Source organism: Centroberyx affinis, unplaced genomic scaffold, assembly GCF_046629955.1.
Source record: "Centroberyx affinis isolate AG114_WGS23_722 - 3 ecotype Tasmania unplaced genomic scaffold, CSIRO-AGI_Caff_v1 ptg004217l_1, whole genome shotgun sequence".
In the NCBI taxonomy this organism is placed as follows: Eukaryota; Metazoa; Chordata; class Actinopteri; order Beryciformes; family Berycidae; genus Centroberyx; species Centroberyx affinis.
The window spans coordinates 44,787-108,235 of NW_027281961.1; the positions used below are offsets into that span (position 1 = coordinate 44,787).

A 63,449-nucleotide genomic window follows, 5' to 3' on the forward strand; every position below is an offset into this window, starting at 1 on the left:
TATAGTCTGTGGCCAGTACTGATTGCAGAATCTGCACCTATTCTGTGGCTAATGTTAATTTCATAATGATCCTTACTCCTGAAGTCAAGCAGCAGAAGTTAAGTGACAATGTGCAAATACTACTGGCCCATTTTTGGGTGAACTAAATATGCAAGAGTAGGCTTACATGTCACTGTTTATGACACAGGGCGTTTATCCTTTGCTGGACGGGCCGCTTTAAAAAACAAATTTGGGGCATAAAGAGTATACCCACTTCTCCAGGCACTACACCTCTGAATGGAACACTACTAGTAAATGTCTCTGCACATAACCCACTTGATTGACTCTTTCAGGACTAGATTTATCCCTCCGGGATTATATTTATCTGCATATTGTTGTTCAAATAGACCGTTTTGCCTTTTATGTTGTCCTTGTATGTACCTCGGTTGTTTTTCTGTTTTTATTATGGATATCTTTGATGTTTTCTCTGTTTTGTCTGTTTATATTATGCTGCCCTCTTGGCCAGGTCTCTCTTGTAAAAGAGGTTTTTAAATCTCAGTGAGACTTTTTACCTGGTGGGTACCAGTGTATCGATGATGTTTTTTGCATTTGGTTAGTGTCAGTGAACAAACTCAATGAATTCGTTCACACCCTGAATTATGTTGATCATAATCTAAAATTGTCCTTTAACTATGATTCTGTTAAGGTGAATTTCCTCAATGTGGGTTGTAAAAGCTTAAAATACATTAAAGACTACAATATACAGAAAATAAATTGCAAAAAACTCTATATTGCAAGCTGACAGTTTTCAAAACAAGAAAATAAAAAAGGTATCCGTAGAATCCATAGAAATCCTTAGAATTTTGACACATTTGGCGAGTGTGCTCAGGGACAACACATGTTGTGTTGCTTAAGACACATCAAATGTGGAAACCATTTCTATACAAAAACAGTGTTAACACACCAATTAGCAAATTAACACAGCAATGTGTCATTCCAGCACATAATGTGCTGGTTATGTGTAACTGAAAATGACTAGGAATGACGAGCAAATGTGTCATTTTCTACCATGTAATGTGTTACGAGCTACAACTTAAAAATAAAAATGATGGGATTACAGCCATTTATTTAAATAGTTAAATTTGGACTGTTCATGAGTAAATGTTAAAACATGCCTGAAGTTCCCATACATAACAGTTCAAATATTGAAAATGCAATATTTACTTTACTGTTAGTGTTGGGCGCCAGACAGGTGGAAAATAACAAAATCAGTGACGCAGTGTGTGTGTGTGTGTGTGTGTGTGTGGGTTTCGGGGGGGGGGGGGGGGGGGTTCGACCCAACCCAGGCAGAGAACAGCTTCCAAGCATACTGAGATCCAGGAAAATCAAGCCAGTTCTTCTGTACTACTGCCACTCTTTTTTACTTTTACTTTTATGTAGTTTTTCTTTCACTGTTTTTCTTTAAGAGTTTAGGTACATTGTCTAGAAACTGGTTTAAGCTTTTAGTGATCTCCTCCGTTGCACTCTCACTCCTCTCCGCTCTCCTCCGTGCTGCTTGTCAGTTTTCTCCCTTCCCCCGGCTCACAGGTGTGTCTCATTTGGTCTCCTCTCCTACCCCACTTCCCTTCCCTTTCCCTGAATCAAATAAAGGGCTATTCTGCTCTTTCCCTTAACCCCTTTCTGACACACTGTGTATTTAAAAATAAAAAGTGCAAATAACACTTATGCACTGTAGAGCAAAACACAGTATCTGCAAACTTGTGGTTAAACAATCTTCTATCTAGGACTCATGTACAACTCATCACTGTTTAAACTCAACATTAGGTTCAAAGGCCTAACATTTGTAACATCGGTCATGCTGATAATTTCATAGTCTGTAGTTCCCTGCACAACAGGCATAAAAATGCTCATCAAAGTACTTGACACTAAGAATCCTGATATCCTAATATCCTCCATTATAAAGGAGGTATAATATGAACAACCTCACCAAAAAATGGTTCTCCCAGATGTTTTGTTTTGTTTTAAGTGGCAGCACAGGCCCAGTTCGGTATTTTAACACAACATCTGCCTTTTTCAAGGACCCAATGCAGGATAGGCATTAGCAACATTCTTTTTTTTTCCTTTTTTTTTACAGAACGGGTAACCAAGCTTAAAGTTGTACATTTGTTGTTTGTGTTTTGGAAATATTTTTGAAATTGCACACCACATGTGCTTGCCTCTTCAATGGATTGTGGTTTGCCTCAAATCTCATAGACCATAGCTGAGAAAGAGGTCCAAACACGGTAAGCATCCTCAGATAGTGAATCATGAAATGATGTTTCGGAATACATACAGCTTTTTAAAAACATGTATGGTGATGTAGTGGGGATAGGTATTAATGGTGTCTGATATCAATATAATTTAGAGTTAGCTTCAATGAGAATTAAGAACGGGGCACCAGATAACAGAAGAGATGAACTCTCGGCATGTTTGAATTTAAACCCACACAATGAGCACATGAGGTGACTTTATGCAAAATAACATATTTATTACTAAACTAAAGCATACTCAATAATCAGGTAAATACAAGTGAATATAGTACAGTATATACAAGAGGTATACCTATGAATTGATGAATCAATGGCAATAGGAATAGATGATCATGTGAATATGCAATACTGATAATTAAACCAACATTTCAGCAGACACAATCATGGAAGATGAGCAGTGGAAGACATGAGTCAGCAAGACAGGAATAAAGGGGCAACAGTATAACTATTTGGAAAACTGACTCAAATGAATCTTTGAGTAACTGACTGGTTACTATAACTATAGGGAGCCGTAATAAAGTCTGTGAGATGTGTGTGAATGTAATGGAATAGCTATGTGTGATGTATGATATGATGCCCAGCGGACAATGATCAGTACATACGACACCAGCAGAGGTCCGGAGGGAGATGAAGCACGCTGAGGCCGGGAGGCTGTGAGGAGTCTCGGCTCGACGAGGTGCTGGAGGATGAAGATCTGACGTCTGTTCAGTTGATCTCAGCAGGCAGCAGAGTGAAGCACGCAGGCTGGAGCACGCAGGCTGCTGGACAGGGCTGTGGGTCTCTCAAGGCCAACACCGACCCACTCTGGAGGTTCCGATGATTCTTCAGAGTTAAACTCAGCAGGATAGCTGATAGCAAGGTTGTCAGGCAGATAGGCAGGCAGCAAGGCTCTCTTCACTGTTTGGGATGAAACAGGCTTTCTACTTGGCTTGTGATGACGATGCAGTTGAGTCTGTCTTTGGAGACAAACTTTGGAACAAAGTTGTTGTCAGACTCCGTTAGCACACGTGTCGCGACCACGTAAAGTGCATGAAATCTGCATTGGAAATGTGTGTGTTTGGTTTTGTTGTGATCAGTTGAGGGGGTGTGTGCGTAGGCTGGCAAGGCTAGTGTTACGGCTCATTACATGAAACCCTAATTTTGGTTCCCAGATCTACCGTCGTAACATTAACATTATTAAACTCAGCACAAATTCCTGAACACTTTAATATCAAACATGGCTATCTAAGCCCCATGTAAAGATAAAGAAATTGAATAATGTAAATAACTATTATATAAAACATCACAGTCACACATAAAATTAGACATATACATTAGAGTCCACCACAATGTGATACCCAAGGTTTCATGAGTCTGTATCAAAGATTTCTTCTGATTTTGGCAACATTCCAATGGGTGTCATCTCAGACTCTCTGTCTCTTTGGGGATTACCAAAGACAGGGCTGAGTGTTGGTGTTTTATGGTTATTTACCAGGTCCGGTCCTTGATACCAGCTCTTAGGGTGAAAATGGAGTGATTTACAAAGAGGTCAGTGGCCTCCTTTACAATCCAACCATTTTCCATCCACTTTCCTGATCCGTTATTAGGGAAGAGGCTCACACAGGATGCAAGGCCCTTCCAGATGTGTGATGACAATGACGGTGTGGGTGCAGTTACTACAGTGATCTACAGTATAATGAGTTGCTTAAATTCACACTTCTAGTTGTGTCCATTAATGTTACATTTGATGAGGAATACATTTGTGCAGCAAATGAGGCAGCACAGTCACTTGGAGTGGTAGTTTTGAATGCCACAGATGACACGTCTGGAATTTCCTCAATGTTAGATGTCCCTGCCTCCGACTTATCTCTCGCTCTCTCGTCATTTGCTTGAAAAGACACATTGTCCATTACTGTGCATGTTGTCTGGTGGTTTCTGTAGAGATGCTTTGAAAATGAATTGAAGTTGTGGTATGTCCTTGGGCAACCATCTTGGCTGCAGATAATAGAGAAGTCTAACCCATCTGATAATGCGTGTACTTCACGAAGATGCCAAATCTAAGGAAGAGGATTAGGGCCACATGTGAAAAATTTATTTGAGTTCTGAGTTTATATACATTTTTCACATGGCCCTAATCCTCTTCCGTACAAATCAGTTTCTTTACCTCTGAGAATAATGTTAGTTGACATTTTGAACAGGTGTACATTCTGTTTTGATTTACTTAATAGCTTTAAGTTTTGAAATAAGCTCCAATACCTTGGCTCTCCTGTTGGTTGAGATGGTCAGATCATAGATGTATTAGAAAACTCAGTTTTCTAATATGGATTGTGAGGATTTAGTTGGCTACCGTATGTTTTGATACTTTCACAATGTTTACATAGCACATCCAACCCCTTTATAATCAAAGAGGCAAGGGAAATCCTGTTTTCCACAGATTTCCACGGATCCATTAGTGGTGGATCACTGAAAACATTCAGAGCCGGATATTCCAATACTCACCCCGGCTCTGAATGTTTTCAGTGATCCACCACTAATTGTATTCAAGAGGGGCCCTAACTAGGGGGCCCTAACTTACATGATCACTTGGTACATGCAGATTTTCAAAGTAACAGACCAAGAGTAACACAAACCCTTTTGAGTCCTATATCGAATGGTTTCTATAAATGTGCCCCATGCAATACGGCAAAATGGCAGTAAAAGTTTCCCATTAAGGATGTGATAACATGTACATCTACTCACGTCATTTATTTTATTTGCTGCCCTTGTGGCCTTATCTATGTTGGGAAATTATATCCTTTGCTGAAGCAATGCATCAGCGAACGCAAAAGTTCCATTCGGAGGAATGATCGAGATCCCTGTCGCTGCACACTTTAACAAGCAAATAGTAAACATGTTGTCCCCCACCAGTGATGTAGTTCCACCCTTGGGTCAGTCAGTGATTGCTGAGTGTCCTTGAAATATGAGTGAAATTGTATATAAGCATTTTCGTATGGGAAAATGAAAGGACAGATTGACCATATATTTCTGTTGCCTACTCTCCTCAGAATTAGGCTTACAAGTTATATCTTGAAAAGTAGTAACTGTAATTGTCCTGTTTTTACTCAATACAGTATAAAATATAAGAACTACAATACACAATAAATGCAATCCGTACATTACACAATGTACACTACAATACAATTTATAATACAATATAGAGTATAACATACAACACCAGGAGCATGACTGTTATGAATAATATTAATGCTAAATGATAAGTGATATATGGTATTGCACAGTAGGTAAGTGGTAATATGATATAAGTAGTCAACACTGAGGCACAGTGGTAGTGCAGTGATGATGCAATAACAGAACAACAGTCCAACAACTGGACAATAACTACAGTGTCTTGTGGTTAGAGGTTTGCCCAAAAATTCTCCATTGACTCTCACTTCAACACATCAACCCAGTCTGATGTCTCCAAGTGTGTAGCGTGTGTAGACTATTATGTTACCTATGATAACTTTGCTGTGTTGCTTTACCACTGAGTCCCCATTCATTGTCCCCCACATTGTATGATAACTTTAACTGTATGACCTGCTTTACCACTGAGTCCCCATTCATTGTCAATGCCGCCCCCTAGCAGCACAAAGTCAACGTTACAGTGTGACTAACGAACTAACTAACTAATTAACAGACGGAGACCGATCCATAGTCCCCCCTTTGGTGGGGGACAACTACTGTATCAACAGGGTTTAGGGGGACTTGGAAATGAGTAGAGTGAAGTAGCTGACTAATTATGGTAGAATGAGGTTTTTTTCGGTTTCTCCTTGGGGGCCTCTGTACTCCACCAGCTTTGCTGTGGTTTGCTGACAAATGTGTTGCGCTTTCTGTCGCCCTCTAGTGGTCGGAAAATCGCTTAGTGCAGCTTTAAGCTTGAAAGCATTGTTTAGCTTCTGGCAGATGAGAACCTTCACATTGAAATGTTGGTGTCACCGATAAAGTATTTAATAGATCATTTGATTTTGCACCTTGAAAAATAAAAAATATACCCATGGTTAAAAACTAAAGTATATCCCACGGTGATGTAGTGGCATAATCCAGCCATGGTTCAGAACTGGAATACACTACAAACAACACATAAATCATGGTTTACCATGGACCTTAATATTGTAGTGAGGCAGCAGGGGATGCTGTCTCCCTGCAATGGGCAGACTAATTAGAGACTGATTGCCTACACCTGTGACTGATGAGAAGCAGGGTGAGAGACGCTGAGAATGGACAAAAATAAAGACAGTCGGGGTCTTTGAGATACTTTGTTTAAACCACCAAATATCTGAATAACAGAAAGATATTCTGGAAAATATTCAACGAATAGGATTCAACAGCAGCTTCAGTGTGGAGAGCGCCACCTGGTGTGAAATCAAACTGCTCTGAACTTAAGGGATAAGAAAACCTACCAGATCCCATTTAGACTCAGTGAGGTGAAGCTACCAAATCCAACTGACGACCATCACTTTCTTCTTGCTTTCATTGTCTTGTTGAGGCTGGGCTTTCTGCAACGGGAGACAACATGGTCCTCCCAGGTCCAGTCACCAGCCTACTTCTACTCTACTTCAGTTTACAAACTGTTTACAACCAGTCTACATCCAGTCTACTTCCAGTTTACCAACCAGTCTTCTTCCAGTTTATAACCAGTCTTCTTCCAGTTTACAACCAGTCTTCTTCCAGTTTACAACCAGTCGCCATCCAGTCTACTTCCACTCTTCTTCCAGGTAACAGTCAGTGTTCAGCAGAGTTCAGGTGCAGCTCTGTCCTCAGTGTGTAGAATAGAGAATGTTGCTGATGCAGTAACATTATGACACAATAATACAATGGAACTGTGTTGATCCCTGAGGGGAAACTGGGTCAATGCAGCAGCAAATAGTAATAACCAGAATACATGAACATAAACAGAATATCAAATAAACCACAACAATTTAAAGAATCTGAGCAATAGTGGGGTTATAGGAAAATTTGCTGTTCATTTCCAACATCGACTTTACAGAGAATGAGCCTACCTAGATCCAACTAATTGACAATCACCAAACAAAATGACGTACAGTATGCAACAAAATAAAACACAATGACGTAAACCAAAGCACAGGACCCAAAGTAGCATGTTGTAAAGACAGAACAGGTCTACCTATCCTACCTAGCTGAGCCTAGTCTACCACCATTATGTACAACACAACACTTGGTTGCAACTCAAACAGTAGCTGTTGCTAGCCAATGTTTGTGAGGTGGCTAAAGTTAGCAGCTAAGGTAATTCTAACTTAACAGCTAACTTAGTTGGTATATCCAGGGTGCGATTTGTAAAGAAAACAGAGAGGGGGATATTTTTGGAATGCATTTTTGCCGAGTGATATTTTACACAAGGAGTGCAAACCCCTATCATACACGTATTATTGTTTCCCCAAAGAATTCTATTCATATATGTCTATGTATGTCATATATGAGACACAGAGAGAGAGAGAGAGATTCTGGGTAGGAGAATGCCGTGACAGTGTGCGTACCTCCATGCAAGCATGCAGCTTAGGTGGGTGTGATATATTGATGTTGCAAAGAGAAGGATAATATCAAAAAGGGAATTTGTGCGCACCATAGTAGCCTGACTCAACAGAGTTAAATGTAACGTCCCTTTTCTGCAAGACTGATTTCCATTCTAGTGGCGTAATTAGGTTTACATATTGTCATCATATTGTATAGTAATGTGGGAATAAGAACCTACATCAGCACCTACTGGTGTGATCAATCAGGCCATTATGGTTCACAATATATAGCGGTGCTGGTGAGTAATGGCTGTGCGTAATACAGTGGCTGCTTTGGCTTGAATCTACACAGTTGTATGTGTCTAGCCCAGGTGATGCCAGCTAGGGTGTGCTAGTCAGCATGTGTTTGTGGACAGCAGCATTGCTGACTTTAATATGCAAAATACTGGAATGGCACTGAATAAAAAAAGGATGAAAGGAAGAAAGATTTCTCATTTACCGTTCTTTTAGCAAAATAATTAGCAGTGATGAGAGACCTCCTTTCTCTTTTTACACTTTTCCCTGTAGATGGATCATAGGCACACACCCCAGAGTGTCCACAGCTCCGCAAATTTATAAACTGAAAGAACGCAACTTCTAGAATCCGTGGGGGATCATAGAAAAAGGGAGAAAAACCCCATGGTGTTTTTTTTGGAAGTTGTTTGCACCATGTACTGTCAGATTGGAGAAATGCATGTATTTTATTCACTGACACAAGAAAACATACCAGAGAGTGGGGGAAAGCGTGTCCCCACCTGCGATTAAATTTCATGATCAGAGGTAGGGAAATCGAAAGCCAACCAGTCTATATCCAGTCTACTTCAAGTCTTCTTCCAGGTAACAGTCAGAGTTCAGGTGCTGCTCTGTCCTCAGTGTGCAGCATAGAGAATGTTGCTGATGCAGTAACATTATGACACAATAATACAGATCAGATCACACACTGTGTTGATCCCTGTGGGGAAACTGGGTCAATGCAGCAGCAAATAGTAATAGTAAAGAAACTACATAATAAAAGCATAAAGACAGAATATCAAATAAACAGCAATAATTTAAAAAGAATATGAGCAATAGTGGGGCTGTATGAAAACATGCTATTCAATTCCAACATGTTACATAGACTGTATGAGCGGGAAGTATGGGAAACAGTGTGAATTAGTAATATGACTGGAGTTTTCACCATTTTCTGTGGGTGTGTCTCATGGGCGTGGTCAGCGGCCACAGAGCAGGAAGCCACAGCAACAGTAACGAAGGAAAGCAGGAAGGAAGTGAAGCTAAACATTCAAAAACACAGTGAACATCAATTCTCTCTCATATGAGGCGGACATCACGCTAAACTCCATTAAAACATCTGGCACTGTCTGTTTTGTACCTTTCCTATCGGCAAAGGTACCCATAAAATATGACAAGACTTTTCTTCTTTAGAAGATATACCACCAAGCAGTACTTCCAATAAAACTTCAGATTTGAGAATTGGTTCGCCTGTTATTCCCACAATAGTCTTCCAACCAAAATGGACAATGGAGGGCGGGTAGCGAGCAGGTAGCAAGTAGTGTGAAGCACTTCTAAAAGTTGATATTTTATTGAAATAAGTGCTGCTTGGTGGATTGGATGAATGCCGAATCAAAAAGTGGCTCAGAAAGTTTGGTAAAAAGCCCTAAGTCATGTACTATCATGTATGAACTTTTGCCGATAAGCCAGGCCGCATTAAATTGCTAGTTTTTTTAATGGAGTTTGGCTTGACGTTCTCTGTGTACAGGAGAGAATGGCACGTAGCCTATATATTTCCAAATTGAAAGTATATTTTTCCAAAACACGTGAGGTTTTTTTTTTTGCATTTATTTACAGGTTGTCGAATCTGCATTCACAAATCACTAGACGCGTGTTGATTCGGTCGCATTTATTTGTGGATCTTTCTGAGAAATCTGACAGAGGTGCAGTCCTCCGATCCACAAGTGTAGTGGTGCGTTCACATGCTAGTGAAAAGGTCCAACATCCAGCACTTCCCAGTCGCCTGTTGAGGCCGTTCATGTGTGGGGAGTTTGACTGAGAAACAAGCCCAGCCAGCCTGACTTGTCGGCGAGCTCTGCTCTCAGCTGGGCCGGTCGGTAGATGCATCAGAGCTTTGCAACCGCATCAGGCACTGCAGCTACTACCCACTTCCACCCCAGTCACCAAGCCTACCTTTCTCCAGGTAGGCTTAATCTCATAATATCTAGGGGTGGGGAAGTGTTGGGTGGGGAGGTTGAGGCATTGCAATCAGGAAGTATTTAATAGCATAGTAATGATTGCAGTGAATTTGAGTGAATTCAATTTTTTTTTCTCTGCAGCCCCAGTGGTCCCCACACAGGCTCTTCTCAGGCTGGGAAATGCAGCACTCAGGGGTTTGTTCAGTGTCATCAATGATTTGTACCAGTGCACCACCAGGTGGCATTTTAGCAAGCCCTACCCCTAGAATTATTTTAAAGGGACCATGCTCATGCCCGAAAATTCCCTGTTGTGATTACATCTCAATCTCGCTCTGTCTTCCTTTCTCTGTGTTTGGGTTTCCAAAGGACAATCATGATTGGAAAAGGTGGAAGGGAGGCTGTTTGGTAATCACAGGCAACATGGTAATCTCCGTTGTAGCATCAGAGGCAAACGTTGCTCTTCTGAGCAGAGAAGTGATGGATAAACCGGGGAGGACTGAGGACATCATACTCTGTGACAGGCAAAGAAGCCAGATCTTGGATGCTACTAGAACAAGAAGGGGGTTTATTCATTCAGATGATGAGGAAGCTTGTCTCTCTCTACCTTCTGCTTTACAGCTAACTTCCTTCATACAAAAGTATTGCCCTTTCAAAGCCTTTGCTCTCTGCACTTCAGCCTTACACTTCACGAGCAAAAACATCCCTCTCTCAATATTTTACCCACCTCAATATCTATCTACCACACAATGTCTGGTTTTACCAAGATGTAAATCTGGCAACCTTAAGTAGTAGTAGTAGTAGTAGCAGTAGCAGTAGTACCAGCAGTAGTAGTAGCAGTAGCACTAGTAGTATTGCTGTAATATTGACTCATTGGATGAAAATCCTTGCTTACATCATCCTCCCTTGTGTTGAATGTCTTAAATGACACATTGAAAAGTTGAGACATGTCAGGTTGGCCAACAAACCAAGCAGAGAAACTCAACAGACACTTCAGTCTGTTCAACAGAACCAGTCTGTTAACCAAAAGACAAACACGAGACACAGAAGGTAAGTCGTTTCTTTCATCTTTTTTTTTTTTTTTAACCAGTCATAACAATGGAAATGCACAGTTCCAACGGTGTCAGTCTATCTACTTCACCAGTGTAGTAATGGAACTTCCCCTTCTCTCTTTTAGAGCATCACTGTGACAGCAGCCTGTTGTCTGTGTCAAAATGGGAATTAATTTCCAAGACGTGTGTGCCTGTTGTCGCTCTAGCTTGTTCGTATTTGGTAAGAGAAATCAAGCAACAAATAGTAACAATTGGATACATACAGTACATTGATTTAAAGTTTTGATTGAAAACTTTCTCTGTATCTCTTCCTTATTTAGCCTGCACCACTCTCCTTGTAGGTTCTTTTACAATTGCCCAGATCACCATAGGTAAGTAAGCCGAGGATGTTTCTTCACATCTCATGGAGAAATGAATGAATCGATGGGATTAACCTTCCTGTTGTCCTCGGGTCAAAAATGACCTGTTTCTGAGTTTAACAGCAGTGAAAACCTAAATAAATTTTTTTCTGAATGAAATTTGATGACTTCTCCTGGAGTGATCTTACAATTAGAAAAAGTGAAACATTGACCATTTTTATATTTCGATGTATTAGATTGTCTTCGGGTCATTTTTGACCTGGCAGTCAATTACAGACTAATTGAAGTATATATAAATGATTTGTAGTAACTATGAAAAACAGAAATAAAGTTTTCTCGTGAGAAAAGGAGTTTTCTCGCAAGAAATAGAATCACAGGTGGGGTCATAATGTTATAAAGGTGCTTCAGTACCAGTCCACTTATGCGAGTGGTGTATACTGAATATAAGAATATAAGTCTCCTGAGCCCTGTTCCATAAAGCCAGTTTACCAAATAAGCCAGGCTTCTTTCGGTTAGTCTGACTCATTTTCAGTTGATTCGGTTCCATAAAGCAAGTTCAACATAGCTCAAGCTCAGTTACTATGGCAACTTATGCTGGGAAACTAACCTGGTCCGGGGCAGGCTAACTGTCAGGCTAAGCCTGAGTTGTTGCTTAACCAGAGTTCCTGTAGCGTTGACCTGACGGGAAAGCCATGATTTTACCACTGACTTTCTAGCATGCTGCCATATTATTTTACTTTATTAACCACTATCAGTCAAAAAATTAAAGTTCATAGAAAATCAACTTAAATAAATAATAACTTAAATAAATTATACAATGATTAACGATAAGATATAGACCTACGTGTTTAATTATATGGTATGTGATATCAAACGTCTAGGCTTATGCTACATAAAATATGTCTCAATCCAAATTACCCCAATAGAATGACAATAGCTACATAAATAGCTAAATAAATAAATGTAAATAATGTAAATGTTTAAAAATGTATTGGTTAATGTATTGATTAATACATTTAAAACAATGTCAAAAGGTAAACTTAGATGTGTTTAGTGGGTGTGTGGTTTTTCAATCAATTCAGTAAAGGTCTATAAATAAGGACCTCAGCCCATGTGTCGTTCTTTGTCAGTCATGGCGTGTGCTTTCATTGATGAATACTGTATATCCCTTTTCTACGTAAGCCTGATTTCTATTCTAGTGGAGCAAATAGGTTTACATATTGTCACCATTATCTTACAGTAATGTGGGAATAGGAATAACGCACATCAGATAATAAATCAGACCTACTGGTGTGATCAATCGGGCCATTATGGCTCAAAATATACAGCGGTGCTGGTGCGTAATGGCTGTGCGTAATACTGTACAGCGGCTGCTTTGGCTTGAATCTACAGTTTTATGCGTCTGGCCCGCAGGTGATGCCAGCGTGTGCCAGTCAGCGTTGATGACGGACCTCCTTCTCTTTTTACACTCGGTCGCCCTTCTTTTATCCACAGCTCTGCAAATGTATGAGCTGGAAAGAACGCACCTTCTATAATCCATGCGTTTTATTTGGAAGTTGTTTGCGCCATGTACTGTCATATTGGAGAAATACATGTATTTAATCCACTGACAGAATAAAACATGCCAGAGAGTGGGGGAAAGCGTGTCCCCACCTGCGACTGCATTTCATGATCAGAGGTGGGGAAATCAAAAGCAGATCAAATCCCCCCCCCGGCAAATCGCACCCTGTAAAATACGTATATATTAAACATGTATACATTTGCAGCCTTGAGGTTTAATATCTATGTATTCTTGTATAAGATATTTTAATAACCTACAGGTTTTCTGTTCTTACTAACTGTTTGAATGTATTGTGCCAAAGATTTAATTTTGTTTGCATCAAAATATTTTATTACATTTTAACTTAGTTGCTACTTACGCAATCAATCGATCAGCAATTTCTTGCCAGGCTTTCTCTCTTGTTTTGTTTATGGCAGCTGCATTACATGTTTTGGTTATTATATGTTTCATTCCTTCATATACCGTATTTCTACTAATAAGTGCTGCTCGGTGGCCGTGAACATCATTGCTTTTTGCCATGGTGTAATCAATGTAATCCATGTTCGACCTCTCGGGCTGCTTAAGAATGGCGTGCACACGCAATTATCCTGACTACTTGAACCTGTCTCGACTTAAGCTGAATCCAAATGTCCGGACTTCACCGCACTTGCAGACTCGCGGACTTTGCGGGCGCGTTCCCGGGAAGTCTTCAGTGCTGAGGGCTGTCTGAATCCACAATTCATCCAGTCCACAAGGGGCCTCAAGCGGACTTTCTGCAGACTTCCAGAGAGTCCGCTTGGGGTGCAGACTTCACCAGACTTTACTGATTTAATTACCCACAATTCATTACAATACGGACGTGACGCCGAACAAAAAAACAAAAAGAACTTATTATGAATGAGTAAAACAATTACTTTATTAAAACGTTACTTGAATCATGTAGGCCAGAAATAATATTCAACCACATCATGACACAGAAATATGCAGAAGTATAGGCTATAGAGGTAATCAAAATGCATTTTATTATTGTAGTCTTCAAGTGATGGTAGCCTGTAAAAGCTGTGCAGTGTAATGCCAAATATCCAGGCTATGAAAAATGAACGAAAAACCACAAAAGGTCTTCCAATGTAAGAAATACCCAATTTATTTAGCCATAGTCCGGTCCTTATTTACAAACATTTCTGTATTTGAATGTGTGTAGCCTATATGTTGTATAGAAATGTATGAGTATCATTTTGTTCACTCACAAAGAATAGCCTAGAACGATTACATACGCAAGTGCTGCAGCGATCACCGTGTGCATGACTGTAGTTGTCCCTAGACTGTTGCTTCGAACGTTTCCACGGCAACGAGTGAAACAGACCTGAGGCCTGTCAGAGGCTTATATAGCCTTGCAGTCTCGTGCCCTCGCAGACTTGACGTGATGATGTTGAACCCGTCACGGTACGTGTGACTTAAGTCCACGAGGGCTCAGTCTACAAGTCCAGAGGGTGGAGATTTGGATTCAGCATTAGTCTGATTGCGTGAACCTGAATCGACCTTTATGGAACCGCTTTGGCCCCGACTGATTTGTTAGGTTCATTCAAGTCAGGTTTTGGACTTTAATCCCCACTTTTCTTAGCGCGCTTTATGGAACGGGCCCCTGGACTGTGAGGTGGGAAAACACAGTTATTCCCCAAGTTGTTGATATGTGACAGGTTGTTTCCTCATGCAAAATAGATTTTGGGTTAAAAATTAAATGAAGAGGCTTTATACTAGGAGGGACAATGAGATTGGGTCATTTTTGACCCAAGGACAAGGGGAGCATACAGAATATGAAGATAACACAAGGGTTTAATGACACCAGAATGAAATAGTTACTTTCCATTTGCAACCATTTTAACATTTGCAAGAAACATTGTTATCAGTTCTACAAAATGTCCATCCTAAGCCTCACAGCTTCTTTGTAAATTAGGTGCAGTGTACTTGGACGAGTGTCCAGTGGCACCGGCCATCCCAGTATACGTGCTGGTATCAGGGGTTGTGGCCCTGCTGCTGCTGGTCCCTAATGCCTTGTCCCAGCTCTTGGATTCGGACACACCGGGCCTGTGCGGCTCGGTCTTGAAGGTCTGGAACTCGTGCCTGGCCCTGTTCTTCCTCGTCTGGTTCCTCTTCGGTAAGCGATGATACATGAGGTCGATATTGACCTTTTATATCTGATGTCATCCACCTCTGATATGATGGATATGATGCAGTTTGATTGATTAGATGTTTAGTTTTTAGTCGGCTATACATGGGAAGTGCTCAACCGATTCTTCTTCCCCTTCCTCTTCTTCCTATCCTGGGTTTCAGTGGAGAGTTTTAGTGTCCCATGGTGGTCTAAATGCTGTTTCAGATGCTTTTCCACCCTGACAAGAATGAAATTCTAGGGGGGAAACACTGAATACTTGCAATTTTTTTTACATGGAAATTGTCAAATTTAAAAATACTGACTATCGCCACAAAATATCGACTACTGGTAGCTTCAGTTTGAAAATATTGGTCAAACCCAAATCGACTCCATGGAAATTTTGGTTAAGATAAGATAGCACTTTATTAATCCCTTTGGGGAAATTCAGGAAGCTGGGTTAGTAGATTTGATCAAGTTAGGTAACAATTACTACCAGTACCAGTTTCCCCACAGGCATCATTCAAATTTCATCTTAACTCATGGAGGTTTTTTTTTTAGCTTAGATATTGCTTAGATATTGTTTGGCAGAGGGTTGATAACTCCCAAACTTCACTGACTGTAAATGCATTCATTGATTTCAGTTCGTCTCTTTTCCGTCCTCAGGTAGTTACCACGTCTATTCCATATATCCACCCAACTATGACAAGACCACCACTGACCCAGAACGCAACGTCACTCAAGGCAACTACGCTCGCGATTTCTCCGAACGCGACAACCGGTCCAACTTCACCTTGGAGAACCGGAACCAGAACCAGAACCTTAACCGAACCCTTCCGAATCTCAGCCACCGGAACCGGACCCGGATCAAGGACGACAACCAGACTTTAACCGACCTGATTCAAGCTTTGGCCCTCAGCAACGCAAACAGGGAGACGATGGGAGAGCGGCGCGACCGTGCTTACTGTGACCGGACTCTGTACCTGTTTGCCTTCTGGTGCATCACGCCGGTCTATGCGTTTGCAGGGTTCGTCCTCCTGATGCTCTGCGATTCATGCAGTTGTGTGGACTCTGTAGACTACCTTACAGCTGTTTTGCTTGATAACTGAGCGCGACGCTGGGAATGGACTTGCGCTTTTTGTTCCAGGCTGAAAGTACAGGGTTAGGGTTGATAAACAAATTGAGTAGATTTGAGTAGATTTTTACCATAATGACCGTGTTTTTGTTGGTGCGCTCTGTGCTTTTTCATTGTCAACACATATACATTACATTTTCTTATGCAACTGTTGCTGATTTTGGTCACTTATGTGTTTGTATCTTGTGTTTTTTATGTATTTTATTTTATTTTGAATGTTTCCTATTTTTATCACCTCCATATATATTTTACTACTATTGTATACATTCCTGTAAAGCATGTTATAAACTCTGCTTTTAGATATGTGTGATATAAAAAGTTTATTATTAATTATTGTGACTTATTGTGACTTATGGCTACTGGCACATCCTATAGTTTTAAACTTGCTGTTGTTCATAAGACATCTGTTGTACACTGTGTGGGGCGGTGGACAGTAATAATGGAGTTTCCAGTTGCAGACAGCACCACGCCTTTTAAAACACCTTGTGTCAGAGAGGAATAAAAGATTTTCTCATCACTTTCTCTTGGTAAGAGTAACTGACTGAGAAGATTGGGAAACAGGACAACACTGGCATCTTGCCTCAGCACACATGCTGGTGCAAACAGTGTCCACACACACACACACACACACACACACACAGGAGAATTGTCTGTTAGTTAATGTCTAAATCTCTAACAAACAGGCTAGAAAAAGAGAGCTAGCTGAAAAAGCTTGTTGTGGTGTGGCTGTAGATCAATTCAGTAATGTTCTAAGTAAAAGTGAATAGTCTGATAAAGTGGATTTGTTTCCAAATGTAGGTTACTGTGACACAGTAAACTGTCTTGTCTTTAGCCCTAGTCTCTACTCCAAAACATGAAGAGTTGTGGCTTGAGAAGAGTCAGCTCAGTTAACCTGAACAAACTGTTAGCTAGCTGACTAGCCAGCAGAGGTCGCATGGTAATGCTAACTTGGCAACTACCATAGACATATATATATGTAGATGCTGCATTGGCGTACAAGTACATAGATACAAGTAAACAGGGGAGCTGTGGTTTTTCTGGATAAAAAGCACTATAACGTTTACATTTCTCAACCCATTTCAATGAGTTGTTTTTATATTCAAGGGTTTATGATCATATATGCTCATTGACTGAAATACTGAAAAAAAAATCTAAATAGTGCATATTTAAGTACTAATAAGTGACCATCATTGAGAAAAATGGAACAAAATCGGCAAATACAAATCAAATAGTGAGACACTGGCAGTCAGTCTGCTTTCTATATTTGTATAGTAGTGGAAGGATACAGATATACTCCAAGACAGACAAATACAGACAAAGACAATTATAAGATAAGATAAGATACGCCCCCCAGAGGGGAAATTCAGGTGTTACAGCAGTGGAAGGACAGAATAAGTACAGATAGATAGAATAAAATACAAAATACAAATAAAAATTAACAATAGATGTGCAAGTTTCTAAATTTTTTCAAGTTATGCTCTTCTTTTACAAAACAGGGGGATGGGAGCTAAAACCCTTGGAACAGAACTGTTTTGCACAGCTTTTTTCGTGAGTTGCCACTCTGTAATTTAAGAGTGTTCAGTTTGGCGATGTGGTGCAGCCTTATTGTATTTTATTCTGTGTTATATCTCTATGGTGCTGGCAGCCTCCCTGTGTGTTATATGGACAAACTTCACCTGTGTTTCAACTGGCATGAGGGGGAGGAGATGATGACAGAATTTTCATTTTTGGGTGAACTATTCCTTTAATGGTACGCACTCCACTGGTTGAGCCACTGGGGCGCCACCGAGCATAAGTTAATTTTAACAGGATGTGAACTCTAACCCACTGAACAGCAAAGGTCATAGATTGTATGCAATCCTACAGTGGTGACCCCTCCATCCACCCCCACTCCCCATTACCTTCACCTCCTCCACTCTTCCCCCATGCTCCCCACTTCCCACTGACCCCCTCCCGCCCTTTTCCAAACACTACCAGAATACATCCACACATTTTTTTTTTCTTTCCCTTTTTCTCTTCTCTGTCTTGTTTGTTTTCTTTTTGGTTTGTTGCTGCCCCTCACCCTCCTTTACTGGACCCTACTCACCTTCCACCTGTGACATGTCAGTTATCTTGTCTTGATGTCTTTGTTACTTTGTCAAATGTCAGTTTGACCCCATTCAATCTTTAACAACTCTAAAAACAAGATTAACATTATTTTTTCAGATTGATACTTCATGACTTTTCCTAACTTCATGGGGGAATTTTTTTTAATTTGTGGTGATTTTTATACAGTTAGCAATGACAGGTGAACTGTGTAATTTATGTAGTCAAAAAATGACAGATCTCAATTATGATAGTTTTTCTCAATCGCTTGGATGCATTTCCCGACACAGTAACCTCATTCTCAGAACAGTGGCTCAAAACCCCACAACATTAATGCAACTGGCCATGGCACAATTTCAACTCTGTGTGTTCACATAAAATGCAAATGCTAAAGCAGTGATTCTCAACCTTTTTCATATCAAGGACCCCTAATTTAGTCCACATTAGGGCCACGGACCCCCATTTGATGAGATTTTGTCTCTCTGACCTAAATCTGAGAATATTTTTGTTTGATATGATTTTGTCCATCTGTACTGTACTGTAGGTAGAGAGATAACAGTGACACTATGATCAAAACAGTCATTCTTCTACATTATCTAATTGTGTTCACTTCTTGTAGATGAAATAATGGTGAAGTTTAACAATTCATCAGTTTGCTGGGGACCCCCTGGAACCCCCTCAAGGACCCCTGGTGGTCCCCGCACCCCACGTTGAGAACCACTGTGCTAAAGCACATTTTGCAAAACTCTAAACACACTGTTATTGCGTAGTTATTTGACTATGACATGCCAGTCAAAACAGATTGTACTTTTGTCAGTCGGCTATGTACATTTCACACTTGTGTTGACTAAAATTACTAATTACTAACTAAAATTTTGAATAATGTTCACAACCTATAGCTACAACCTGAATATGAGATCTGAGCAGCATACAGTAAGATATTAAATGTTGATCAAATATTGTCAGTGACACAATTTAGCTCAATGGGTGCACTTACCTTTGCACATACTATTTTTCATTTACATTATTTGAATTTTCTAACTTCATAAAACTACATCGAATTTTCTCATTACTTTAGTGTAATAGAAAACATGTTATGGATCTCAGACAAATACTTTAAAATAATTTCATTGTTAAATTATTTTGTAGCCCAACAATTATTATCATAGACAGTGTGCAGATTGTATAGTTGCATTGTGTTGCTTAATTATTTGGTTGGTTTTGTGAAAAATTAAGTTTTTTAGTCAATATGTCAGTGTTGTGGATTTGTAGAAATGACGCTTTTATTCTGAAAAAATCGGAGGAGAGTCTGGCCAGCGCAGCTTTAAACTATTTTTTTTATTTTACCCATCAAACCCAATAATAGAGAATCCAGATTAATATTTGATGTCATTAACAAATACCATGATATGGACCATTGTTTTAGCCACAATAGGTACTGTTGGCATATATGGCACCGCACAACTGTTATGCTAAATTGGACTGCATAGATAACTTTTCATTGTTACTAAACAAAGTCTATAGCAAAATACTACACACCTGTAAAAATAAAACGCTGTTCTGAACCACTGGCTGTAAAGATGACGCAATTGCCGCGCGACGGATTTGTTGTGGTTAACATGACAGCGAAAAAGCTGCAGTGATCCGGCTCTGCACGTCCTTTATTTCTTTCGCAGACCACTTTAAAATGAAATAGACTCTATATCTCTAACACACACATGCCGCTGACTCTGTGACTCACCGTTCCTGCTAAATATTTGTGATTTTCTCCGAACCGGAAGACCTGAAGGAGCGCAAAGTTAGGAGGTGACATCTGGCTGTTCAACACCTGACTTCATTGAATGAGGTTTAGCAAAAATTAGCATCTGTTTTGGCTCGATCCCTTTACAAAATTAAAAACACGCCCAACATTCAATTGCACTTTGGAAACCTATTCATATAAAACTGCAGGTTAACGGTAAGTAAGAATCTGCAATACCTATATAGAAAATGCAATAGGCCGACAACCCGTTTTATTTTGCTGTCGCTTATGTGTTCTTGTTAGCTAGCGTTTAGCTTATGGCTAACTAGCTAATATGCGAGCATGGCTAGCCGAACGGACACCTTTGCGGCATTTCTAGCTATTTAAAATGACCATCAACGCTAGTGCAACAGATTTGTGTTAACTGCTAACGCACAGTTAGTCATGAATGTGTGAATTTAATTTAGGCTTCAGTGCTCAAACTGAAGCGGTGATGCTAACTAGCCACACGCTGTTGTGTGCAACAAGCTAGCCTTGGCTATGACTATTTCCTGCAGCGGGGACAATGTTTTTGATAACAGAAAATCTGCTTTCATCAGGCATTATTGTCGCATTGGCTAACGCCTCATCAAATCGGCAACGCGTGTCGATAAATACTCGCACTATTCTTCTTGTAGGGCGTCCTTGCAGTCCCTGGGCATATAGAGCAATGCCAGTGAATACACTCAGCCTAGCTAGCCGGCTAAGCTACATAACACGAAGAGCAACTCGCCGTCCAGTTGCACATGGCAACAAGAATACTGACCGTGATCACCTTCTCTGTGTCTACATCTGGAGCAGCAGGGTGGACATGGCGCTAGAACATCTATCTATTCTGGATGGGGACCGTCGCTGGCTAATTGTCTTGTTCTTGTGTTCACTTTAGTAAAGGCAAGAGCAAGGGCTTCTATTGCTCTCCATTATAATAACAATATGTTGTAGTGAAGTGAAGAACACTCCGTTGTTGTAACGTTACTTCCAGTGTGAACCACACAGAAGTACTCACCATTATTTATTTCTCGACAAAACGCTGCCATTGCCCACCAGTTGTGCCCATTGCAACAGCAGTACTAGCTATAGCTTCAGTAAGGTTTAAAGGAATAGTTCACCCTAAAATGAAAATTGTGTCATCATCTACTCCCCCTCATGCCAAATGACACACAGGTGAAATTTGTTAGTCCATATAACACACAGGGAGGCTGCAGCACAACTTGGTAGCAGCCTTCTCCAAAACAACTGAAGTCAATGGGGACCTGTTCTTTAGAGCTCCAAAACAAAAACAGCCAAACAATCACACTGTGAATAGAAAGACCTATACACCATTATTTGTTGCAAATCAATCAGCTGTAGTTCAGATTTGCACTAAATGATGGTGTAAATATACTGTAGGTCTTTTTGGAACTCTGAAGAACTGGTCCCCACTGACTTCAGTTGTTTTGGAGAAGGCTGCTATGGAGTTGTGCTGCAGCCTCCCTGTGTGTTATATGGACAAACTTCACCTGTGTTTCAACTGGCATGAGGGGGAGGAGATGATGACAGCATTTACATTTTTGGCTGAACTATTCCTTTAATTGCTCCTCACCTGACCTTTTCTTTCGTTAAGTGATGTCCTGTAACATGTGCTGGTTGTTTTGTAGGCGACGAGCTGGCGCAGGTCGTGGGGTGTCCGTGGATAATGCGAGACAGCGGCGGTAGCCTGGCCCAGAACCGCTGGCAGGGAGACCTGGGCCTGACCGCTGTGGGGCAGGAAGACGCCGGAGGAGGTGGGCTTTTCTTCTCCTGACCACTGATGGCTTTACATAACGGGCAGAGTTGTTTTATCATGACTGATGCTGAAGGCGCTGGTATGATGAGCCTGGTCATACCTTGTGCACCAGGGATGCATTCATACCAAGCGTGTTTGTGGTAGAGATGAACAATTAATCATAAAGAAAATCAAAATCGCAGTATGAACTGCAATGAGACTGCAATTAATTGCTTAAGAGAGAGAGGCAGCCAACATGGATTTCTAAACAGAGCTCCAGGTAATCCTTGGTCCATGAATCAAGTGCACCATTGTTTTGTTTTTTTTACAAAATCTTTTCTTTAAACTATTTTCAAGTTCTAAGAAATCTATGAGAAGAAAAACTTGATATCATGATACATGATATCAATTGCAGCAATATTGTCTGAAATAACCGCAATAAGAGTTTTTTTGTCAATATCGTTCAGCCTTAGTGTGTAGCAGTTTATTTGAACTTGGGAGCAAAAAGTTACACTTTCAGTTGCTAACATTTTGTGCTAGCTGTCTACTGTTACAAGATATACTGACATAACATAAGCTGTTGCATGGGGAGCAGAATATTATGTTCAAAAAAGAAAATCTGGCGGGCGTCTGTGTTTTTTTTTTTTCATAGTTTTAATTGAGTTGGACCACTTCAACACACAGACGTATACACCACCTACAAGCTAGGAACTAGGGCTGAAAGATTTTGAAAAAATATCTAATTGAAATTATTTTGACTGATATTACAATTGCGATATAATTTGCGATATTGGAGGGAATGATGACTTTTACATCATTATTCTCATTTTAATTGAAAAACGTATTAAAATGATTATGACGTGATTTTTGCGGGGATCTGTACCAAACAAAGATGTTTTCTTAAGTCTGTAGAATATGATGTGTAGGCCAGGACATCTCTGCAGCACCACAATATTTAATTTAAAATGGTATTTTGACACATTTCACCTTTAACAAATATTGCACCTCCTGCGATTTGAAAATTGCAGTGGGCCATATTGCGACTTCGATCAAATTTTGATTAATTGTTCAGCCCTATTGGGAATAAGGAAAAAGAAAGGAACCAATGGAGAAATCAGTATTCACGATTTGGAATGTTGAATCTGGTTTCCTTGGGCAAAAGACAATATGATAAATAAATTTTGCTAACAACTTTGTATTTTTTTGCCATCAAGCGAATTGATACTGATCAAAATTTTGTCCACTGTAGCGCTACATACCTCTGTTTGCGATTTTCCCATTATCCATGGTCTGAAATATGTTAGTTTAGCTAGTTAGCAAGTAAAAAGTTCAAGTACTCTGATGGCGAGTTCATGTCATATTGAACTTACTGTAAATATGACCTGCTGATTGGGGTAAAATCGCTCACGTCTTACTGGTAATTGTCAGTAGTATATCTAGGGAAGTTTTTGCAGGCTTGGATGTCTCCCACTTGGCATCAAGAAGTGCAGAAGTGCGTCAACACAAGCGGTAAACATAGCAGGGAATCCACCGATGTCGGCAATGTAGAAAAATAAAATTGGTCAGTTATGTTCACACTAATACAATCAACCGAACTTGCCGAAAAGCGAGCAATATCTCCCGCAGTTTGTTCATGGACGATTTTAAATTAATAAATTCAAATGATTTTGGATGTGGGCAACGAGAAAAACATGATGCGATCATGTCAGAATACGTAAACAAAGACATGTCTGAGCAATGTTAAAAAAGTATCAAGTGCTTTATTATAACTGAAATGTTGTGTGATCATTATTCAATCTGAAACGATTAGTCAGTTGAAAGAAAATGAATCAATTTAGAATTTTGCTAATCAATTGTTTGAGTCATTTATCCAGTAAAAATTTCAAACGTTTGCTGGTTACAGCTTCACAAATGCTAAGATTTGCTTTCTTTTCTCCATTTCATCACCTTTTGGGTTCGGCTGTTTGAGTTTTGATTGGCCCCTTTGGATCGTATTGAAAAGCATTACTCCCTGCAAACTGAGAGGTAGCTCGTTAAAGTAATTGACGAAAGTCTGATCAGAATCGATTAGCATGATGGCAAAACCTAGGAAAATTAGGCCCAGTTTGAAAATAACGGAATTAACTTTTTTTTTTTTTTTTTAAACAATATTTTTATTATGCTTTTAAACACAAACACAGACAAATTCAACAATACACAGTGGCCACAACAACTAAACATCAGACTTAGATCCCTGATACATGACACATATAGCACATAATATACTCAGAAGAAATGATTTCTATTTGTTGTTTTTGATGATTGTTTTATATATGAAACATAGGGCTGGGCGATATGGTTGAAATCAATATCATCATGATCATAAGGATTTTTCTCTATCAATATATATCACAATATGGTTCATGTATGCAAAATCACGTTAAATAATCAAATGAATGTTCATCTCATTGAACCGAATGGTAATGTTAGGTGTGATGTCAAACAAAACAGAAATATTCAAATAATATTCCTACCATACTTCATTTTATGAGAGTTTTTAAGTAAAATTTGCTTGTCATCATCAATTCAGACAGCAGAAATGTGTGTCACAATATTAAAATATCTTCATATCATCACAATATGATTCCACTGAAAGACGATAAATGATAATATTGAATTATCGCCCAGCCCTAATGAAACAACAGTATTAATACAAGCAAAATATACCATCTCAAAATTGACCAATTTTTCACCTGTGGTGCCTTGTCTTAAGAGTCAGTGTCCCACAAAGGTGCTGCTCTTTCACAACTAGGTAAAGTTGTTTATTATACTGATGACTGATCTATGAAGACCTGTTTTTAATCTGACATTTTAATCATCGAATGTGTCTATCTGTTTTATCTAATCTTGTGTTTCTCAACCTTGTGCCATCAAAGCTAGTCTGCAGGGTTTTATTCCAACCAAACACTACAAGCAGCTACAAGCTTCACCTTTTAGCTCCTCCCGTCAGGTTGAAGGTGTGTTCATTAGTGAAATGTGCTGCTGCAGTGTTTGGTCGGAATGAAAACCTGACTGTTGGCTCACGACGGCACATGGTGTGACACCACCGATCTGCTCCGTCTGCCAGTTAATGTGTACATCGCATGTTTGTGTCTAGGTGGGATCCCTGGGGACCACCTCATAGACCCAGCGTCAGGCCACAGTGTGCCCAGCCCCATGCACCTCAAACTGGGGCAGAAAGAGAAGGTCTGGACGGGCGAGTATGTGGACGACGAGGAGGAGGACGGGATGGGCGGGATCGAAGCGATAGGCGACGAGGAGGCCGAGAACAATCTGGACGGAGAGGGGGAGTTTGAGGGTTGGGATGATGAAGAAGAGGAGGAGGAGGAGGAAGAGGAGGAGGAGGAGGAAGAAGAAGAAGAGGAGGAGGAGGGGGAAGGAGATGAGGCGGAGGTGGAGTGGGAGGTCCCTGACTTTCCGTCCCAGTCCAGCCAGCACCCCCACCTACAACAACACCACCAACCCCACGGACCACAGCAGAAGGAAGAAGGCGACGAAGGCGACATCAACATGGACGATACTGACTCCCGGGCCGAAGCGGGGGACTCGCCTCGGTCCCGGTTCCCGGTGGCGTCCCGGTTCGGCGGGGTCAGGGCCCTCTGGAGGCTCAGGCGCTGGCAGCGGTTGCGGTCCCACGGCGGCCTTCGGTTCCGGCTCACCCAGCACTGGAAGAGCTGGCGCCAGCGGGCCCAGTGGGTGGGCACCCTAGGGCACCGGTGGGCCAGGAGAGGGCAGAGGTACAACCTGTACAGCAAGCAGAGGAGGATCAAGAGGTACCGGCGATCACCGTACACCGACGACGAAGAGGACGAGGAGGACGAGGACGAGCGGTTCACCGAGTCTGAGAGAGGTGGTAAGATTTAGATGTCACAACAGGGTTGGACGAATACATTGGGAATCTGTGATGGGCTTAAAGGAATAGTTCACCCAAAAATGAAAATTCTGTCATCATCTCCTCACCCTCATGCCAGGTGAAACTCAGGTGAAGTTTGTCCATATAACACACAGGGAGGCTGCAGCACAACTCCATAGCAGCCTTCTCCAAAACAACTGAAGTCAGTGGGGACCAGTTCTTCAGAGTTCCAAAAAGACCTACAGTATATTTACACCATCATTTAGTGCAAATCTGAACTACAGCTGACTGATTTGCAACAAATAATGGTGTATAGGTCTTTCTATTCACAGTGTGATTGTTTGGCTGTTTTTGTTTTGGAACTCTAAAGAACAGGTCCCCATTGACTTCAGTTGTTTTGGAGAAGGCTGCTACCAAGTTGTGCTGCAGCCTCCCTGTGTGTTATATGGACTAACAAATTTCACCTGTGTTTCATTTGGCATGAGGGGGAGGAGATGATGACAGGATTTTCATTTTTGGGTGAACTATTCCTTTAATCTTTACAGTTATACTTTGGTGAAGCTACAACAAACTCAAGTTTATTTCCCCCTGGAATATTAAACAGAAATGGCAGATAGGAAACTCATACTACGCATAATGTCTGCACATTTTTCTTATTGGGAGGGAAAGTGTCATGTTACACCATTCAAAGAAAAAAAACTACCATATTTCCTCTAATATTGGCCCGGGCCTTTATTTACCTCAACTGCAGAGGGTACCAGGCCTTTATTGGAAGCAGGCTTATATTAGAGACAGGCCTTTATTTCTAATTCCCTCTGTTTGATAAGTATATTTGCTCATATTTTAGTACGAAGCCTCCTTGTTTTCTGATCTGCTTCTGTTGGGGTTCGTTAGGTAGCCTTTTTTTTTTACAAAAGAATTCCATTTTTACATTTTCTTATACCAACTGAAACCGGCAAGGCAATGGTAGGGGAAACACTGAGCGATGCATTTGGTAAGATTTTGGTCAGAATTGTATGTTGGTAGTATGATGGAAAAAGATGGGGAAACTAGAGTCCAGGTTGAACATGGCCAGAGTTCTGCTTTAACAGAACAGGATTCTACCTCCCATCACATTTCACAGTGTGGCATCTCCTAGTCTGCACAGGATAACAGTTGTGTTGTGTTTCTCCTCTGCAGATGAGCATATGAACGGTTGCTCTGCAGACAGCCAGGAGGAGAGGAGGAGGAGGGAAGTGGAGGACAAACCAGTGGAGCTCGCCCTCACAGAAGAACACATGAGCTGTGTGACCGGTATGGATAACAAACTCGGTTGTGCGGTTGTTACTTCTCCCAACTATGGATCACAAGATGTGTGTGTCATCATGTAAATCTAATCTGTTCCACTTTGAATCCATCTCTTCCCCACTCCTTTCTTTATTTTCCATTCTTTGAGCAATATGTTAATGTGTGACTAAATATACTTTTCAGTTGAGCTCCATAAATATTTGTATAATGACACAATAATTAACAGGCAGTATATCATATTAGATTGTTGGTCTCCCGCCAAAATATTGTGATATATCAGAGTTACGGTCACGGTGGTGCCATTTTGACACCGGTGTCGTTTCCCTCCCCAACGCCGGCCATACCGGTTATACCGCCTGTCGCCACTAGAGGGTCTAAACGCTATCAAAGTCAGGTCACTACAATGAAAGTGAAATTTAAAATTCCTCTCCAAGGGAATTCCTCTCTTAATGGCATTTGTAACACTTTTCAGTCAGAGATTTCTAACACTGCTCAACACTCAGGGAGTTAATGTGAGTGCAGGTCAGATTCTGGCATATTGCCCTTCTTTAGGCTCCCATTGGATTGTACTGGACACATTACTGTCACTAGGTAAGGACAAATAATTAATCCTATTCATCCTAATCTGTCATATTGGTGATCAGATATTAGCAATCAGTGTGTTGTTATATAGTATGTCCATTTATCATTTAGTAGCCTAACTTGAACATGGAAACTCTGAATATGAATTTTTTTTTTTTTTTTACAAAATACAAAATAACGGTATTCCCGGTGTGGGGCTAATGCCACCGGTGTGGACTCCAAGACCGTATGCCTAACCCACCGCGACAACCCTATGATATATACCGCTGCTTCTGAACGTGGGGTCCGGGGACCACCAGGGGTCCTTGCAAGGGTTCCAGGGGGTCCCCAGAAAATTGCTGAATTACCATTATTTCATTTTTAAGAAGTTACCTCTACCTACACTACAGATAGTCATGGAATTCTGGACAAAATCATATCTAGCAATAAAAAATATTCTCAGAATTGGGTCCAAGAGAAAAAATGGGGGTCCGTGGCCTTAATGTGGACTAAATGAGAGGTCCTTGATATGAAAAAGGTTGAGACTCACTGATATATACGATATTATTGGGATGGGGGCGGTTTTTTTTTTTCCTTTTAGTTGTTTCTTCTAAATTACATCACATCCATTTTCTTGGCTAATAATGAGAATTATTAGCGATATTAGATACCGCGGAAAAATATCATGATATTCAATATTATTGAATATCGAAAACACTTGGATTATGCTGCATGCGCTGTTTGGAGTAACTTTAGGGTTACTTTTTTGCCGCTGTAGCCCTCATTTTAAAGGGTCAATAAGTATGATTTTTAATTTCCCATAGCACAATATGACCATAATATATCTGCGGGGGTTGATAGGGTCGTTGATCAATACCAATGACTCATCGATTACTTAATCAGATGCGGAGATTGCTGGCTTTCAAAACTCACTTTCCAGCCCGTACCCTGTTTTTAGAACAAAAACGTAGGAATTCAGGAATATCGTTGGCATTTCCAATTGAAAGCACAGACACAGTGTTTGCCTATAGGCCTATTACTCTATATGTTTTTTTTTTGTTTTTTGTTTTTTCTTAGTGATATCCAGGAATATATACTGAGTACTGTAACCTAATGAACAGCTTGTCCTGAAGCTGTGGAGTTGTTCGTATCTTCTTAGTCTCCTGTATTTATTACATAATGTTGTCTCCAGGTATTTTGGAAGAGTCTTTACAGCAGTATGGCAGTTTGATCCCCATCCATGTAGACGATATAGTGGAGAAGCTTCAGGACATCTTCAACGAGAGCTTCTCACAGCCACACAGGTTGGACACACACACACACACACACACACAATACAGTACACAATATTTGGTTGATTGTCTTTTTTGACTCTAGAGCTGGACCAATAAAATGATTTGCCGATATATTGTGCTGAAATGGAATATGGTCCAGTCAGTGTCGTACACATCCGATATGATGTAGCTTGATTGATTACATATTTATTGTAGAATTGATCAATACTACAATACCAAAACTGGTTGTCTGTGTCCGTACATATTGAATATCATTATAAAATATCAGCTATTGGCAGCTTCAATCCGTATCTATCAGTATCGCCCTTAACAAACCCATATCCGTTGAACACTAACTGATACACACTATAGGCTGGTTTCGCGGACAGGGATTAAGCCTAGTCCTAGACTAAGGACTTTTTCAATGGATATGTCCATTGAATTTTGTCTTAAGTCTAGGCCGAGGCTTAAAGGTCCCATATTCTCCACTTTCCACTGTTTTATTTTATGTCTTTCTGTCCATTCAAAGCTGTGTGTGTGGTGTCATGTACCAAAAACACTCTCAATCCATTTTTACACGTTCATTTTCCAGCATCTCTCTGAGCCTTGCCAAGAACAGGCTGTTTCTGTCCCCGTCTTCAAGGCACATTAATATTAATGACCCCTCTGTTCTGATTGGCTAACCGTTTCAAGAGTGAAACGTGAGACGCCGCAGACACGGAAGCTGCAGACAGCGAGAGGCAGGGAAAACTCAACGGTAATAAACAATGACAACCGCTTTGAAAAAAACACTTTGTTAAACTATTATTTCTGACAAAAATGATAATGAGCGAACCTTTGTGACGTCACAAAGTTACGGAAGTCCAAACGGCTCGTTTAGAGGCTCGCTTTTCTAATATGGATTGTGTGGATTTACTGTATTTCCTCTAATAGTGGCCGGTAGTCCATTAAAAGCCGGATCTCCGATAATGGCCAGGGCCGTGGTCGACACGAACAAATAAAGGTCGGCCCCAAATACAGGCCTGGGAAAAAAACAAAGGAAAAAACAACGGTGGATACCGGTAAACTCCTGGTGCCTGTTATATAATGTAACTGTAGTTTGTAGTAACGTACAAGTGCCACAAGATGGCAGTATGCCACAAGACGGCTCGGCCGGCGGAAGTCTCTGGAGCGTGCCGTCGTCGATTACCGTAATTATCAGTAATGCATCGCAGTAACAAAAAAACGGCTACCTAACGAGCCCCAACAGAAGCAGATCAGAAAACAAGGAGGCTTCATACTAAAATATGAGCAAATATACTTATCAAACAGAGGGAATTAGAAATAAAGGCCTGGCTCTAATATAAGCCTGCTTCCAATAAAGGCCTGGTGCCCTCTGCAGTTGAGGTAGATAAAGGCCCAGGCCAATATTAGAGGAAATATGGTAGTTGGCTACCGTGCGTTTTGATACTTTCACAATGTTTAGATAGCACATCCAACTCCTTTATAATCACAGAGGCAAGGGGAATCCTGTTGTACACGATATGGGACCTTTAATCCCTGTCCACGAAACCAGCCTATAGTGTGTATCATGGTGTTTGTATTTAATCCTGTTCCCAGAGTGAGGATAAGGCTGTAGGTTGAAGCCCAGTGGTACGGTGGCATCAGTTCTCTTCAACACCATGTAGGGTTCCCTTCAAATGAGCATTAGTAAAACACTGGCTGCTCTTCCAGGTATAATGTAAATGCTACCCATCCGCTCTGGCACGCTCATAACACATTCCTTTTTATGAGCCGCCGCTTCTAATTTTAGACCAAGTGAAAAGGCTTTAAACACTTGCCACATGTTCTGCTCAGATATTGGGAGCAAAAGAAATCAGCCTTCTTAATGCTAATAGATGCATTTAAATTATAGCAGCTCAAAGGATGACCCTTCCCTGTGTATCCCCAAGGAATGACCCAATAGACAGATATTATAAATCAATGAAAGAATCACCCAAAAAACTAGGCTAGATTAGACACCTTTATTTAATCAAGTAGTGTTCCTGATAATAATAATAATAATAATAATAATAAACTTTATTTGTATAGCACCTTTCATACAAGAAATGCAGCTCAAAGTGCTTTACAACAAAGAAATTACATGCACCAAGTGCTTCACATAAAACTTGATAATAGTGAAAATAAGATAAAGAGTAGAATAGAATACATAGAATGCATCTTCACATGAAAATAGACATAGAATGAGCATAAAAACAGGGATAGAATGCTTGGAGTATGGCAAAGAAAACGGCACCAGTTATTTATTCAGTCACTCATTTGAGATTTTTCATCTCAAGTGGCACTACTACGACTTAACTCTAAAAGTAAACAAGCAAATAGTAAACATGTTGTCCCCCACCAGTGATGTAGTTCCACCCTTGGGTCAGTCAGTGATTGCTGAGTGAACTTGAAATATGAGTGAAATTGTATAAGCATTTTGGTATGGGACAATGAAAGGACAGATTGACCATATATTTCTGTTGCCTACTCTCCTCAGAATTAGGCTTACAAGTTATATCTTGAAATGTAGTAACTGTAATTGTCCTGTTTTTACTCAATGCAGTACAAAATATAAGAACTACAATACGCAAAAAATACAATCCGCACATTACACAATGTACACTACAATACAATTTATAATACAATATAACAACACCAGTAGGTAAGTGCTAATATGATATAAGTGTAGCTTGTATAGACTATTATGTTACCTATGATAACTTTAACTGTATTGCTTTACCACTGAGTCCCCATTAATTGTCCCCCACATTGTATGATAACTAACTGTATGACCTGCTTTACCACTGAGTCCCCATTCATTGTCACAAAGTCAACGTTACAGTTTGACTAACTAACGGACGGACGGACGGAGACCGATGCATAGTTCCCCCTTTGGTGGGGGACAATAACTGATAAATTGGTCCGTTTTTTGATCTGATAAATAACTGATAAATTTTCCGTCATTTGTTCCCCCTTAGGAAAGCCGTGGTGCAGCACCTAATTCAGTCCTTCCAGCGTTCGTCAGGGACGGCCCTGGTGCGAACGTTCAGAGTCAACTACAAACGCCACGTGCTGACCATGGACGACCTGAGCACTCTGTATGGACAGAACTGGCTCAATGACCAGGTACAACTGTACTGACTCTCTGTTAAGTGTTCATTCAAGAACCCAACAAACACAGACTCTGTACAATGTCTACTGCCCATCCTTTATAATATTTACATTTAAGATGTTTAACTTATGCTCTTATCCAGAGTATCCACATCAGTTAAATAAGTTTTAACCTCTAGATCACTAAAAACGTTGCAAGCAACCAAAATTAATAATGTTCCTGTGACCATAGAACGATCATGTAAAAGTGAAGTGATAGGAAAAGAATTGGAATAGTAGTTAGTGTTTTTTTTTTTTTTCATCCAGCTATAATAAAGGCGCTGGAGAAATACATTCCATGAAAAAGAAAGACTTCCTCATGCTAGGATCAGTGCAGTTTTCAGCTTTTTTTGCCGAGTTGTTGGTCTTAGACAACATTTGTCAGAGCATAGCCAGTGCTAACAAATGCAGAAATGAATGGCCTTTATTTTGACATGCTACTTTTCATTAGATGGCAGAGGTGCTCGTTGTGGACAAAGGTATTAATTATAACCCCTCTAGTACAGAAGAAACTAAACAGTGTAATTCCCACCATATCTAATCACTACATCATCATTAAAAGGATGGTATTCATTTTGAACATGCATCTTTGCATTTGGCATCTTTGTTGATAGTATCTGTCTTGTTCAGGTCATGAACATGTATGGTGACCTGGTCATGGACTCTGTACCGGAAAAGGTAAGGGAATAAGAAAAATGCCCATGGCCCGCTAATAATCCTCCCTAACAAGATCAAAATATTGTCCATTGCAGCTGTCTGGTGAAAACCTTGTAGCTCCAAAATGTCAACACAATAATCAAGAAAAAAAGCCTTTGCATTGACAGGGCCCGACTCCAACTTTTAGAAGTGGTTGTCAGGCTGGCAATCAGCCATCATCTTTTGGTTGTTGAAATTGACAATATGCTTGCCATATTTTAATGGCATATAGGACTCGGTTAAATAAAATAAAAGACTGTTAAATAAAAGGTCAAATAATATATTTAAATAATATTTGCTTGCAAAGCAATTTTGCGAAATCACAGTATTATATTACCATATTTTATTATATTTATAAGCCCCTTTGCCCCAGTGGGACTGACACTACACTGCGTGGGTGCCAGTCCCAAGGCGTTACATTAAGAAATTTGCGGAAAAGATCGTTGCGGCACTTCATGTAGGCAAGGTTTCCAGACTGAATTTTGCCCATCTGATAAGCTTTCTGAAATCCTTGAACCCTGTGAAAATATTTGCAATGAAGTAAAAAAAATCTCACCTTTGTGTGGCTTCCCACACTTGTTTTTATTGGGAGAAGCCACACAAAAGGTGAGATTTTATACTTTATTGCAAATATTTTCACACTATGTTTTACTTCTGTTTTACTTCAGAAAAGGGTTCAAGGATTTCAGCTTGTCAGATTTGTAAATTTCTGTCTGGAAACTTTGCCTGCATGAAGTCAAAATGCCGGAAAGATTCGATAAACACAGTTTTTTAATGGAAGTGGTTGCCAACAGGGGCAACCAGACAGCATGAAATGGCTGATAGTGGCCCAATTGTTACTGTCAAGCCCTGATTGAGGACCTTTGATAGAGCAATATGTAGTCTTTCAGTCAAAGTAAAAATATGAAAAACACCAACGTTTTCTCCTAACAACAATGATTTATCTGCCTGCCTTGTTTCATGTCTCACTACATATCCATAAAATGATCACTTAGATCAGTGATTCTCAACCTTTTTCATATCAAGGACCCTAATTTAGTCCACATTAGAGCCATGGACCCCCATTTGATAAGATTTTGTCCAGAATTCCATGACTGTCTGTATTGTAGGTAGAGAGATAACAGAGAAACTATGATCAAAACAGTCATTCTTCTACATTCTCTAATTGCGTTAACTTCTTGTAAATGAAAAAATGGTGAAGTTTAACAATTCTTCAATTTGCTGGGGACCCCCTGGAACCCCCTCAAGGACCCCTGGTGGTCCCCGGGCCCCACGTTGAGAACCACTGACTTAGATCAATATTTATATTCCTTGATGGCAACAATTAGTGTATTTTTTTTCCCTGTATGCCAGAATCTTAGTTTTCCCTGTTCTCTTCTTCAGGTTCACTTTTTCAACAGCTTCTTTTATGATAAGCTAAGGACAAAAGGCTACGAAGGAGTCAAGCGGTGGACGAAAAATGTAAGTCGATGTCAGATCGTCGGATTCCCCCCCTCACCCTCCTCACTCTTTCAGTCGGTTTTTCAAGTCAGGCGATTGAGAGGATTTTCAAGTTAAAGCTGCACTCGGCAAGATGTTCATATAAAAATCCAGCTGTCTTATCAGCCTGTATCACAGTGGGGCTGCAACAGAGAAGACTGCTCCACCCCGCTAAGTGAAACGCCGTAGATTCACCCGATCTGCCCAAATTAAATTCCGGTGTCCGTATGGTCACTGGTGGCAAATTTTCCGCACACAGGAAGTGGCGAATTGAAACTCGAGTGAAATCCGCTAGCAAGTGCTCCATCCTGAGAAAGCTGGACTCACCAACTTTAGATCTGTTGCCACTCTTCGTCCTTTTGATATCCTTTGATATAAAACATCACAGACAGGCCGGGGCTGTGGTTACAGACATCACGTTACAGGATTTCTAGATACTGAAGTGCTGCGATTTGGAGTTCACAACATGCAAAATTGCCTAGTGCAGCTTTAAACTTCAAGGTTCAACTTTATTTATTCAAATCGGCAATTGGTTTCACCGCGAGTATTAAAAACACTAGAATTTATAATCTCCTCCTCTCCTCTCCTTGTCTCCTCTCCTCCTCTCCTCTCTTCCTGTCCTGTCCTCTCCTCTCCTTGTTTCCTCTCCTCTCTCCTCTCCTCCTGTCCTCTCCTCTCCTCCTCTCATTGTCTCCTCTCTCCTCTCCTCCTCTCCCCTCTCCTCTCCTTGTCCCCTCTCTCCTCTCCTCTCCTTGTCTCCTCTCCTCTCCTTGTCTCCTCTCCTCATCTCCTCTCCTGTCCTCTCCTCTCCTCCTCGCCTCGTCTCCTCTCCTCCTCTCCTCTCCTTGTCTCCTCTCTCCTCTCCTCTTCTCCACTCTTTTCCCCTCCTCTCCTCCTCTCCTCTCGTTGTTTCCTCTCCTCCCTCCTCTCCTCCTGTCCTCTCCTCTCCTCCTTGTTTCCTCTCCTCTCCTCCTGTCCTCTCCTTGTCTCATCTCTTCTCTCCTCCTCTCCTCTCCTTGTCTCCTCTCCTCTCCTCCTCCTCTCCTCTCCTCTCCTGTCCTTGTCTCCTCTCCTCTACCCCTCCTCTCCTTGTTTCCTCTCCTCTTTCCTCTCCTCTCCTTGCCTCCTCTCCTCTCCTCCTCTCTTTGTCTCCTTTCCTTGTCTCCTCTCCTCTCCTCTCCTCCTTGGGGGAACACACACACACAAACTGCTCTCCAATTATAGTAGTGGGATTACCTAAAAATGTAAGACTGACAAGTACAACAATGAAACTGTCACCAATGCAAGGTTGATGCAGAGTTTCAGGCTAGCATCGGAAGTCCAACATTTAGATGGCAAGCAAGGCAAAATTTGGCCTCGCTTTACTCACATGAGTTTGATTAATTGACTTAAAAAAACGAGCAGTGAAATGAAATGAATGGGATGGCACGCAACAGCTTTGATGCCACTTGACGCAATAGAAAGCAGCAGGGAGACAGATCAGCCATTATGAATAGTGGTTTTGGTGGTTTTTCATACTTCTTCCTTCCGTCCCCCCTCCCTTCACCCGATGTCTCTGTCTCTCCTTCCCTCCGCCAGGTGGACATCTTCCAGAAAGATCTGCTGTTGATCCCCATCCACCTGGAGGTCCACTGGTCGCTGGTCAGCGTCGACATCCCCCGCCGGGCCATCACCTACTTCGACTCCCAGCGGACCCTCAACAGACGCTGCCCAAAGGTAAGGTAACCAGGAACGATCTGATGAGACGTTTTGACCAGATTCCACACACACATATACATGAATATGTTTCATTATTAAAGGGCTACACTGACTTTTTGGCAGTTTGGCCCATCGGTCGCCTTACACAATATGCCGTGAAAGGATTGGACCCAAAATCATCTCCGTCTCTGATGGTTAGCTGTGTCTACTGCACATGCTAACGCTTTAGCATACAGTATGTTAAAGCTGGGGAATTTTTTTTTAAAAAGAAGGGCTGGGCGATAATTCAATATTATCATTTATCGTCTTTCCGTGGAATCATATCGTGATGATATGAAGATATTTTTATATCTTCATATCATAAACAAATATTACCAAAATGGTTCTAAAACAAATTGCCTAGCCCAGCTTTAAGTATTCATCGGCAATTATCTCAAAGTGACAAAATGAGAACTTGTAGCAGCTGTAAGGCTGAATGGTTCATTAATTTTAGTGATGCGTCTAAACCTCGACACTCGTTTAAGGGATTGCTAAAACAGACATAAAGTTTGACAAGAAAGAATGCACTTTTAATGTCAGAAGATCCCTTTTCCTACAAGACTTAGGTATAAACTGCCTTTGACAGCCTCTCCAAAATGGCTTTTGAAATAAACGTGTGACATATCAACTTTTGTCATACCGTATTTCCTCTAATAGTGGCCGGTAGTCAATTAAAAGCCGGGTCGCTGATAATGTCCGGGGCCGTGGTCGACACAAACAAATAAAGGCCGGCCCCAAATACAGGCCCCAAAAAAAACAAAGGAAAAAACAACGGTGGATACCAGTAAACTCCTGGGCCCTCATTTATCAAGAGTGCGTAAGTACAAATATGTGTGTAAACCATGAGTACGACCATTTCTAAGCAAAGAGTCGGATTTATCAATTTGTACTTATGCTTGAGAAGGTGCGTAAATTTAAGCACAGCTCTGACCATGCGTACGCACAGCACCAAGCGGTTGAAAATGAAAGACCACCAAGAACGACAGGAACAGACAATCAGATGAATAGGCATTTTCAGAATTATTAATATAAAATTCCTTAGGCTTCAGTAGTTGAGACTAAAAGTGCATGTTATACTATTCATATACAATTTCGACAGTGCATATTGTTCAACTACATTATCTAGTCCATTTAAGCATACTGAATTAAATCGATTAATCATCATTTTAATTATTAGTATGGGTGATGAAATTCAGGGTATAGGCAATCATAAAAGGCAACAATAAGACATTGATAGTTGTGTGCGTAAAATGGCTCATCTTGCTTTGATGGATGATTTGGAGCATTATGCGCATGGAGCGTTCTCAGAGAGCGCACCAACTTTTTAACTGAAAGTGATGAGGGGCGACTCAGTAGATTTAGTTTTATTGGACCTCTGCCCCACCTTCTCCTTCAGGGAGGACCTGCAGGCTGAGAGAAATATATTCAAATGAAAATTATCCATCACAATCCGGTGTCCGGAGTGTCCGGTCCACACCGGACAGGCTGGTCTCAGTCTGTTCTCCACCTGTTGCAGCAATGTCCCTGTTGTTGACTATAATTATTTTGGATTCAGGTCAAAACTTTTTTTTTTTTTCTGCCACTGCTCTGCTGATAAAACTGTTTAATGCCGCCGCTCACACCTGCTGACAGGCTGGATGTTTTCGCTTGTTTATCAGTCTACCATCGAATGTTCCAGAAAGTACTTTGTGGTGCCACAACCTCAGTTACCAATTTTTAATAATTTTAATAATTCAGTGTCTGCATCTGTAAATTCTTCCTCCTGCATTCTTTGTCAGAGCCGTGTTCAGCACAGAAGAGATATCAATGACATTTCCTGCTGCATTTAAAGGGAAGGTTGTCACCATATATGGTCAATTGGGGGCGTACATTTATGTTAATGAGTGGCTGTGCACGAGCATGATGGTGGTTTAGAACGTGTGGTATTTATCAAGGCAGGTTACTTACAGGTGTGCGTACGCACGTTTGATAAATACCGATTTTTTTTGTACTTATGCACATTCTAAATTTTATTCGTAAGAGAGAATTTAGAACCTTTTCTACGCATTGTTGATAAATGAGGGCCCTGGAGCCTGTTATATAATGTAACTGTAGTTTGTAGTAACGTACAAGTGCCACAAGATGGCAGTATGCCACAAGACGGCTCGGCCGGCGGAAGTCTCTGGAGCGTGCCGTCGTCGATTACCGTAATTATCGGTAATGCATTGCAGTAACAAAAAAACGCCTAACGAACCCCAACAGAAGCAGATCAGAAAACAAGGAGACTTCGTACTAAAATATGAGCAAATATACTTATCAAACAGAGGGAATTAGAAATAAAGGCCTGTCTCTAATATAAGCCTGCTTCCAATAAAGGGCTGGTGCCCTCTGCAGTTGAGGTAAATAAAGGCCTGGGCCAATATTAGAGGAAATACAGTAATTATTTTCCCAACTATTCAGCAGAGGTAAGGCAGATATTGGCTATTAACAGCATTTAGTTCCAGGAAGTAAAAACAGAACCACAGGAGTGGTTGAAAAACTATATGGGTTTTTTTTAAAGCTGATATAAACACAATTAAATGTAAACCAACATTTTTAAATTGAAGAGACCGATATTTCAATCTTGAATATGTTTACATTTGACCATCTTCATGCCATAAAAACTACAAGTATTCAGTGTTTCCCACAATTTTTTTTTATTCTTGTCAGGGTGGAACAGCCTCTGAAACCACATTTAGACCCTGGGACACAAAAACTCTCCATTGAATCCCATGATAATAACCCTAACAAGCAGTCGGACAGTATTTAGCAGGTTTTGTGTCAGCTCTGTCGTTCCTTTTCATCTGATGTTAATTTGTTTTTTTTCTTTTCAGCACATTTTCAAGTACCTGCAAGCGGAGGCCATCAAAAAAGACCAGCGGGACTTTTTGACGGGATGGAAAGGCTTTTTCAAAATGGTGAGACACTTTGTATCGATGTCTAACTTCAGCTCAATTATTCCCCGCTCACAGATGAGAAAAAAAATCAGAATTTGAAGAAAAACAAATACAGCGACATCTGTTGGAAGATTGTTGAAAAATGTCTTACTGTGATTGTGTATGTTATGTAATGTGTATTGCTAATGTATTGCGGACGGTGTGTGTGTGTGTGTGTGTGTGTGTGTGTGTGTGTGTGTGTGTGTGTGTGTTGCAGAATGTGGGTCGTCAGAACAATGACAGTGACTGTGGGGCTTTTGTACTACAGGTGAGTGTCTCATGTCTTACCCCGCGTTCACACTGCAGTCAACTTGGTTGATGTGTCGCTCTATTCTGACCGATTGTGGGCGGGGCTAGAGGCTCTGATTACATCTACACTGCCTGTCAAAAGTTTGGGGACGCCTCATTTAATGTTCTGTGTTTTTCATTCTCTTAAAGCCATTTTGATCTAAAGGCTTCTGCTTAAATGCTTGAAATGTGTTTCTTAGACAAATATAAATAGTGAAGTTGATCCTATGTATGAATTTCTTTCCAAAGCCTTTGCCTTTCCATCTAAGCAAAGGGCGGCTACTTTAAAGAATCTAAAGCAGTGGTTCTCAACGTGGGTTCCAGGGACCACGAGGGGTCGTTGAGGGTGTTCCAGGGGTCCCCAGCAAACTGATAAATTGTTAAACCTAAGCATTATTTCATTTACATTAAGTTAACACCATTAGAGAATGTAGAAGAATGACTGTTTTGATCATAGTTTCTCTGTTGTCTCTCTACCTACAATACAGATAGTCATGGAATTCTGGACAAAATCATATCTAACAATAAAAAATATTCTCAGATTTAGGTCCAAGAGACAAAATCTCATCAAATGAGGGTCTGCAGCTCTAATGTGGACTAAATTAGGAGTCCATGATATGAAAAAGGTTGAGAATCACTGATCTAAAATATAAGATAGTTTAGTTTTGTTTTTTGGTCACTGCATAATTCCATTTGTGTTATTCCATAGTTTTGATGTCTTTACTATTATTCTAAAATGTGGAAAATGGTAAAAATAAAGAGAAATGTGATGTGTCCAAGCTTTTGACCGGTAGTTCATGTTGTGATTTGTAGCTACAAAGTTTTGAAAAGTCAAATCTGCTTCGGTATTGCCTTTCATAACGTTGCATCGTATTGATGAGTAGGGCTGAACGATTCTGAAAAAATATCTAATTGCGATTATTTTGACTGATATTGCAATTGCGATATGATTTGCGATATTAGAGGGAATGATCATTTTTACATCATTATTCTCATTTTCATTGAAAAACGTTTTAAAATAACTATGGTGTGATTTTTGCGGGGATCTGTACCAAACAAAGATGTTTTCTTAAGTCTGTAGAATATGATGTGTAGGCCAGGACATCTCTGCAGCACCACAATATTTCATTTAAAATGGTATTTTGACACATTTCACCTTTAACAAATATTGCGCCTCCTGCGATTTGAAAATTGCAGTAGGCCATATTGCGATTTCGATCAAATTTCGATTAATTGTTCAGCCCTATTGATGAGTTAACCTCACTAGCTAGTAAGCGCTGGTTAGGTAGCAGTAATCCATCAAGCCCAACAATGAATGCAGCTATTCTCCAAACGTCGTTTTTGAGATGTTGATTCCTATAGTTTTTCAAAATAAAAGTTGTAGAGAACTGGGAAGCAAACAAAATCACATTGGTAGGGAAACAAGAAAGCATAGACATATGATTCACAGTTGTCTATAGGAAATGAATGGACTTTCACTAACGTGTTGATCGCAGAGTTGCTCGCAGTGTGAACGCAAATGTATCCCAAACAAAGCTGATGTCAGTGCAGGTGAATAACTTCTTTCTTTTCTCCCTCTTCGTTTACCCTCCACCGATCCTCCAGTACTGCAAGTGTCTGGCGCTGGGGCAGCCGTTCGGGTTCGGCCAGCAGGATATGCCCCGGCTGAGGAGGCAGATGTACAAAGAACTGTGTCACTGCAAGCTCACCCTGTGACCCCCCCCCCCCCCCCCCCCCACCCAACCACCCCCACTGCCCCCCTCCCCGCTGGGCCGCCCCCCCTGCCGTCCAACAGGAAGGCGCAGAGCAGGGTGGAGTTGCCTGTCGAAGCTGATCTGATCTGGGGTCGGGATTTAAAGCGAATCGACCCACTAACGGTTGCGGTGAGGGTGGGTGGGTGGGGGGAATGGCTGATTCCTAGTCAGCTCTGAAGGGCAACTTCACCTCGAGGCAGCAGCCTTCAGCGGACGGAGGGACGTGGATATAAAGAGTGAAGGACAAGGGGAGCAAAGTGATTGACTGGAAAAAAGAAGAACTTTTCAAAAATAACTTCTTTTTTTTTTTCCTCTGATGACAACATCCAGAGACATTACGACTTCTTCTACTGCTACTCCCCCAACCCCAACCCCAACCCCACAGGTGATTTCATTGTTTAACCACGTTTTTTGCCTCTTTCTCTTCCCTTCCCTCTCTCTCCCCTGTGACGGCTCTGGTTTTATTTCCATGTCCATGGTTATTCCTTTGTGGTTGACAGAGGCCAAGACTAGCTTCCATTTTGGGAATGTGCTAATCTTCCATGTTGTTGTAGTCCACTTGCCTCCATCAGTCTGAACTGCTTAAACGTGAGCATGAAGAAGGTCAGTAAGATAATCTGTAGTATCCGCTCCAGATGCTAGACGAAAGCAAAGTTTGATGACCAACCTGTCTACTACTTTTCACTGCAGCTACCTGAACAGTGAGTAAATGAGGTGTGTGTGAGGGGGTGCGGGGGGGGAGGGGGGGGGGATGACACAAGGATTTGAACCGGTCTGCGTAAGCTTGTGGTTAAGTAGTTCCACTGTATTTTTATCCCGCTACCATTCCCATCCACCCAATCCTTGTGCTGCATTCCATTCAAGTCGAAAGTCGGAATTTCACAGCCGGTAGCTTGGAAAAACCACGGGAGAAACACGGCCCCCAACACTATTTAATTTGCCCAGCGTAAAAAACTGTTTCCCATGTAACGGCTAATGCTACGACAACGATATTTGTCAATGTTAGTAGTATCAAATACAGTTCCCCATTTAACGGCTAATGCTACATCAACGATATTTGTCAATGCTAGTAGAGTAAAATACTGTTCCCCATTTAACGGCTAATGCTACATCAACGATATTTGTCAATGCTAGTAGAGTAAAATACTGTTCCCCATTTAACGGCTAATGCTACGACAACGATATTTGTCAATGCTAGTAGTATCAAATACAGTTCCCCATTTAACGGCTAATGCTACATCAACGATATTTGTCAATGTTAGTAGTGTCAAATACTGTTCCCCATGTAACGGCTAATGCTACGACAACGATATTTGTCAATGTTAGTAGTATCAAATACAGTTCCCCATTTAACGGCTAATGCTACGACAACGATATTTGTCAATGCTAGTAGTATCAAATACAGTTCCCCATTTAACGGCTAATGCTACATCAACGATATTTGTCAATGTTAGTAGTGTCAAATACTGTTCCCCATGTAACGGCTAATGCTACGACAACGATATTTGTCAATGTTAGTAGTGTCAAATACTGTTCCTCATTTAACAGCTACTTCAACGATATTTGGCAACGTTAGCTAGTAGAGTAAAATACTGTTCCGCATGTAACAGCTAATGCTACATCAGTGATATTTGGCAATGTTAGTAGCGTAAAATACTGTTACCCATTTAACCGCTACTTCAACAATATTTGGCAACGTTAGCTAGTAGAGTAAAATACTGTTCCCCATTTAACAGCTAATGCTACTTCAACGATATTTGGCAACGTTTAACTAGCTTGTTTGACACGGAACTATGCTTAACGGCATAGAATTAGCAACTGCAGCTTTATATTTCCAATGTATATGTTTAACCATTACCACACAGGTGTTTTGATAGATATGAGGTCATGTGATGCTGAAAAGGGAACTCAAGTGTATTTTGAGGATTATAAACATGCTAGAAGTAATGCTGTGTAGTGTTTCCTACTTGGAATTCTGACTTGAAGGGCCATTCCAGTGCGTTTTTTCCAAGTAAAACGTCAGAATTTCCGACTCTCAGACACCTATGGAGCACAGCATATATCAGACTCCTGCGACATCGACATCCCCTCCTTTACTCTTCCCCGCCACACCCAGTTCATCAGCTTCATTTGGGAGTCCGGACCGGCCTCTCTACGGATTACCGCCCCCCAAAACACAAGACGGAACGACGAATTGGCCCGAAGAAGCGGTTATTCAGTCTTCACGTTGCGTTCATGTTTCTCTCTCTCTCTCTCTCCGTCTGTTTTTATCTCTTTGTCAGTAAATGTGTTGCTATGCTTATCGTTTAAAAAAAAAAAAAAAAAAAAAAAAAAAAAGGTGTTAAAAGGAGGACAACAAATTTGTTTCATATTTTTGGAGTAAATAAGTACAAAAAAAAAAGATTCTCCGGTTGGTATTTCTTTGAAAGTTTGAGCCACATTTTGGTCAGGACCACGGCGGCTACAGAGCAGATACAGTATGTTCGCAGTGGTGTTACCCTCCTCTACTCTTCTTTTTGTAACTAAAGACAACTTTGTTGATAGCTCTGTGTTATATTTTTTGTTTTTATTGTTTGTTTTTTTTTCAAGCAGGAGTTGATGCAACATAATTGACTGTTTTATATATCTTCTACAACGCATTATGGTTGCTAAGAATAAACATACATGGCAAAGACGTGAGCGTGTTTCTCTTTGACCGGGGCTTTTCTGCATGGGCGTCAGCTGGGTACGGTACCTTATCTGTTGTAGTTTTTATTTACCGATACACAGGAGTTGATGTTGGAATCCTTTGTCACATTTTTTTAGTTCAGTTTATTTGATTAAATTTCACATGACAAAACGTCAGTGTGAAGCGGGACGCAAAGTCACAGACTTATTTCCATTGTGGTCCTTTCTGTTTCAGACAGTGGCAAGATGGATGATGGCTACCAACCGACAAAGACGCATAAAATCACTATGGAGATTAGAGCTGCAACGATTAATCGATTAGTTGTCAACTATTAAATTAATCGCCAACAATTTTGATAATCGATTAATCGGTTTGAGTAATTTTTTACGAAAAAAACGTCAATTCTCTGATTCCAGCTTCTTAAATGTGAATATTTTCTGGTTTCTTTCCTCCTCTATGACAGTAAACTGAATATCTTTGGGTTGTGGACAAAACAAGACATTTGAGGACGTCATCTTGGGCTTTGGGAAACACTGATCCACATTTTTCACCATTTTCTGACATTTTATTGACCAAACAACTAATCGATCAATCGAGAAAATAATCGACAGATTAATAGACAACGAAAATAATCGTTAGTTTCAGCCCTAATGGAGATTATTGACATCACAATTAAGATACAGAATCAAATGAAAACTATACTAATTTATAACATCAACCAAATATCTCGTCAGTCATCAGTCAGAAATGTAGCCAACATCAGCAGGTTTTGAAATTTTGGTGGTAAATGACATAAGATGCTTGTTTGTTTTAAAGGTCATAATTAGGGTTTAGATTTCAAATCGGTAACAATGATGCCATTAAATTCAACTATACAATATACTGTCCTCTTATGTACCAACAATGCTTCTGTCAGGATATGAGAGATACAATTTAGTTCAGTGATTCTCAAACTTTTTCATATCAAGGACCCCTAAGTTAGTACACATTAGGGCCATGGACCCCCATTTGTCTCTCGGACCCAAATCTGAGAATATTTTTATTATTAGATATGATTTTGTTCAGAATTCCATGACTATCTGTATTGTAGGCAAAGAGATAACAGTAAAACTATGATCAAAACAGTCTTTCTTCTACATTCTGTAACTGTGTTAACTTCTTGTAAATGAAATAATGCAGAAGTTTAACAATTCATCAATTTGCTGGGGACCCCTTGGAAACTCCTCAAGGACCCCTGGTTGTCCCCGGACCCCACGTTGAGAACCACTGATTCACATCCCTGGCCTTTTCTCTTTCTTAGGCGTTATTTCTCAGGAAACGATGTGAATAGGTTTTGAGCCTCTCCGTTGTATGGCAGTAAAATAGAGCTATTTAACTGCCTGTGTAAATTGCTGTCCTATTATGTAAACGTTGATTTGAGGATGACTATTCTTATGTTTAATTCATGTGTATATTTTTTTTTACTTGTTTGTATGCTGTTGCCATCTTGCCGCTGCCACTTTTTTTACCATCATCAAGGACCAAATGGAACTAAGTTTCTAGCTGCATTGTGTGTTCTTTACTATCAAGATTGCCTATTTAAAAAAAAAAAAAAAGTTAAAATACAGTGTGTGTCACTAATCCATGCAGGTGCGGGGGTTGATCACAGTCACATTACTGTGTTTCATAAGTTTGACAGATGACTACAGTGTGACTCATAGTCTTCCCCATAACTTCACGATTATGTTCTCCACATTGCGATTTCAACACAGGCAGCGGGTTGTGTCACTGCTGTGGCTTGCCAAGTTATAGTGACGCACAAACCAAGTACTACCAGGAAACAAAAGAAATGGTGAAGTACCCAATAAAACGCGACCTTTTGTCTACGCTGGCCAATGGGTGAGCTGAGCAGGCAAACGCGAAACGGTAAGCAGCTCACTTGTGGAGGGCCTTTCTAATTATAACCCGGCATGGCCCGGGTGAGCGGGGCTCTCGCTAGGGCACGCGCGGTAGTCGATAAACGGTCAACTCCGCCCCTCTGGCCTGGTAAGAGTCGAACAAACACGCGCAAGCATAGACGCTTTGGCTCGGCCCACTTTTGAGTGACGTATGAGCGGGCCAATCACGCGTCGCTGTAGGCGGGGTTCCAGTTGAATGACGGCGTTCGGCTGCAATGAGAATGCGTCTTTCAGTGTCACGTCGACGTATATAACACATTTCTGCCACAGTCTCTTCCTTTGTAATAATGTCGGCTGAATATGATGATAGGTAAGCGGAGCGTTACATTGATTTTACAGCGACTAATGTTGTGTTTTCTAAATTTGTTTATTTGTTAACACCGGTAAATTTAGTGTTTAATGTTGATGACTTTTCGGGATGTGAACATTTGTGTTTTGACCGTAGCAGCCCGGTTCTCCGGCGCTCGAGTAGCACCGCTAACGTTAGTGCCGTTAGCTTGCCCGAGACTCCTGGCCCCTGCCTATTACTACCCAATATAGCGGTGAATTGATAGATCTCTCGATTTGTCTTTCGATTTTTACGTTGTTGTTGTTTTACTGACTGGATTAGCATACGTAAAGTGGATTTTAGTAGCACGATTGACAGTGAACGCTGCTGTTCTTGAACGTAACTCGGGGTATATTAACCGGCGCCTAGGCGAGCACGTGAATGATCCTGGTCTGGGCCTTGCTGGCTCTGGATTCTATTCTTTTATTTCTCGCACACCGGAAACGTAAATCATCGGTATTTCGACATACACCGATTTCCTATTTGGTCCCGCAGTAGATGAAAGCTATTGGTGTAGTTAATCGGTGCCATTTGTAGGTTTTTATATTTTTTTAGACTGAGCGCACATGGTCGTGATAACGTTAGCTGGTGGCTAGGACAATGCCGGTAACGTAGGCCGTAAATTGCTGTTCTAAGCTTTCCCCCCCGTCTGTATTCTCGCTAAGAGAAAGGATGGGCAGTCTATATGAAACGAGCGACTGGGTTATGTCGGTGTGAGCCAATAGGTTTCGCTGACATGACACGTTTCTGGAAAGGGCCTGCGAAAACGGGACGGGGCCTGTACCGTTACCCCGTCGGTGCACCGTGCCGAGGCTAGCTGCCGGAGCGTGGCCTTACTGCCGCACACTCAATACTTCCACTATTGAGGCCTATTATGGCTTAAATGTATGTCGAGGCGTGAAATGTTCAGTCGAAATGAAAAGAGCCGCCATTTTCGTAACGTGAAAGGAGAACGACCTCGCTAGCTTGGCTTGGTAACCCGCTACCGGCTTTTTTTTTTTTCAGTGCTGGTGAAACGACCATCTTGAATGTCTGAAATAGAAATGGCGGACTCTGGAAAAGTCACCGGAGGCCTTTTTCCGAGCTTCCCACCAGGGTGATAGAGACTCGGGATTCCTGCCGGGCTTGTTTAAAGTCTAGATTGACAAAGACATATTCGGTCAATTCCTGCTAATAATACACGGTATTCATTATTCCCCGGTAGAAGGAACTCCATCCTAACCCCTTTTAACACAGTTTAAAAACAACAATTGAGGTACCTTTGCATTTCTGGACCCCCTTTGTTCGTGGTGTATTTTTCGTTTTCCCGTGGATAACTGGTCAAAACGTAGAAGCAGATAACTCACTTTGAGGGAAAGCGAGTACACCAAAAATAAATTGCATACAACACTGCAAAGAAAGTTCTGGAATGGTCTGAACATTACAAATTGCAAATACATTGGAAATACATTTTATGCTAGATTGAGTTTGTCTTTATTGTAGAGTAGTGGTTCTCAATGTGGGGTCCGGGGACCACCAGGCGGTCCTTGAGACGGTTCCAGGGGGTCCCCAGCAAATTGATGAATTGTTAAACTTCAGCATCATTTCATTTACAATTACTTAACACAATTGGAGAATGTAGAATAATGACTGTTTTGATCATAATGTGGATTAAATTAGGGGTCTGTGATATGAAAAAGCTTGAGAATCACTGTTGTAGAGGAAGTGAGGCCAGCCTATTTTGTTGTCCCTCAGGGAATAATACTAATGCCTTCATTCTCCCCCTCCCAGTCCCAGAGACAATGGCCCAGAGGGCATGGAGCCAGATGGGATCATTGAGGTGAGTCCTGTGCTGCTGTACAAAATATTTCACAAACCCACAACAGAGCCAAATGTGCCCGACAAAGTGCTGTTGTCATGGCAAACCAATAAAATGCAACTCAAACATGTCAAATTGACAGTGTCCTTGCTTATTGGCAGATGCCTTCATGAAACAAGACAAGAAAGTTTACAAATCCACTCTGGAATCCGGCGTACATCCAACAATTCTTGTTCTTAAAATTTGAATTTTTATTTTATATTGGTTGGTCTGTCTTTTCTGCCAAAATGAACTGTGGATGGCAGTAACAACCAGTGTGAACAAATGATGAAATTTTAAATGTTGTTCTTATGCCAAATATACAGTTTACAATTCAGAGAAGGTCTCGGGTCATGTTTTACAGGATGGATAGATTTTCTGGTAACTGGTCAGTTGTGCATAGCAGAAATCCCAAGTGTGAGCTCATATTCTATTTTGGATGGTTTTTGAAATGTTTTTTCCAAGTAAATTAATTATTTTCTCTCTTTCCTTTCTTGGTGTTTCTCCTTCCCCCCTCCAGAGCAACTGGAACCAGATCGTGGATAGTTTTGATGAGATGAACCTGCGTGAGACTCTGCTCAGGGGAATCTATGCCTATGGTTTTGAGAAGCCCTCTGCCATCCAGCAGAGAGCCATTATCCCTTGTATCAAGGGTGAGTAAGGTGCACTGAACTAATAATCTAACTTGGAGAAACAAACCTGAAGTTAGTAAAATGTTTGAATATGTGAGGGTGACTGTTTTGATCACAGGTTTCACTCAAAACTGCAGAAATTGTACTGACCATATCGCACCCAAGTATAGAAATCTTCATATTTGAAACGTTTGGAGAACCCCAAAAAGACGAAGGGCTGCAGTGAACTTTCTGGGAGGGTTTTCTGTCTTTGGTTGGCCAGGAAAGTGATGAATGCCATCAGGACTAGTACAGCAAACCTACAATTATCATGTGAAGCTAGTCTGGGTCTTCCCCCTGCCTTTGGGCAAGGCAGTGTCCTTTCATGGCACTGGATCTTAATCTGGCAGGGGAAGAGAGAACCAGTCCATATTCATCCCAGTCAGCTCTGCTCAGTGAGACAAAGGCTGGTTCATGCTGTGGACACAAAGTGACTACTAGCCATCTGGCCACTGGCATTTTTACTAGCCATATGGCTAGTAAAAATACTACAGATATAGCCATTTGGCTTGTAAATGGGTTTTATTCTGAATGCATTCTTTTTCAACAAGGTATTAACCAGAGGTGTAGAGAAGGCAAACATCCTACTGAAGTAGAAGTGCTGTTACCTTGATGAAAATTTACTTGAATAGAAGTAAAATGACCAATGTAAAAAAATCTACTGTAGTAAAGGTAAAAAGAAGCTCATTTAAAATGTCCCCAGAGTAAAAATTAGTTTGGGTTTTTTCTTAGAAAAGACAAAATTAGATACAATCTTTTCCATGTAATTCTAAAATGACAGCTCACTTATTTTATTGCAAGGACGGAAGTGCACAAAGTACAGCCAGATTACTCTCTTCCTGTTTGCTGACGGACCGTTTATTGCGACTGGCTCCACAATTGGCCAATCCATGACTTGTCAAGTTTCTCGTGCTTATGGAGAGTCTACAAAATTAGTACTGTGTAGTGGATGTAGCTAAGTAAATACTTTACTGACTTTAAGAAACACTGAAAACTACCAAGTACACAAAGCTACTCATTTATAGTAGCAGGAGTAATTGGTTGGTGCCACGGTCCTAAAAATTATTTCCCTGAGCAAAGGGATCAGCAGGGTTCCCACGGGTTTTGAAATTGTGGATTTGAGAGAAGAATAAGGCAATAAAAATGTTTGGGAAATGAATAGATGGCTATGAAAGCACAATGTAATTCTTTGAATTTCACGAAAAAGACCTTGTAGTCATTGGAAAGTGCTTGAATTGCGCACCCTGGATCAGATATTCACTAAAACAGTCGTGTATTCTTTGTTTTTTGGTCCTCAAGTATTTTGACCCTCCAGTTCCTGTGGACACGGAACACGGTAGCTGAAATTTGCTTACTTACCGAAGGCGCTCTCTTGTTTCTCTGTCCAGGTTATGATGTGATTGCTCAGGCCCAGTCAGGCACTGGGAAGACGGCGACCTTCGCCATTTCCATCCTGCAGCAGATCGATGTTGAGATGAAGGCCACTCAGGCTCTGGTCCTGGCCCCCACCAGGGAGCTGGCTCAGCAGGTAGGGGCGGGGTGGATCTGTGTAGTAGAGTTGGGCGGATGTCTAGGTTAACGTGGCCCTACGTCACGGGTGAGACCAGAATATCACCAGTGACTTATACTTACTAGACTATCACCAGAGTTCAACTCTGAACCTACAGATTGGGGATGGAGCCAAAAATTTGTAAACTGCATTTTGATTTGTAAAATTCAATTGGCCTTAGTGTTAAAACCAGTGTTTGAAGGCCAATATCAATATGTTGAGGCCAAAGTCTCTGCCAGCTGATTTTTTTTTTTTTTTTTTTTTTAATTTTCCATATCTTTAACATGGGCCAGTTTCATAAGAAAATTCCAAGCGTTTCCTCAGAACTTAAATATAAGGTCAATATTGTCAAACGGATGTATCTGTCTAATCTTAGTTAAAACCATGACAAGCACTCATAGTTTTGTGTCGTGTTTACTGCAGTTATTCTGTGTAACTTGAAATGGTGTTTTTAATTTTGCCCTTTGTCCGTCTACGCCCGTCAGATCCAGAAGGTGATCCTGGCCCTGGGCGACTACATGGGAGCCGGTTGCCACGCCTGTATCGGAGGGACCAACGTCCGCAATGAAGTCCAGAAGCTGCAGGCCGAAGCCCCCCACATCGTGGTGGGAACCCCTGGCCGCGTCTTTGACATGCTCAACCGCAAATTCCTCTGTAAGTCGACCTCATCTGTCATCGGAGATTAGGGTAGAGCAATGTAGCGGTTCCATATTTATTACAGAAGTGATCTGTACTACACTGGGAAGCCCTTCACCTGAATTGAGAATTTTCCACTCTTTAAAATCAGTCTGAAGGACTTCAGTGTAAGCAGAGATCGGACTTGGCTTGGCTTCACATTTTGACAAGATTCCCTAGCATAATGTGTTTGACTTGCTGCTGTTGAGTATTGATCTTACTAACTCGCAGGAAAAAACTAAGTAAAAGGGAAAGAAAGACATGTACTGTCCTTTGGGAAAAGCTGTATAATGATGAAATCCATGCGTGTCAACTGACTCCGGAAAACCCCCTGAGTGTTTTGCTGCTCTGGTTGGCGTTCTGCTGGCCAGAGTCAGTCAGGACAACAGGGATCCAGAGCAATGATCAGAAACCTCACTATCTGAATACAGCATCCATAATTCTTTCAACCACTGGCCTCATAAGCACTAAATGCATACTTTATTGTGACACATCAGGTGAAGGGGAATCATCAGCTGGAGCTGATGGAGTTAATGTAAACGCTTTATCAGCAAATATGTCCCAAGAGAAATGACATGTGACAGTGTGATTACACTGAAGACTATATGCAAGGGGAGCTCAAATTCCCAATGAAAGAATTTCTCAAACTGAGTTTTAAATACAAATTTCACTTTTTTTTTTCTGCATCTGGCCCCACAAAACGGCATGCTCAACTGCAGAAAAATGCCCCAAACAATTGATTTACCCCATGATTGGTGCAAAACATCTCTTTTGCATCTGGTCTTTCTGGTGAATTTACTGGAGTTGTACCGTCCTCCTTGTTCCCAGCTGCCAAGTACATCAAGATGTTTGTGCTGGACGAGGCCGATGAGATGCTGAGTCGAGGGTTCAAGGACCAGATCTACGAGATCTTCCAGAAACTAGGAAGCAGCACGCAGGTAAGTTGTCGCCGCCCTCTATCTGCCTTATGTTTAATGGCCCTAAAACATTTTGCCTTTCTGCTCTTCATGATTTTTGGGTCTAGTCCAAGGTTCCCTCTCCTCCCAGCTGCAGTGTTGGTGAAGGACTGAATGTTCTTTGGTAGAAAAACCTATCTGCTCTCCACAGTGGCTGGGCTTCAGTCCCCGACTTACGACTTAATGGCAGATTACACTCGTCACTCCCAAATGTTTTGTAAACTTTGGTATTTGAAGTTACATAATAGCAAGGCATTGTTTTCAACAAGGTCTCTGGGTATAGTACAGTCTTTCGTCATGTTGAGTTTGAAGTCCTTAACGGAAACCCAGGGTGGGTGTTTCCATGACTCTGGTTAACTTCACCCCATGGACCCCAATAGCAGTAAGACTGGTCATGGTCAAGGAGGTCAAGGGTCTCCAGGATGTCTTTTTTTTTCTTATGCCCATTTGCAGTTTCTGAACTTTCATTACCTATGTTCAATCAGAAATGGGCTGTTTTTTTGCCAGCTTCATTCCCTTTTTTTTTTATACATTTAGTTTTTTTTAAATTGGTCTTGATGCCCCCTTCGCCTGTCTCCAGGTTGTGCTCCTCTCTGCCACCATGCCAGCTGATGTCCTGGAGGTCACCAAGAAGTTCATGCGTGAACCCATCCGGATCCTGGTCAAGAAGGAGGAGCTGACCCTGGAGGGTATCCGCCAGTTCTACATCAACGTGGAGAAGGAGGTGGGGAAACCGCGGCTGGAAAACATTAATTTTTTGAGCTCACAAGGCTGAAAAAGTTGCAGTCGATTTGGATGAGGTGCAACTTTACTTATTAAAAGAGTAGACTTATTAAAGAGTAACTTGACACCAAACTCAAATCTGTGTAAAGCTTGACTTCTAATGGTAAAAAGCATGCTGCTGAAATTGTAGATCTGCTATTGGCAGTTGTTACCTTCTATAGAGTACAACGATCAGGCTTTACACATGGGTTTGGAGTTGAGTTGCTCTTTAATGTGTCAACGAATTACACATTATTGGCGTTTGCCTTTTTTTATAAGAACTCCCAACTGTGCATAGAAAGTTGAGGATGATGTTGGGCTCGATGTCTGACCTGCTGTCATCCCCCAGGAGTGGAAGCTGGACACTCTGTGCGATCTGTACGAAACCCTGACCATCACCCAGGCCGTCATCTTCATCAACACCAGGAGGAAGGTGGACTGGCTCACTGAGAAGATGCACGCCAGGGACTTCACCGTCTCCGCCCTGGTAAGACCCCCCCCCCCCCCACAGGGATTAACAACTAATTTCAATAGAAATATTTGCTTCTTGGACTGACACTGGTTTAGCTGCCATGTTTATCACCTGTGACACACACCAAGTGGCAGATGGCGCATTCTGACTTCAGATACAAATAAACTGCAGAGACATCTTGACAGATTGGGACAGAATGTGATGAGGATAAACTTAATTCTGTCGTCTTTGCCAGTGAAGCTTCAGCCAAGGACACACAGTGTATGAAAACAGCCGCGTTGGATGGAAACTCAGACATGATCACATACTCCATCAGGCCCTCTTCCCACCCACACACCATAGTACAGCAAACGTAAAAGCATCTTGTGAAGCTAGTGAGGGGCTCCCCCCCCCCTGCCTTTGGGCAAGGCAGTGTCCTTTCATGGCACTGGATCTTAATCTGGCAGGGGAAGAGAGAACCAGTCCATATTCATCCCAGTCAGCTCTGCTCAGTGAGACAAAGGCTGGTTCATGCTGTGGACACAAAGTCTGACTACTAGCCATGTAGCCACTGGAATTATTTTTAATGCGTTCTCTAGGGCTGCAACTAACTATTATTTTCGTTGTCGATTAATCTGTGGATTATTTTCTCATTAATCGATTAGTTGTTTGGTCTATAAAATGGTGAAAAATGTGGATCAGTGTTTCCCAAAGCCCAAGATGACGTCCTCAAATGTCTTGTTTTGTCCACAACCCAAAGATATTCAGTTTACTGTCATAGAGGAGTAAAGAAACCAGAAAATATTCACATTTAAGAAGCTGGAATCAGAGAATTTTGACTTATTTTTCTTAAATTACTCAAACCGATTAATCGATTATCAAAATAGTTGGCGATTAATTTAATAGTTGACAACTAATCGATTAATCGTTGCAGCTCTAGCGTTCTCCTTCTTATTTAGACTAATGCAGTTCTTCAAGTGTAGGCTATTCTTCCAGTTCTGTGCGTTCCAAGGCCTTCTTGTGTAGTTGTCCTCATCCTCAATCTTGTCTTCCAGCACGGGGACATGGACCAGAAGGAGAGAGACCTGATCATGAGGGAGTTCCGCTCTGGTTCCAGTCGGGTCCTCATCACCACCGACCTGCTGGTACGTACAGTAACCACTGTTGTACATATAGATACTGGTTGGCTAGACCAGGGATTCTCAGATGTCTTCATGTCAAGGGGCCCCCCAAATAAAACCACATTAGACCTTGGAACCTCATTTTGATTAGTGTTATTCCCAGGGACCGTATGGAAGATTTTAGTTGCGGATTTATTACCAAAATGTCTACACTGTACATGGGCAGATGAGGGTAAAACCTAGGATTACATTCTTATACAGTCTCCAATTGGAATAATTTAAAATATAGTGAAATGAAACTGTTCTGTAGTTTGCCTAATTCCCTTCTAATGACAGGGAAAGTACAGTGATTTACAAAAGAGTCACTTAACAGAAATATAACAGAATGTATTTTCCAAGTTGGTTTTAATTCACAACCATGTAATGCAATGAAACAGAGTGAAAAACATTACAGAACCAGGAAGGAAGAGCAGTTGTAGGATCTCTAACAATCTTTCCACTGTCCTGGTGTAGTAGATTTAGAGGTGAACTACTATCCCGGGTATGCTGTGGACTTGGCATTGCACCAAACATTCCTCTGCTATTTTTAGATTTTGGATGCTAGTTCCCCGTGTTGAAGCGGTGTCCTGTTCCTAGTATGACACCTAGTAATGGTCCACTGGTTCCTTGAGGTTTTGTCTTGCTCACTCTTGTCCTACCATTCTTTTAAACCCCTTATTGCCACATGAACAAAACAGATGAATGTCAGGTTTGCTCTTCATGATTTTTGGGTGTAGTCCAAGGTTCCCTCTCCTCCCAGCTGCTGTGTTGGTGAAGGACTGAATGTTCCTTGGTAGAAAAACCTATCTGCTCTCCACAGTGGCTGGGCTTCAGTCCCCGACTTACGACTTAATGGCAGATTACACTCATCACTCCCAAATGTTTTGTAAACTTTGGTATTTGAAGTTGGATAATAGCAAGGCATTGTTTGCAACAAAGTCTCAGCTGCTGGGTATAATACAGTCTTTCATCATTTGTCATGTTAAGTTTGAGCCTGAAAAGTCTGTAATGGAAGACCAGGGTGGGTGTTTCTGTGACTGTTTAACTTTACCCCCCCCTCCCCCCCTCGCATGTGAAACTGACACTTCACACACTTAACCTTTTGGATATGACATTAGATTTAGCAATAGCAGTAGACTGGTCATGGTCCATGGAGGTCAAGAGTCTCCAGGCTTTCATTCCAATAAATGTTCTATGTTGAACTGTTTACGCATATTGCTATAGATAGGGCTGGGCGATATGGGTGAAATTAATATCATGATAATCATAAGGATTTTTCTCTATCAATATATATCACGATATGGTTCATGTATGCAAAATCACTTTAAATAATCAAATTAATGTTCATCTTATTGAACCGAATGGTGATGTTAGGTGTGATGTCAAACAAAACTGAAATTTTCAAATAATATTCCCACAATACCTCATTTTATGAGAGTTTTTAAGTAAAATTTGCTTGTCATCAATTTAGACAGCAGAAATTCGTGTCACGATATTAAAATATCTTATCATCATAATATGATTCCACTGAAAGACGATAAACAATAATATTGAATTATCGCCCAGCCCTAGCTATAGATAACCTTTCTAAAAAGGGTTCTTTACAGCAACAAAGGGTTCTGCTATGGTCCAAGTTTAAACAACCATTTTCTGGTTGTGTGTAGCAGTGGCTTTCACCCATGTGCATTGGATGTCCATTAGTCCAGGATGAGTTCTTGGCCATGGTACACCATGTCTACTGTTCAACACAAGTGATAGTGATGGGTTGAAATGATACGGTGCTGTGTGACTGATTGCTCATGTGTCCCTCCTCAGGCCAGAGGTATTGATGTCCAGCAGGTCTCCCTGGTCATCAACTACGACCTGCCCACCAACAGGGAGAATTACATCCACAGGTAAAAACACAACTATTTCTGGTTTAGACCATGAGGCATTAAAACTCCATTGAAACCCTGGATAATAAAACATTGATGCGTACTTGTATATGGAATCAGTCAAACTGCATATCATCATCAGAGGTGGACCAGGTCTGTTTTTTGTTTTTTTGAAAGAAAAGGCCAAAATCTATGTAACCCTACTACTGCTTTTGCTTTTCCACTTGACTTGGTTTCATATTTTAAAGCTGCGCTGTGTAAGATTTTAATAATTGTAATGTATACGGTTTTACGTTCCATGATAGCATTTCTGTGTCAACTCCTCAAAATGCAGTTGCCCCTCACTACCATTTGGAGCCGACAAATGTGCAAAATTTGCCCAGTGTCGTGTCGTTTGTGCAATGAACCTTGAACCCAGACGAACTCCCTTTTCTCCGTCAGGATTGGCCGAGGCGGTCGTTTCGGCAGGAAGGGCGTGGCCATCAACATGGTGACCGAGGACGACAAGCGAACCCTGAGGGACATTGAGACCTTCTACAACACCACCGTGGAGGAGATGCCCATGAACGTGGCCGACCTCATCTAGAAGAATCCGCCCGCCCTTTGTCCAACCCCGTCCCCCTCTATTTTAGAAGTCAAACCTCAAGTCCTTACTGATCGGAATTCTCCATAAGAACTTCCTTCTCTCGGCGAAATTCCACCTTCGCTTTCCCCTAAACATCCTATGGGGAAGAAGACTGCAGACCTATTCCTATCGTTGTTCCCTTTGAATTCAAATTCCTACCCTTCTGAAATTGTTTTTTTTTTTTTGTTTTTTTTTTTGGCCATCGATGCGGGAAGGATGAGTTACTGACCACCTCCTGTCTGCCCGCCACAGTCTGTTATTCCAAGTCAAGGCCTTAATTTTTTCCTGCGTCTAATCCCACTCCCCAAAAAAAAACCTGACTAAAAAGCATCCAGCATTAATCTGCAAAACATTTCAGTGCTAATGTTTCATTGACGACAAACATGCATGCAGACTGAAGTTTTTTTTTTCGTTTTAAAAACTTGAAATGTTGAGCGACTTAAGTATGAAGCTGTTACGATGTCCCCGAGGCGCTAAACAGAACCACATTTCACAAAACGATTAACGAGTCAGAAAATGCGTTCATGTTTCATAAATTTTAACACTTCACAAACATATTAAAAAGTCAACTATCTTAATGCTAATGTGCTAATGTTAACGTTCTAATGCTACATGTGAAAGGACTTTAGCGTTAGCATATGCATATTGGCATTATCGTGTTATCGTTAACATTATGCTAATAACTTGGCTAAGTTAGTGTCATCCGAGTCAGACGATGGAAGTGTTAGCATTAGCATGTTAGAGGTAGCATTTGTTTGGGAAATGTTAATCCATTTTCTGATTTTTTTTTTTGATAAGTTGTTTTGTGAAATGCGGTTTGCACTTCCAGGCCACCGTACACTGTGGCGGCAAACTAACTAACTTGTCCTTCAACTGATGTAATGTTGACGACTGAAGGAATTGGGATTGGCTCAAAAGACTGCAGCTCAGTCTTGACTGAACAAAACAAAATATTCTAAATGAAATTATATCTTTTTTTTTTCTTTTTTTTTTTTTTTAAAGTGTTGCATTTGACCAGAATAGTACTTACAGTAACGACCTTCAGTGTACTTGCAGAAACAACCTCTTAATATATCTTATGGAGAAAATCCATGATCATGTGAAGAAAAGGGGGTTTGGGGGCTTCAATACACAGGGCATCTTCAATAAAAAGACCTGTATAGTAAATCCATCATGAATGACTTGTTTCCCCCTTTGATCTTTTCTCTGCTGTGCGATTCTTGTTCATATTGCTTAACTTGTATAGTCAAAAGTTGTGAGGTAGCATTTTTATTAAGTTTGAGACCGACTTTATGGTGCCGACACGAGTTTGGAGGCAAAAACACAGCGGCGAGTTTTGTGGAGAATTTGCCTCTCGACTTTCACGACCTGGTTGGATTTTCATCACTAGCTCTTGATATCCTTTTTTTTTTTTTTTTGTTTATTTGATTTTTTTTCTTTCTTTTTTTTTCCCCAGCAATCGGCTATTTGATAAGGTGGTGTCACTTTTGTAACCTACCTCACCAAAATGTTAGAGGGGGTCTTTGACATGAAAGGACCAAACTGCATATGATTGAGTATATAGAGATTATACCATTGTCTTTTTCTTTTCTTTTCTTTTTTTTTTTTCTTTTTATGTTTAAAAAAAAAAAAAATGCCTGTCATGAAGGGGTGGGGGGGCTGGGTTAGGAGAATGGTAATATTCTGGGGTTTATGGTCAGTGCTATTTTTTAAAATGAATTTATTAAAAATGTGATGGAATTGTTAACCTTTTTGAGACAGAAGCCATGTATCAACTTTTCTACATCGGATTCTGTATAGTATTTATTTTAATGGTCTTAAAAATAAAGGTATTTCTCCTTTTTAACAAGTGAAAACTTGGCCTCTGCATTGCTTCATGAAATGGAAACGCTTCAGTCAAATGGTGTGGGAAGGTGTTTGTCGTGTCTTCTATTCCAATAAATGAACAGGCTCATTCACAGCAAAAATCTATCGGCCTGATCTCTGGTCATGGAATTCCTGGAATATCATGGAATTTTGAGATTGTATTCCACACTTGATGGGGATCAATTCTTCAGGGAAATTTTAACAAACGGCTCGCTTTACAGGAATGCAGCAGAATGTATTATTAATCAGCTTGTCACATTCATTGCATTAGATGGTTTTCTGACTGAGAAACATGGAACACGCCAGCGAGGAAGAGCAGTTTCTCCGGTCGTGGAATTTGACCTCGAGGCCGTGGTGGGAACTTTGCTCAGCAGTAAAATGGTGTTTGGAAGAATTATCCGGCAGAGTGGAGTTTGCCCAGTGACCACTGGAGGGCAGCAGTCTCTAACACTGAGCTGGACAACAAGCACAACATGAGTTGGTATGAAAGCGTGGACTCTTTCAGACTGAACTAGCATTGAAACCATTTTCTGGGATTGAAGCTGCAGATGGCTGATATTCAGTGTCTTTACATTGAATTTTAACTTGGTGAAAATATATATATATATACATAAGCAGAATTGGACACTAATACTCCATTAGAAACCCAGGATAATAAAGCATTCATGCATACTTGAGTCTTCCCACTGACAACCAGTGTAGTGTTGATCAGTTCTACAGTAAATATGTAATCAATCAAACTGCATCATATTCATCATATCAGAGGTGGACTCCACTGACTGGACCAGATCAGATTTTTAATAAAAGGCCAGTATCAGCCCCATATATCAGTCTAGCTCAAACTAACAAATATGTACTTCTCTGGTATTTTCTGTGAGCTCTCCAGAAGATATTTGCTTTGTTTTGCCTTGAGTTTGAATACTAAACTGAAATGTAATTGTCTTGTGTTTGATGATGATGATACAGTTTTCTTTCTTCCTCAGCACCCTGTACAGCATTTTCTATATCTGCATTTTCTGTATCTAGTTATGTTTATTCTTTCTTTTTTTTTTTATCTATTACTGATTTCCATAGCTTCCTATTAGTGCAATCATGTGCATAACGTATAGAAGAGAGACCTCCATAATACATTTTGTATTTTAAAAACGTGTATATGTACTGTATATATGCATTCCCCAATCCAATTAGAGCCTGCATCTAATATTAATAAGTACAAAATGAATCAAATCTCTTAGGGTACGGGATGGAGAGTGCCACACCTTGCCAAACCCATTTGACACCCATGAAACTGTCTCTTTTTTTTTTTTTAATAATTTAGTGAAAATGAATAATTCTTCCCTTACTACAAGGAGAAGAATGTCTTAAGTAATAATATGCAACTTTTCCACATCACGTCTGTTTTACTACTCTTTACATTTGCTGTTCTAGAGGATATTTTCTTTGCATATTTTGTTTTACATTCTGGGTGAAACACCGAATAAGACACTGAATATCATCGCAAAATATACAGAATTTACCATTACTTCCAGTGGTCATTATATACTGTATGTTATGGTTCTACTCTTATAATCTCACTGGCCCCAGAAGGCAGAGGATAGAGTCTGTTTGAGTAGAGAATATCGGCTACTTTCATGACATCATGGGTGCAGTTCTACCGACCGTCCAGTAGAGGTCGTTTTTGCCACATAATAGAGAAAAGCATTTCCTAATATAAAGGGAGATTACTGCTAACTCTTGTGTGTTGTGCTGCATTGGAAACGGATTATAATCCCATTAGAAGCACAGATAAACAATCAGAATCAGTTTTATTGGCTGAGTGGCTTTACACATACAAGGAGTCTGGCATTACCCATAAAACAACATCAAATCATAAAAGGAGTGTATCAAAAATTGAAGAAGAGGTTTAGGGAATAGGTCTCTTTTAGAAGAAGTATACAAAGAAATATGAGTAGTATAAAAGTTTTTACAATAGAAATGTGTTATGGAGATCTGTCTTCTGTGGAAGTCAGTAATAGATTAAAAAAAGAAGTAGAATAAACATAACTAGATATAGAAAACGCTGCACTGGGTTCTGAGGCAAAAAGAAAATGCTAGAAAATTACATTCAGTTTCTAACTCCTACATTGTGTCACATCATGCTCTTATTATAATAGTTCTCATGCACTGACAATGTGCAGCCTAATACACAAATTTCAATGTAATTTATGATTTTTTCACCAAATACTGGACATGATCCAAAGCTGATCGATGAAGTTCTTTGCCAAAAAAGTGGTGTGTTTCTTTAACAGTGAGGGATTCGGACACATACACCTCGAGGTAGGATGCATCAAGTTATATAAGTCAAATTTATGTTTTTGCACTCAGTATTGGAACCAGGCCAGACTTTTTTTTTTTCCTTTCAGATCAGTTCTTATTAAAGCATTCAGCAGGTTGGGCTGCCAATTAAGCAAAATAGACCACCATCCCTTTCTAGGAGCCAATAATGGCTGTTTTAATCCTAAAGGCTTCTTTGTTGGGCATTCCTTAACACACACGCACACACACACACACACACACACACACACACACACACACACACACACAGACTCATCCAGAGATGCCTATCTACATCCATCCACATCCACACTGAAGCAGATGTTAAACGCATGCATGCGAGCAATACACACACACATCCATGCGCGCATCACTGTCATGCAAAGCGACTGCGAACATGCGCACCCCCCCACCCACCCCCCCACCCTCCCACCCCAAACACACACACACACACACACACACACACACACACACACAAACACAGCGCTCCCCTCCAGCTGTCCTCGACCTGTAACTCCCACCCCACCGACACTTTTTCTTCCCCCTCTGACTTTTCTTTTTCCCCCTCCATCCATCCATCCATCCATCCATCCATCCTCCAACCCCACCTCCACCCCCCCATCCCAGCGCAGGTTAACCCCCTGCTAACCCCCCCCCCCCCCCCCCCCCCCTCCCACCACCCCCAATATGACGTCCGTCCCGGGCCTTCATAACATGTTACGTCTCTCCAGCCCCGCTCTCTCTCAGCCTAGGTGGCCCTTCTTCTTCCCGAAGGCACTTTCACTCCCTCCACCCCCCCCCCCCCCCCCCGTTGGGTGCTGGATTGTGGGATGGGGGGGGGGGGGGGGGAGATTGGATGGGTCGGGTGTGTGTGTGTGTGTGTGTGTGTGTGGTGGGGGGGGGGATTATGCGAGTGGGAGGCTCGTAAAGGGCCTGCCAAGGTCTTTCTGCTGTGTGACGGATGGCTGGGAGGCTGAGCGGGGGGGAAACTGCTTTGCATGAGAAGAGAGAAGCCCGGCGGAGGGGTGGGTGGGGGGGGTGGGGGGGGAGAATAGAGGCCCATTCAATGAGGCCTGTCACCCAAAACCACCCCCCACCCCCCACCCCCCCCCAACAACCCCACCACCACCCCTCCATCATCCATCCCTTCATCCCTTCGTCCCTCCCTCTCTCTCTCCACCGAAAAACTTTTCTTCCCTCTTGATCTCCCCTCTCTCTTCCCTTCACTTTGTGCCGTCCCCCCCCCCACCCACCACCACCACCACCCTCCTCCTCCTCAACCCTCCACCATCTTCACCGGTTCTTTCTCGCCCTCTCTAATCTACCCCCCCCCCCCCCATCCCACCCCGACCTCCACCTCCACCCCACCCCACCTCCTCCTCCTTACTTTCTTGATTTCATCCCACTTAATTTCTGTTCATTCAGATTTCCCCTCCTTTCCATCAAGCTGGGGTTTGTTTTTTTTCTCTCTTCCCCCCCCCCCCCCCCCCTCGATTTCCATAACGTTTCGAATCCTCTCATTTATTCGGTGCGTCGCGAAGGAGACGCCACAATGAAAACGTCACGGGCCTAACCGGAGCCTCGCTCTCGAACGCCGAGAGAAGTCGTGTGACTCGACGGCGCTGACACGCTGACCGGGTCCGCGTTCTGTCAGCGGGAGACCAGTGACAAAAAAAAAAAAAAAAAAAAAAAAGTTAGGGAATAAACAGATTTGCCCTAATCATCTCAACTGGCGTGGATTATGATGAAGAGATGGCTTCGGATTGTCAAAAGCTCATTTTCTTCACTGATGGAGACTATTTCAGACTCACAAGATGTATTTCAAATGATCACTAAAGCTCTCAGTGTGACGGACACAGCACATTTTTCTTTATTTGGTAACACTTTACAATAAGGGTCACAAAGTTAAGGGATTAAATAAGCATTAAATAAGCCTTAATTAACAGTTAACTAATGTGTCTGGTAATCATTTACTAATGGTGTTCATGTTAACTAAGGTATTAATTTATACATTATGTAATAGTTTATAAAGATGACTATTAAATAATGTATAAATTAATACCTTAGTTAACATGACCACCATTAGTAAATGATTACCAGACACATTAGTTAACTGTTAATTAAGGGTTAGTTAATGCGTTAAAGTGTTACCCTTTATTTTTACTATTTTCCACATTTTAGAATTATAGTAAAGACATCGAAACTATGAAATAACACAAATGGAATTATGCAGCGACCAAAACAGTGTTAAACAAATCAAAATGATCTTATACTTTAGATTCTTTGCCTTGATGCAAAGGCAAAGGCTTTGGAAAGAAATTCATACATAGGATCAACTTCACTGTTTATATTTGTCTAAGAAACAAATTTCAAGCATTTAAGCAGAAGCCTTTAGATCAAAATGGCTTTAAGAGAATGAGAAACACAGAACATTCAATGAGGCGTCCCCACTTTTGACAGACAGTGTAGGTTTCCCACTAGATTCTGTACTTCTTTAGTGAGGGTATAGTGGTTCTACATGGAACCATAATGACTCAAAGAACCCTCTGATTTGTACAAATAAAAAACTGGTAAATCAGAATAAAGAAGCCAGGTTGGTTCGTAAAAGTTATTTTAAAATTGATAGTTTAAAACATCTCATTAGTTCTTAAATGGTTCTTTACAGTAGTGATTCTCGACCTTTTTCAGATCAAGGACCCCTAATTTAATCCACATTAGGGCCACGGACCCCCATTTGATGAGATTTTGTCTCTATTATTTTTTAGAATATTTTTATTGTTAGGTATGATTTTGTCCAGAATCCCATGACTATCTGTATTGTAGGTAGAGAGATAACAGAGAAAC

General features: G+C 41.1%; 3 protein-coding genes and 1 non-coding gene across 8 annotated transcripts; all 4 read left to right on the forward strand.

The window, feature by feature from the left end:
- Positions 1 to 10,977: 10,977 nt before the first annotated feature.
- Positions 10,978 to 16,205, forward strand: LOC139664287 (uncharacterized). The gene is made up of 5 exons (XM_071543066.1): positions 10,978 to 11,049; positions 11,177 to 11,271; positions 11,372 to 11,422; positions 14,905 to 15,105; positions 15,763 to 16,205. The coding sequence occupies exons 2-5, from the start codon at positions 11,214 to 11,216 to the stop codon at positions 16,203 to 16,205; spliced, it is 753 nt and encodes a 250-aa protein (XP_071399167.1). The 5' UTR covers positions 10,978 to 11,049; positions 11,177 to 11,213.
- Positions 16,206 to 19,943: 3,738 nt separating this feature from the next.
- On the forward strand, positions 19,944 to 40,953 carry LOC139664288 (sentrin-specific protease 3-like). Of its 3 annotated transcripts, none has more exons than XM_071543067.1 (12): positions 19,944 to 20,273; positions 21,734 to 21,859; positions 24,977 to 25,732; positions 26,912 to 27,025; positions 28,773 to 28,884; positions 31,854 to 32,001; positions 32,656 to 32,703; positions 34,105 to 34,182; positions 35,779 to 35,916; positions 38,790 to 38,873; positions 39,109 to 39,159; positions 40,785 to 40,953. In XM_071543067.1, exons 2-12 carry the CDS (start codon positions 21,772 to 21,774, stop codon positions 40,893 to 40,895), a joined length of 1,728 nt encoding a protein of 575 aa, XP_071399168.1. In that variant the 5' UTR covers positions 19,944 to 20,273; positions 21,734 to 21,771; the 3' UTR covers positions 40,896 to 40,953. The 3 variants fall into 3 exon arrangements, with proteins under 3 accessions (XP_071399168.1, XP_071399169.1, XP_071399170.1); XM_071543068.1 differs by having other exon boundaries at positions 24,977 to 25,729; XM_071543069.1 differs by lacking the exon at positions 32,656 to 32,703.
- Positions 40,954 to 45,796: 4,843 nt separating this feature from the next.
- LOC139664286 (eukaryotic initiation factor 4A-I) lies at positions 45,797 to 58,041 on the forward strand. Of its 3 annotated transcripts, XM_071543065.1 has the most exons (12): positions 45,826 to 45,848; positions 46,482 to 46,484; positions 47,637 to 47,685; positions 48,224 to 48,356; positions 49,763 to 49,902; positions 50,409 to 50,577; positions 51,427 to 51,536; positions 52,135 to 52,278; positions 52,666 to 52,803; positions 53,823 to 53,912; positions 55,743 to 55,822; positions 56,243 to 58,041. In XM_071543065.1, exons 1-12 carry the CDS (start codon positions 45,826 to 45,828, stop codon positions 56,385 to 56,387), a joined length of 1,224 nt encoding a protein of 407 aa, XP_071399166.1. In that variant the 3' UTR covers positions 56,388 to 58,041. The 3 variants fall into 3 exon arrangements, with proteins under 3 accessions (XP_071399163.1, XP_071399166.1, XP_071399164.1); XM_071543062.1 differs by lacking the exon at positions 46,482 to 46,484 and having other exon boundaries at positions 45,797 to 45,848; XM_071543063.1 differs by lacking the exon at positions 46,482 to 46,484 and having other exon boundaries at positions 47,643 to 47,685.
- LOC139664290 (small nucleolar RNA SNORD10) lies at positions 50,883 to 51,028 on the forward strand. The gene has a single exon (XR_011696836.1). It is a non-coding gene; the product is annotated as a small nucleolar RNA SNORD10 (small nucleolar RNA).
- Positions 58,042 to 63,449: the final 5,408 nt, after the last annotated feature.

Excerpts from the sequence above, each read along its gene's own strand:
- LOC139664287 (XM_071543066.1), top strand. The coding sequence starts at position 11,214 with ATGGGAATTAATTTCCAAGACGTGTGTGCCTGTTGTCGCTCTAGCTTG. Across the intron at positions 11,423-14,904 it reads AATTGCCCAGATCACCATAG|GTGCAGTGTACTTGGACGAG; the intron begins GTAAGTAAGCCG and ends TTTGTAAATTAG. Across the intron at positions 15,106-15,762 it reads CCTCGTCTGGTTCCTCTTCG|GTAGTTACCACGTCTATTCC; the intron begins GTAAGCGATGAT and ends TTCCGTCCTCAG.
- LOC139664286 (XM_071543065.1), top strand. The coding sequence starts at position 45,826 with ATGTCGGCTGAATATGATGATAG. Across the intron at positions 49,903-50,408 it reads CCAGGGAGCTGGCTCAGCAG|ATCCAGAAGGTGATCCTGGC; the intron begins GTAGGGGCGGGG and ends TACGCCCGTCAG. Across the intron at positions 55,823-56,242 it reads AGGGAGAATTACATCCACAG|GATTGGCCGAGGCGGTCGTT; the intron begins GTAAAAACACAA and ends TTTCTCCGTCAG.
- LOC139664288 (XM_071543067.1), top strand. The coding sequence starts at position 21,772 with ATGCGAGACAGCGGCGGTAGCCTGGCCCAGAACCGCTGGCAGGGAGAC. Across the intron at positions 27,026-28,772 it reads ACACATGAGCTGTGTGACCG|GTATTTTGGAAGAGTCTTTA; the intron begins GTATGGATAACA and ends TGTTGTCTCCAG. Across the intron at positions 34,183-35,778 it reads TCAAGCGGTGGACGAAAAAT|GTGGACATCTTCCAGAAAGA; the intron begins GTAAGTCGATGT and ends TCCCTCCGCCAG.